This window comes from Castanea sativa, chromosome 6 (assembly GCF_040712315.1).
Source record: "Castanea sativa cultivar Marrone di Chiusa Pesio chromosome 6, ASM4071231v1".
NCBI classification, from domain to species: Eukaryota; Viridiplantae; Streptophyta; class Magnoliopsida; order Fagales; family Fagaceae; genus Castanea; species Castanea sativa.
Genome location: NC_134018.1, coordinates 822,280 through 882,573, shown reverse-complemented (window position 1 = coordinate 882,573; position 60,294 = coordinate 822,280). Strand labels below are relative to the sequence as shown.

At 37.2% G+C, this 60,294-nt stretch overlaps 1 protein-coding gene and 2 pseudogenes across 1 annotated transcript; all 3 read left to right on the top strand.

Moving 5' to 3' along the window:
- Positions 1-28,868: 28,868 nt before the first annotated feature.
- On the top strand, positions 28,869-30,628 carry LOC142639018 (transcription factor MYB63-like). Its single transcript, XM_075813106.1, has 3 exons — positions 28,869-29,049; positions 29,463-29,592; positions 30,091-30,628. Exons 1-3 carry the CDS (start codon positions 28,917-28,919, stop codon positions 30,626-30,628), a joined length of 801 nt encoding a protein of 266 aa, XP_075669221.1. The 5' UTR covers positions 28,869-28,916.
- A 49-nt stretch (positions 30,629-30,677) lies between these two features.
- Positions 30,678-35,588, top strand: LOC142638453 (transcription factor MYB30-like; annotated as a pseudogene).
- Positions 35,589-52,479: 16,891 nt separating this feature from the next.
- On the top strand, positions 52,480-54,627 carry LOC142638448 (uncharacterized; annotated as a pseudogene).
- The last annotated feature ends 5,667 nt before the right edge of the window (positions 54,628-60,294 follow it).

Here is a 60,294-nt window from a genome sequence, read left to right as displayed (position 1 = left end):
GTTTTTGGATGATTTACTAATGCTTATGGCTTTAATTCAAGAATGTTACCGGCCTTCCATAATTGAAACAGTTGCATCACTCACAGAACAAATTTCTGTCCTGCTATTATCTGTTTTTGCCTTCATCACACTTTTCATATTCAAGAAGCAGGTTGTTTAGGATAAGGTAGAGCTGTGTTTTCATTGCTAAGCATTGCAAAAACATCAGACATTTTAGGTCTATCCGTTGCATTTTCTTGAACACAGAGGAGACCTATGTTAACATATTTCAATGCCACACGGATAGAGGATACATCATCAAGTAGTGGATCCACCAAGTCCGATCCCCTGTCACTTGTCCATAACTCCCATGCCTTAAATTAATATTGGGGAAAGGAAAAAATAAATTTTGTGCAATAATATAGTGAAGTTTCAAACTACTAATAACAAAGAGAACAAATAAATCAGTAAGTACACACAAAGAACATGTGGAGTTTCATGGTAGGCATGCATGATACCTATGTTCACAAGCGGCAACAAGGAGAAAACTCCACTATGAATATGGAAGGTTACAATATTGGCATAAACGCTCTCTTAAGAAAATCGAAGTCCAAACATACCCAAAGAACACTCTCTATTAAACATTAGCACACAATAAGATACCTGATAAAAACACGCACGTAGCAGTACTAGTTAAAAGGTTGAATACATGTTCAGCACATGGTGGAATTTAGCTAAAGGTTTGCCAACTTTCAGGTGACACAATTGAAGCCACAAGCCACATCAACAAATCTCCATCTTAGCTTGAGTTGGATCCTTGGATCAAGTTATACAAGCAAAAAGCCTACATTGCCTCGACTAAAGCCCTCAAAGGTAACATAGATCTTGGAATAATTACATAATAAAATCTAGAGTTTAATATTATTTAAGTTTAGAACTTTGAGTTTAGGTTCGTAAATGTTCAGAGTATAATTTTCAACTTTTTTTTTAATAATTTGGGGTCCATTTAACAACTAAAAATTGTTTCATATGAATGCTAAATGAAATTCTGACTATGAAATAATTATAACAATAACTGATTCATGTGAAAAACCTTTCATAGAAAAACACAAAAAAATTAATATATTACTATTGTGTGGGGTTTTTTTGCCATGAAAATACTATATTCATAAGGATCTGAAATATTGTGCACGTGTGTGTGTATTAAGAGAGGGGGGGGGGGGGAAGTGAGATGGGGGATTGTTGAAAATATTGCTAAATAAAAAAATAAAAAATAAAACAGCAATAGTTAATAAGAAGTAAAAAGTATATTGAACTTTTGCAACAAAAAAAAAAAGTGGCAAATAGGATACTCACATATCCAAGAAGATGGAAAGAATTGGTTTGAGAAAACCTAGTGTGCTTGTAATGCAATGAAAATGGTTTGTTCGGTGCCCGGATTGTAGTTCTTGAAAAATGTGAAAAAATTTGGATTTGGAATTGCATTGTTGATGGTGGTGGCTGGGTGGGTGGGTTGATGGTGATGGCTGGTTGGGTGTGGATTGATTTGAAGATGAATATTTTCTTGAATAAAAGTGTATAATAGATCAACTGATATGGATGTTTTGTAAAAATGAGAATGTAAAATAAAAAAATAAAAAAGGTTTTAGATATGCAAATTTATAAATTTTTTGCATTCACTGATGTGCATGCCCTAAGCAATGGTGCAATTCACAAATTTTGAAGTAACTGCTTCAAGGTTGCCTCTTTTCAACACCCCTTGTCTCTCATCTTGCATTGGAACATGATTTCAAATCAACACTTTGTTGTCGCTAGCTATGTTATCGGCATGTGCTTGTTATAGTACACATTGTCCCTACGTTGTTGGCTTTGTTTGCTATCTCTGTTCATAAAACGATAACCACCAATAGGATGATCCTTACTAGGTACACGACCTATAATTATGTACCTTCTAAACAAATCGGGGTACATGGAACGATCTTCGGAGTTGCACACCAAAATGAGAAAGAGAGAAAGAAAAGAATATATATATATATATATATATATATATAGATACATATAACTTTGTTAATAAACAGTAACTCAATAGAGGTATCGACCTACTATTCCTTTGTTATTTTGAATACTAAACAATTAATTGACCCTGGTGCTTGCTGTTTTTGGGGTATTTAGCTTCTTCTTTTTTTTTCTTTTACCATATTGCTAGTTTGACTAGCTTGATGTGGATACTCCAAGGGAGCGTTTAGTTCGCTATGATGTACCCTCAATGTGATGCACATTACGACGATATAACATTAAAGTTTTTAGTTTATTTTACTTTTTCTAACACTAATGTAATCTTAACACAGGAATACAACATTACATTGTTTAGGATACAAGAATACAACATTACATTGTCTAGGAAGGTGATGAGATTAAAATGATACGATGATGTAACATTAAAGTTTTTGGTTTATTTTACTTTTTCTAACATTAATGTAATCTTAACACAAGAATACAACATTACATTTTTTAGGAAGGTGATGAGATTAAAATTTTAATCTCATCACCTTCCTAAAAAAATGTAATGTTGTATTCCTGTGTTAAGATTACATTAATGTAAAATTACAACAATATAATATTACAGTATAATGTAACATTACGACGAACCAAACGCCCCCTTAGAGTATTCACATCAGCTCGAGAGGGAAACTTCTCTGCATTCATGACCATTGCTCCTGTGCAATCTTCGGATGAGCTAAGTGTGCTGATGAAAGAGCTTGGTGAGCATACTGAATTGGAGTCAGTGGGAGTAGGAGAAGAATCTGATGATGAGGAAGATGAAAGAACAGAGGGACTACAAGAGACCTACAACTCCCTCCTTGAGAAGACCGGTGAATATGCAAAAGTGGTCAACGCAGCCATTAAGAAATGAAGAGAGTTGAACAAGACTACAAGAGTCTTTTAGTCCGATACAAGGAGACTAAGTGTGAAGTCCAGATGCTGAATGGAGAGCTGACTGAAGCCTACTCAAAGATAAAATTTCTTGAGCTTGAGGTGGTTCAAGCCAATGCTTAAGTAGAGCGGGTCTCCTCCAAGAAGTTTGATGAAATGCTTGCTCACCAAAAACCTTTCTCCAACAAAAGCGGATTGGGATACACCGGAGAGAGTAGTTCGACGGCTAATATATCCAAGAAAATGAAGTTTGTGAAAGCTAAGGAAGAAGTGGCAGAAACTTCAATTGTTGAGAAAGTGAAGCCGGAAAAAAAAGCAGAATGTGACTAACCAAAGGTTTTTGACTAAGCCTCCTAATCAATCAGTGGTCAAATCTAAGGGTAAAGGGAATCTCCCCCAAAGTCACAAAGAAGTCCTAGAACTCAACATTTCTGCCATCATTGTGGAATTTCTGGACACACCAGACCAAATTGTCATAAGCTCAAAGCATTGAAGAATTCAAGTGCTCAAAGGTCAAGAGGACCAAGACATGGCAAAGGAAATTGGACTGCTAAGCAACCTATAGGTCAAGAAAGTAATCCCGAAATGAGGGATGTGATGAAGATGATTGATGTTTTCACCACCTGTTTGACAAGCTTCAGAACAATGGTAACCAATCCTCTAGGGATATCACCCCAAACGGAAGTGTCGTGTGGGTGAAGAAGGGTACTCATGCATAAGCATCACAACATGTCCATGCATTAATACTTCCTATGTTTTATGACTTTGATTGGTTGAGTGCTTTTTGTTATCATTCCAACATGTGTTGAAAATTGTGTTTGTTTGCTTCTTTTTGCTTTGAATGTTTTTACCTTTGTTTTGGTCAATCTTTACTTGTTTTTGTGTCAAGAATCCAAAAACACAAAAAAAGTAGAAAATCCTAAAAGTTTGATCGACATTTTTGTGTATTGCTACAAGCATGTTTAGCCTTGCACATTTGTAATAATGGCTTGATGCATTTATGAGCGTAGCTTGTTCTTTATGCACTCTTATCATTGTGGGAAAAATCTTGAAATCTATGTGACTGTTGTAAATAGATCTTCAAACTTGTTATGAATGATTAGTCAATGGTTTTGTTGATCTTGAAACATGCATAGACTTATGCCTATATATCTTCCCACTCTTTTTTTTTTTTTTTTTTTTTTTTTTGGGGTTAAAGAGCTCAACAAATGTAAACCTCAAAATGAAAAGAGATAATGAGCTGCCGGAAAGCGACTTTTATAAAAAAAAATTTGATGCCCAAGAAGCCAAAGGCTTACTCATCAAATTGAAATATTAAAAATTTCAGGCATCGATCTCAAAATGAGATGTATTGATTATAAAAGATCAAATCATATGATGTGTATGAAGCCAAATGAAAAGCTTCAAAATTATGTAATCAAGTTTTGTGAGAAGTCATATATGCATATTTCTATAATTGAGATTGGTCACTTTTCCTCGTGCTAATTGTGTATGTCTTGGTTGAATTGATCATTGAAACTTCACTTTAGACTAAAAATCATCTCATCTTTGGTACCCACACACATCACACGTCTATGTTCAATGAATGCCTTATTCATTTGTGTGATTGTACATGATTAAATATGTTGCACATGCTCAATTATATGTTGATCAAACACAAAAATATTTTTGAGAGTTTTGTTTGTTTTTGGAAAGTATTTTTGCTTTGAAAAATTTCAAAAACTGTGTAATCCTGCTTTGGCGACTTGCCTCACGAGTCAAGCCAGTCACGAGCTTACACAGAAGCTCCTGGTGACTCTCTGGTGGGTCATGGCCCCAGTCTCGAAAAAGACTTAGAAAAACTTTCAAAATCTGGGTTTTTAAAATTCTCACGACTCATTTTGGCGACTTCCTTGGGAGTGAAAGCTCCAATCACGAGTTTACTCAGAGAGTTTGGCGACTCCTGTTGTGACTCCCTCGCGGGTGGAACTCCCAGTCGTGAAAAACATTTTGACAAATTTCTCAAAATTCTGTCACAAGGGTTTTTGGCGGCTTGCTGTAGTGACTTGTTCGCGACTCAATCCAGTTGCGAAAATCGCGTGTTTTGCACACTGAAGGTTATTTTTAGGGCAGTTTTCAAAAACTTTTCAGTTTTCCCTCGCACATTGTGACTGTTCATTGTCTCCTTCTCACAAACTCACCGTGTTTCACTTAAAAATCCACCATTTTCATCATCTTCAAACTTCAAGCTTCACGAAAAGGTTTTTCATTTTTCTCAGAGTATTTCATATTTATGCCTTTTAATTTCTTGGATTTTGGGTTTTTGATGAAGTTTCAAAAACTTGTGTTACGAATATGGTTTGGGTATATTTTTGTTGAGTTTGATTGAATGTGTTTTGTTGATATTGATAATATGCTGCTCGTTATACATGTGTTCATGTTTGAGTCTCATTTTTTAGTAGTGTATCAAGTTTGTGTTGTGTTGTGCATGTCATCCTTATAGAAAATTGTTTTAGGGACAGTTACTTGTGTTTCTATGGATTTCATAGATTACATTGTGTTTTGCTGTGTCTGCACAATCATCACATTTGTACACCACACACACCAGTGTTGCTCATGCTCATATACATGCTTAAATACTGCATACTTGGTTTATTTACCATGATTGAATAATAAGTTTTTTTATGGATGCTCATTTCATAGACTAACTTGGATCTAATCAAGTTTATGTTTGTGTCTTGTGGTTATGCACTTGTTTCTCTGCTGTGTGTATGCTCTTTTGCAGATGTCTTGTCGTTCCTCTCGAGGAAAAGAACCTGTAATTGATGTTACATCATCCCCTGCAAAACAAACTCGACGTTCGTCTCAAGCTTCAAATAGTGAGAGATTCAGGACTCCCCTCAATTCACAGACTTTCTCAAGCATTTTTCAAGATGCTCCTACTGTGGTGGAACAAGTTGTAAAATTTGATACCTTGAGAATGACATTTATTCCTCGGATCTTTGAAGCAAAAGATTAGGCTAATTTTTTCGGGAACTTCAAAGACCCGATTGATGAATTGGTTAAGGATTTTTATTCAAATGCTAGATACACCAGCGTTGAGTTGCAGTGTTGGGTACGAGCAAAGGAGTTCAACATCAATCCAGACTACATTGCAAAGGTTCTTCGAATCAATAGACCAGCAAATGTAGACCTCACTCCATATGATGATAGACTTCCTAAGGTACAAGATATTCTTCAAATTCTTGGGTTAGATCATGAGATTTCATCCAAAGGCACGTCCATTAAAACAGCAAAGTTTGCACCTGATTTGACGACTCTCAAATTGATCATGTTGTTCAACTTCTATCCACTCTCGAACACTGCATTCATCAACCTTGGAAGAGCGCAATTTCTATGTGATCTCATCACTGGAGTTCAAATTGACATCTCTGCCCACATCTTCCAGTTAATAGGGAAAACAGCAACAAGAACATGCCTACCTTTTTGTAGTCTAATCATGAAGATCATGGTTCTTGAAGGTGTTCGTCCACCAACTGATGGAAAAATACTAGCATGTTTTCAACCATTATCCATGATATCTCTTCAAGCAAGTAAGAGTCACTCCTCTAAAGCACCTAAGAGTTGATCTTTCACTCTTGCCACTCCATCCAGTCATGGCTCCGCAACACCTGTGCATACCAAAACTGCATCTCCTCTCACTCCTGAATTGCAGACCATTAACACTCAGCCTATACCTCTAAGCTCTCAAGCTGACAGGTTGAGCACCTTGATTGAGGGTATGTACTAGTGCATTTCCGAATTTGAAAGGGTTCTCTACTCCACCAACAACCAAGTTCAAATGCGTCTAACAACCATTGAGACACAGTTTAATGCTATTCAACAAAAGCTGGAGGACAGCCTTTAGCTATTCGTGCCACAAAGGGGGAGAGCAAACTCATTGTTCATTGCATAGTTTTGGATGATGGCATACAGTAAAGGGGAGAGCAACATAAGAATGGGAAGCGTGCATATTGAAAGGGGGAGTTGTGTGAGCTCAAAAGGAGAATACTAATACATACACACATACTTTTGTCTTGCTGTTTATAGCTTATATATAGCTTATATATCTTTTGGATATTTATTGTGCTTTTGTTTAAAGCTTTTGGGTACTTTGGTTTATATAGTTAAGGTGTTTTTCAGTACTTGTTTTGTACCTTAGCTTTGTAGCTCAGTACTTTTAGTTAATGTTTCTTTTAGTACATCACTCTTGTGCCCTTGTTGGATTTTATATCCTTGATACAATTACCTTGTGTTGTTGTATCAGTTGAGTGTTGGACATGCAAATGATACTTTGCATTGAGCTTATAAGCTTGCATGTCCAGATGTTCATTCCTTGTGTGAATGACCATTGTAGTCACTATTTATAGTGATTGCTCGTTTTTGGTCAAGCCATTCTTTACTGTAGTTATTCTTTATTACTTGATCGCATTGTGCTTACTCCATATGCATTTCAAGTTTCTGCTTATAATGATCTTATTGTGTTGTTGTTTTCAAGAAATACTTGTCCGTATGGTTCAAGAGCTTCACAAATTCTAGAGTTAGGTGTGAGTGAGTTTTTTTCAACTATTTACAACTCACATGTTAAGTCTAGAGTTTGTTTTAGGGTTTTGTTACGGAATAGCCAAAGGAGGAGATTGTAAGGTTGAATTTATTCAATCATTTTGTTGGCTTTATTCCATGTCAAATTTTCTTGTAATTCAGTATTTAGAAACTCTGTATTTAGGTGGAAATCATGTAAGTGTAGTGCGTGAGAGAGTGTGAAGAAAAGCTCAACAGTGCGCATTCAAGAAAGGTCTCGCGATTGGATCTTGCGACTGGCGAGTCGCCAGAGGAGACACACGTGTGAAGTATTAGGGGAAGCTGAAGGGTCACACCAGCTGTTGCACTACAGGACAAAACTTTCAGCTGGCCAGGCAATTAGCTAGTGACTCAAACTCGCGACTCGTTCCAGTCGCGAGCTCGAGTCACCAAAATGCCCTGTTTGACTGTAACTGACTTTTTGCATTCCATACACACCCTACTATAAATACCTTTATACCCACGAAATGTAGAGAGTTTCTAGAGAGAAACCCTAGAGAAAAACAAGATTGTCTCATCCACAATCTTTATCCTTTGATTCTCCAAATTCCTCTACTCTCACCATCTCCATTATTACATCCTTGAGAGGTATATTAGCCAAATCATTATCTCACCATACTCATATCTGTGAGGAAGTATTTTGGTACTTGGGAAGCTGTTAAGAAGAGACCAATTCATTTTGGTTGATACAATGGGCTTATTGTGGGATCTTGTAAACTAAAGAAGACAAGGTTTGGCGTAACCCTGTTGGAGCAAGAAGCTTGGAGGGCTTAGGAGCACTGGATAGATTAGGTTTGGAGGGTCTTCTGCTATTCATGTATCCCAACTTTATTCTCTAGTGGATTATTGACCGCTTGGAGAGCGGCGGAGAGGTTTCTCGCCGAGGACTTCGGTTTTCTCTTCAATAACACATCGTTGTATTGTTTTGTGTTTGCATCCCTCTTTCCTTAATCTTTACCTTTTGTAATTACTATTGTGATTGTGATTGTGATTAATTTCGGTTTAGATTGTTTTACCATTTCTGATTTAGCTTATTTTCATATTCCGCACATACATTGTTTGATAATAAGCTTGTGTTGGTATTTTGTAATTTAGGGTCTAAACGTTCATAGGTGTTTTACACACTTATTGAATATTCATCCAACATTATGACTAGCTTCTATAAAATTTACACTACATCATTAAGAGACCCATGAAAGCAAAAATCAAAATATCCTCCAAGACAAGAAATTTAGAACTTCAACTAACTCCAAATAAACCCAATAGCAATGGAAAAATTAGATTTATCAGCCATCACATATTATAACTCAAAACCCCTAAATTTTCCACTATACATAAACCTTAAGTAGTCATCATTAGCACAAACCATATACTCACTCATCAAATAATTCCATCAATACAAAACCTATACATACAAATACATAAATATCCTTTCAATGCTCATAAATCACATGGGTATCATTATTAAAACTTAGATAAAAATAACTTTAAAAAAAAGTGTAAAATCTACCAAAAAGATTAAATACCTCAAAAAAAGAATGTGAAAATACTTATAGGTTCTCAAGAATTTTTTGGTGATCTTGCCAAAACATGATGAAGGAAATGGTTGTTGCGGTGTGAAAGTACCGGTGAGAGGATATAAGAGTATAGAGGAGTGTACGAGAGAAAACAAAAATCTACCGTCTACTTTTTCTTCTTTTTCTTTTTTTTTTTTTGGCTGGCTGGAACGTCACATTATTGACTGTTAAGACTGATTTTCACATGCACTTGCATGTGCATTTGTGCTTGCACCGACAACTAGCACTTGTACTTGCACCTTGGCCCCGTCACCATCTTATCAAAAGCATCATCACCATGATGAACTTCCACAGAAAATTCATCTATTCTTGCGAAAGAAAAATAGATATATAAACAATATTATATTTCATAATTTTATTAATATGTGCTATTTTGAAACAGCATACCAAAATATAGTAGTACCAGTTAGGCTATTATGCACTTCTTTTATTTTATTAAAGGGAAAAAGAAAACGATAAACTTTTATTTCATTTGAAGAGGGAAAAAAAAAGAACAAAGATACATGATTCAAAAACAAAAGTTCATGGATATATTAAATCAAATGGCATTTTCCAAAGTTCTTCCCATTTAATCCTTATCTGAGATCTTTCAAATACTTAATGTTCATTTAAGCAGTTTTGGTACCCAAGTGGAAAACAACCTTCATGCCATTTAAGACTCAGAGCGTAGACTGATATGGCCTCTGTTTGTAACGGTGATATAATCAGCACTGACAGTACACATGATATTATTTATTCGGTACCTTCTAGGCATTGACGAAATTCATCTTGAAAATATTTATTCGGTAAACATTGAAAAGCGTAAACACTGACAGTACACATGATATGGTTATTTTAGGCATTGACGAAATTCATCTTCTAGTACCTTTTGGATTTCAATTAAGAGCCAAAAAATACTAAATCATTGCTCAAGAAAAACACAAATAAATCTAGCATGAGTGGATAATTTGGATTTTGGAGTATTGCATAATCTCACGTCCACAATATTTTAACAATAATTTCGTAACAAATTATAATAAATTATAATTAGTAAGTAAAAAAGTGACATTAATAATAAGTTCAGATTAAAACCAATAACAACTTTCCATCTAAAATTTATTGTGAAAAATTTTGTAAACGTACCATTACTCTTATTTTTTAAAAATTCAAGGTGTTATTTTAAACAACTTTATATAAGGCAGAGCCTCCACTGTGTCAAAGCATGCAACACATTGTGAAGAAGAGTACTTAGTCATTCTAAAGGAAATAATTATTAAACACATGAACGCATTTTCGTGGCAACATCAGCTTCGTCCTCTCTCGTGTAATTGAAAATGTGGGAAATGGATGTAATTATGAATCTCATCTTGCATTTGAACACATTTTCAAATCAGTACTTTGCTGTCAATAGCTATGTTATAGGCATGTGGTTGTTAGTACAACATTCCCTACGTAGTTGGTTTCGTTTTCTGTCTTTATATATACAACGTTGAGGACCACCAACAGGATGGCCCCCAAATTTTGAAGTTTTTTTTAAATAAATAAATATATATATATATATATATAATTATTTTAATATTTTTAAAATTTAGTCTATGTAAGTGCACAATTGCACCTGGACCCAAAGAAGATTATGGGCTCAGGCCCAATAAGCCTTAAATAATAAAATTTGTAGAGTGTGGGCTTGAAATTTAGGTTAGAGGTACTGAGCACTTGACAACAGCCTGAGAGTTACAAACACTTGTGAATAACAATTGTTAATTGCAAATAGGCCTCCTCGGATGTAAGCCGAGGACCAACTCTGTATTATTTCTCTTTCTTTCTTACAGGTTACAATCCTTAATTTCTTTTCTTTTTCTTTAGAGAGAGAGAGTGAGCGAGAGAGAGATCCCCCTCTCTTTTGCATTCCTCCCCCTTAAATACCCCTTTTTCTGATGCCTTTTGGGACACTGATTAGAAGTTTCTGCCCTACTGTTCAGGGGTCACTTCCCCATTAATGCGGCCAGGGAGGTAGGTGCAGAGCCTTTAATGCAGAGGTGGCAGCCTTTGCACTTGATATTTTCTTTAATACTGGTGCATCTAGAAGGTTCAGGGCCTCTCCCTTTTAACCATTAGTCTTTCTAGTGTTGTGCCTTGACCTTCATAATGAAGTCTTGAGTTCTCTTGGATTTGTCCGAGGAGAAGCTCGCCCTCGGCTGTATCCTCGGATCCTCGGCGTATGGGCCAATTCGTAGAGTTTAATTACGGAGCAGGTCGGCCCTCCATGCTACAGTCCAAAGGCCCATATGCCCATTTGGGTCCTTTTACTCCTTACAATAGCCCCTCAAAACTCTATTTTTCATCATCCGAGGAGAAAAATAGGGTTTTGATCCAACGAAAACTTTCCCACACGTTCTGTAAATAACTACGCGTGTGAAGACCGTTTCGCGTTCCAGAAGATGCCACATGGCAGTTTTATTTTCAAAAACGCGCGCATTTATTACCGTAAGTTATACCTTGTCTTCCACGTTCAACGGTGAGATGAGCATCCAACGGTCCTTGTTACTCCATGAAAATTTGGGCGGGACAAGTACAATTTCGAGGCCGCTTCCCGCACGTCGTGACGCTTCGGGAACCTACGCCTTCATTTATTTCTCCAGAGGCTAATCCCATCAAAACATCAGCAATCACCTTTTGTCTGCAGAAATCCGTGGAAATTTGCACAACTCGAAATTTGTAAGTTCTCATTTCTTTTCTCTTAACCCTTTCTCCTCGGACCCTGTCCTCAGCTCCCCTTATAACCATTCTCCCTCTTAGAATTTAGCCTTTCGTTCCTTTCTGATGGGAAAGTTCAAGTGTCTAGTTGACACCGCCGCTGGGATGGAAGGTTTTAGAGCCAAGTATCATATTCCCAGCGACGTAGGTTTAAAATACTGCCCGGCGGAAGCCGTGGCCGGTTCTAGGAAAACCGGAGAGGTCATCATCCCTATGGTCGCCTTCGTAGAAGGTGGGATGACCCTCCTAATGAAACCCGTAACTAGGGAGTACCTCCGCAACCATCGGTTGTGTCCCGATCAGTGCGCTCCAAACGTTTTTAGAGTTTTAGGTAGTGTCGACGCTCTAAATGAGCAAATGGGTCTGAACCTCACCTGGCATGATGTCGTCTTTATGTACGAATGCCACAAACTCACTAGAGTGGGCTATTACATCAAATCCTGCTCCAGCGTAGTTAGGTTGATTTCTTGTTTGCCCAAGTCCAATAAAGGCATGAAGGATGACTATCTCATCGTCTCTGGCAACTGGCATGACGGCCCTCACTGCCCAGTTGAGTGGGGAGATCCAAGTGCGACACCTTAGGATTTAACTTCCCACAACTCCCTAAATCATCTAGGAACATGCACTCGCATTTACTTAAGCGTCTAACTTTAATTCATTATATACTCTACACATCTGATCATGTTTGTTTATTTGGATGTTTTTCTTTGCAGATAAACAAAACGTGCGCCCCCGCCTAAGCCACTGCAACGTTGCAGATTTGAACTGAGTGCTCCGCTCCGAAGTGTTCGTCAGCGCAGACTTACAACTTAGGGCGGCTCACTTGATTCTGGGGTACGATCCCGTATCCTCGGACTTCCAGGCAATAGAGAACGCCATCATTGCCGGTGACTGGCGGCGTAGGAAGATTCACGTAGCCAGACCACACTTCCTGGCCGACCACGACCTCCCTGACAGCCCTAACACCATACTGTACTTACAACTGATTGCTGCGGTCCCTCTAGCTACACACTCCCAGGCAACTGTTGTCCCAGAGGAGCAAGTGTCTTCGTCGAACACGTTGGACGAGGAGATCGACAGGTTCCAACTCAAGGACGTTCCACGACCTTGCGGAAGCCCATTCGTTGTTCTTTCCGACGAGGAAGAAGAAGCCGCCGAGGCCTCTGGGATCGCGGGTCTAGTGATAGCGCGTCCAGACGACAGTTCCATTAAAGAAGAGATGGACAAGCTAAAGGACCTTATGACCGATAGAGGCGCCCGAGTGGCAAAGAAGGGAGCAAGAGGGTCCCAAGCTCCCCCTGCCTTGCCACCACCCCCTCCTCCAGCCGAGCCAAAACCTCCCACTGACGATTCTAAGAAGAAAAGAAAAGTGGATGCCGAGGGGGCTAGTGGCGAGAAGTCAAAGAAGCTGAAACAGCAGCCACCGCCTGCCCAGCAGCAGAAGCTGGACAAGGACAAAGGACGCGCCCGCTCAGTTGAAAGTGGGGAGATCAGGGACGTGGCCGAGGTGCGCCGAGCACCAGCCACCTGGTCTCCTGACTTGAGGCTGGACGGGGCCCCAATTCCCTGCCACTCCAGCATTAAGGCAGTCCAACAAGGCTACGCCCACCACCTGGCCGAGGTGCTGGAGCGTCCTCTTCTGCTGCCCAAGGACATGGAGTCCTTGGAGAAGATGGGCCAGCCGCAGCTGTTCCTCTCGTTAAAAAAGGGTTTAGCTCTGGTAAGTTCCATCTTACACTAATATTCTATACTGGTTTGTAAACACTTCACTGCATTTAACCTCCTAACATTTTTGCAGTCCATCCAAGAAGTTTTCGCGGCCGAGAAGTTCGTGGATAACTCTCGGAAGCACGCTGGGATGGAGCAGGAGCTAAGACAAGAGGCAGAAAGATCTCTAAGCCAGGCCCTAGCAGAGAATGGGAAAATTACGTCCTAGCTGGTCGACTTGAAAAGAGAAAGAGATGGTGACAAGGCCAGCTTGAAGACGATGGAAACCAAAGTGGAGGGGCAGCGTAAGCTTCTCCGTCAAAAGGATGACGAGCACGCCCAAGTCCACCAGGCACGCTCTGACTTGGAAAAGGAGCTTACGTTGGCAAAGGAGGAGGCTCGCGCCCACAAGCACACCTTGGAGGCCGCGAAGAAGGCCAGTTATCAGGAGGGGGTGACTAGAACGCAAGAAGAGCTGACAGAGGCTTTTGCGGCCTTGTGCCGAGAGTACTGTCAGCAGGTCTGGGAAGAGGCCATGAATGCAGCAGGGGTTCCTCAAGCTTCCGAGCTGAGGAAGCCCGAGAACATCTGGCTTCCCTTAGACATACAGGAAATTGAAGACCCTCTTGTTGCTGCCTCTCCTGCCCTTCCACCTGTGGTGCAAGAGTTCGTTCCTGCTCCTACAGAACCTGAAGGTTCCCATAAAGAGAAGGACGAGTGCGGTGGTGCTGAGAAGGAGCAGATCCAAAGCGTAGAGCCCCTCATTCCTTCAACAGACAAAAGGAAACAAGCCTTGTCCACCTTTGAGCTGGAATTGAAGAGTACCAAGGCTGGCAACAGCTCCCTTCAAGACCCCCTTTCCCTAGTTTAGGGCCTAGTATAGGAACTTTCTGTACTTCCCTTCTTTGTATATAATTAATGAAGAAAATTTTTATTCAACTTTTGTTCATGTTGTCTTTATTTTACTTTATTCTTTTTGTGCTTGCCATGAAAGTTTTCAATAACAAATAGTTAAAGGGAAAACAGTATAAATAAGTATAACTCCACCATGCAAACCACTTTGACTTCAAAACAACCACATAACTTAATTTAGACCTCAAATAATGTCATAATTAGACAACTCACATGACGGTTAAACCTTTGTAATCTAACATATTGCTTTCAGTAGGATGCAAGGTCCGAAGACCATTCCTTACAAAAATTTGTTTAACACTTAAAAATGAGGAACTTGAGATCCAAATTAATGAATGGAGAGATAATGATTTCCACAAATCGGGTGATAAGAATAGTAACTTCAAATGTTAATTTCCCCAACGTAGGAGGTCCGAGGACCCGGCATAACTAAGGTTCTGTTTAACAAATGACAAGATATCAATTTCCACAAGGTTTGTGGTCCGAGGACTACACTTAACCAAGTTTCTGTTTGATTCTTAAGAACAGTAACTTCAAATGTTAATTTCCCCAAAGTAGGAGGTCCGAGGACCCGGCATAACTAAGGTTCTGTTTAACAAATGACAAGACATCAATTTCCACAAGGTTTGTGGTCCGAGGACTACACTTAACCAAGTTTCTGTTTGATTCTTAAGAACAGTGACTTCAAATGTTAATTTCCCCAAAGTAGGAGGTCCGAGGACCCGGCATAACTAAGGATCTGTTTAACAAATGACAAGACATCAATTTCCACAAGATTTGTGGTCCGAGGACTACACTTAACCAAGTTTCTGTTTGATTCTTAAGAACAGTAACTTCAAATGTTAATTTTCCCAAAGTAGGAGGTCCGAGGACCCGGCATAACTAAGGTTCTATTTAACAAATGACAAGACATCAATTTCCACAAGGTTTGTGGTCCGAGGACTACACTTAACCAAGTTTCTGTTTGATTCTTAAGAACGGTAACTTCAAATGTTAATTTCCCCAAAGTAGGAGGTCCGAGGACCCGGCATAACTAAGGTTCTGTTTAACAAATGACAAGACATCAATTTCCACAAGGTTTGTGGTCCGAGGACTACACTTAACCAAGTTTCTGTTTGATTCTTAAGAACAGTAACTTCAAATGTTAATTTCCCCAAAGTAGGAGGTCCGAGGACCCGGCATAACTAAGGTTATGTTTAACAAATGACAAGACATCAATTTCCACAAGGTTTGTGGTCCGAGGACTACACTTAACCAAGTTTCTGTTTGATTCTTAAGAACGGTAACTTCAAATGTTAATTTTCCCAAAGTAGGAGGTCCGAGGACCCGGCATAACTAAGGTTCTGTTTAACAAATGACAAGACATCAATTTCCACAAGGTTTGTGGTCCGAGGACTACACTTAACCAAGTTTCTGTTTGATTCTTAAGAACAGTAACTTCAAATGTTAATTTTCCCAAAGTAGGAGGTCCGAGGACCCGGCATAACTAAGGTTCTATTTAACAAATGACAAGACATCAATTTCCACAAGGTTTGTGGTCCGAGGACTACACTTAACCAAGTTTCTGTTTGATTCTTAAGAACAGTAACTTCAAATGTCAGAGGTACTTATAACTTTGAAATGTTAACTGACAAAGCACATTTTATTAATAATAATACCTTCTAAGATTATTTACATTCCATGGGCGTGGTACAATTCTTTCATCTAGGTCAGCTAGCCGATATGACCCTATGCCTGCTACTGAAACAATGCGATAAGGGCCTTCCCAGTTAGGTCCTAGCTTACCCCAAGCTGGGTTCTTAGAAGTCCCTACAACTTTTCTTAGTACAAGATCACCAGGTGCAAGTGGCCTTAGCTTCACGTGGGCATCATATCCCCGTTTTAACTTCTGTTGATAATAAGCCAGTTGAACCATAGCTGCCTCGCGTCGTTCCTCAAGTAAATCAAGACCTTTCTCCAGGAGTCCATTGTTATTCTCCAGGCTAAAAGAGCTCATCTTTAGGGTGGGAAAACCAGATTCTAGAGGTATCACCGCTTCGGCTCCATAAGTCATAGAGAATGGCGTTTCTCCCGTGGACCTGCACGGTGTGGTCCGATACGTCCACAGAACATGAGGGAGCTCTTCTACCCATCTGCCTTTCGCATCGTCCAACCTTTTCTTGAGCCCACTGACTATGACCTTGTTAACGGCCTCGGCTTGCCCATTTCCCTGAGGATAAGCTAGGGTGGAGTATCTATTTATGATACCCATGTCACCACAATATTGCCTAAAGGCCTTGCTGTCAAATTGAACGCCATTGTCTGAGATAAGTGTGTGTGGTATACCGAATCTAGTGACAATATTTTTCCAGACAAACTTCTTGGAATCAACATCTCTGATATTTGCTAAGGGCTCGGCCTCAACCCATTTAGTGAAATAGTCTGTTCCCACCAGAAGCCATCTTTTGTTTCCTGCAACTCTCGGAAATGGCCCCACTATGTCCAATTCCCACTGCGCAAAAGGCCAAGGACTGGAGAGAGGGTTAAGAACCCCTCCAGGTTGATGAATATTTGGGGCGAACCTCTGGCATTGATCACATTTTCTGGCGTAGTCCTGAGCCTCTCTCTGCATATTGGGCCACCAATAACCCTGAGTCAGGGCCCTATGGGCTAAGGACCTTCCCCCAGTGTGGCTTCCACAAATTCCTTCATGAAGTTCCTCCAGAAGTGCTTCTTTTGATTCAGGGTGCACACACAACAAGTACGGTCCTAAGAAGGATCGTTTGTACAGTTTCTGGTCCTCGGAAAACCAAAAACGTGGCGCCTTTCGACGTATCTTATCTGCTTCAGACTTGTCTTCAGGAAGGATATCATTCCTAAGAAAAGATATGACCGGGTCAATCCAACTAGATCCAGGCCTTATTAGGTGGATGCGGGCCACCTTGGCGGGGGTAAGAGTTGGCTCTAGCAAATCCTCCACAAGGATAATCCTGGGCAAACCCTGAGCCGAGGACGTTGCTAACGTAGCCAAAGAATCGGCATGGGTGTTTCCACTTCTAGAGATGTGAGCTAAGACGAAGGAGTTAAATTCTGCTTGCTGACGCTAGACCTAGGCCAAGTATTCCTGCATTCTTGGGTCCCTAGCCTCCATGGTCCCCGTGACCTGACCGACCACTAACTGAGAGTCCGAGAACGCATGGACTTCCTTTCCACCCATCTTATGTAACATGTTCATGCCCACCAAGACTGCTTCATACTCGGCTTCATTATTAGTAGCCGAGAATGACAGCCTTACAGATTTTTCGAAGATAATTCCCTCAGGGGATATCAGAACAAGTCCGACACCAGACCCTCTCTGATTAGCTGCCCCATCCATATACAATTTCCAAGTCGAAGGCACTGCGGCTGTGATCACACCAACTGATTTTCCATCCATGTGTGCTTTTTTTAGAGTTTCTTCTAGCAATGGTTCAGTAAACTCTGCCACCAAGTCAGCGAGGACCTGGCCCTTCACCGAGGTGCGAGGCTTGTATTTAACGTCAAAAGCTCCTAAAATGGTTCCCCACTTTGCCACCCTACCAGAGTAGTTGGCGCTGCGTAACACTGCCTTGAGAGGCAATTGAGTCAGAACCACTACAGTGTGAGACTGGAAATAATGAGGAAGCTTGCGCGTGGCGTGAACTATGGCCAGAAGCGCTTTCTCCAAGAGCAGATAGCGCACCTCGGCCTCATTTAAAGACTTACTAACATAGTAGACCGGTTTTTGCACCCCGTTGTCATTCCTTATAAGGACCAGGCTGACTGCGTGGACAGCCACTGCCAGATAAGCAAACAAGACCTCGTCCGCCTCGGGGCGAGACAAGATGGGTGGCAGAGAAAGATATTGCTTAAGCTGCTGGAAAGCTAATACGCAGTCCTCGGTCCATTGAAACCCTTTCCACTTATTCAACAATTGGAAGAAAGGACGGCATCGGTCAGCTGACCGAGAGATAAATCTATTCAATGCAGCAATCATTCCGGTCAATTTCTGGATCTCTTTTGGGTTCCGAGGCGGCTGCAAATCCTGAATAGCCTTGACCTGTGCTGGGTTCACCTCTATGCCTCTGTGAGTAATCATGTATCCCAAAAACTTTCCGGACCCCACGCCAAAAGAGCACTTTGAGGCGTTAAGGTGCAGCTTGTACTTTCTTAGTACCTGGAAGGTGTCGACTAGATCTTTGATGTGTGAAGGTATTGTTTTGCTCTTCACCACCATATCATCTATGTACACCTCAATAGTCTTCCCTAGTTGCTGTTCAAACATTCTGGTCATCATTCTTTGGTAGGTAGCCCCGGCATTCTTCAACCCGGGCATTCTTCAACCCGAATGGCATGACCTTATAGTGGTAGTTCCCTGTTGGAGTAATGAAAGCAGTCTTCTCTTGATCCTCCAATGCTAATGGAATCTGATGGTAACCCTGGAAAGCATCCAAAAAACTCATTCGAGGATGCCCGACAGTGGCATCCACCAGTTGATCAATACGCGGCATTGGGAACGAGTCCTTGGGGCAGGCTTTGTTCAAATCTGTGAAGTCCACACATACTCTCCACGTTCCATTCTTCTTTTTAACCACAATCGTATGTGCCAACCATTCGGGGTAGAAAACTTCTTTAATAGCCCCAGCCCTCTTGAGTTTGAGCACCTCTTCCTTTACAGCCTCGGAATGTTCTTTGGAAGAACGCCGAGGTGGCTGCCTTCTCGGAACAATGGCAGGGTTGACATTCAAACGATGACAAATGAAGCTCGGATCTACACCTGGAGCCTCATACGGGTCCCACGCAAAAACATCAATATTGTCCTTTAGAAATTCCAACAACTCCACTTTCTCCTGGTGTGGCAAACGTATGCCGACTTGGAAGAACCTTTCTGGATCATCGACTATCAAAAACTTCTCTAACTCCTCACAATGAGCCTCCTCTACTGTCATCATTCCAGATGCATCAGGAGCTGTTAACTGCTATAAGTCTTTGGTGATCAAAGCCGAAGACTCGGCTTCTGTCTGGTGCAGCACTGCAGCCGATATGCATTGCCTGGCCACCGATTGGCTGCCGAGAACTTCCTCAACATATTCCCCCGAGGGGAATTTAACTTTAACATGCAAGGTAGAGGAGACAGCTCCCAGAGCGTGCAACCAAGGCTTGGAGAGGATGGCTGTGTATGGAGAGTACGCGTCAACCACAATGAAATCCACTTCAACCGTTTCTGAGCCGAATTGAACGGGCAAACGAATCTGTCCCTTCGGCACAACAGCCCTCCCTTTGGCGAGTCATAAGGAGTAAGATATTCCAGCTTCAATCTCAACCCCTTAAATAGATCAGGGTACATGATATCTGCACCGCTGCCCTGATCTATCATCACCCTCCTCACATCATAGTTCCCTATCCTAAGCGTAACTACAAGAGCATCGTCATGGGGTTGGATAGTCCCTACCTTATCCTCCTCGAAAAATCCCAAGACGGGCAAATTTAGCTTCAACCTCTTCGGCCTGCAGCCCGACTCCTCGGCCTAAGGATGCGAAACTACCATCACCTTGGTGGGAGCCGAGCCGGTCCTGCCAGGTGCAGCAAAAATAACATTAATTGTTCCTAATGCCGGCCGAGATGAATTATTCCCCTGATTGTTTGAGCCAGCTTGACTGCCCTGCCCGCTAGGTTGGCACAAATGCTGCTTCAGTTTTCCTTCACTGACAAGCTGCTCCAAATGGTTCCAAAGGGTCCGACAGTTCTCAGTAGTGTGGCCCACATCTTGGTGGTACTGGCAAAAGAGGTTCTGATTCCTCTTCGCAGGGTCTCCTGCCATCTTATCAGGCCATCTAAAGAAGGGCTCCTTACGAACTTTTTCTAGCAACTGATGTACTGGTTCTCAGAACACAGTGTTTACGGCCTGAGGTGCTGCCGAGCCGGACTGCCCAACGTAATCTCTCCTCGGCTTGTTACTGTGGTACCTGTCCGACCTGAAATCCCTTCGCTCCTGCGGGATAACCTTCTCCTTACCCTTTCCTTACTGTTGGTCTTCCTTCACTCTCTTGTACTCGTCAATACGGTCCATGAGGCGACGTACGCTGCGGACGGGCTTTTTAGTCAAAGACTTTCTCAGGTCGTGATCAGTAGGAAGACCTACCTTAAAGGTATTGAGCGCCACCTCATCAAAGTCGCCATCTATTTCATTAAACATCTCCCAGTAACGGTCGGAGTATGCTTTCAACGTCTCCCCTTCCCTCATGGTCATGGATAACAGCGAGTCCAATGGCCGAGGTACTTTGCTACACGTAATGAACCGCGAAGCGAATGCTCTAGTAAGCTCCCCAAACGAACCTATAGACCCCGATTTAAGGCCGTTGAACCACCTCATAGCAACAGGTCCCAAGCTAAAGGGGAAAACTTTACACATCAGGGTCTCGTTGTGAGAGTGCACCGCCATCCTCTGGTTAAAGTGACTCACGTGCTCCACCGGATCAGTCCGGCCAGTGTAGATGGTAAAGGTGGGTTGAGTAAACCTCCTGGGAAGCCTCCCCTTCTCTATCCTCCGTGAAAACGGAGATTTGGAGAGTTGGTGCAACGCCTGACTCATAGCATCGTTCCCTAAGCCCCTAGAAGGAAGCTTCTTGCATCTGCGAGCTGGTTGGTCGTCCTCCTAGCCAGAGGACATCGCACTGGGGGGTGAGCATGACCTTGAGCTGTAGCTACCTCCCCGTACCTCCTCTGAGGAAGGATTAGATGAGGACGGTGAAGACTTGCATCTGGCGCGGCGTAACTTTCTCTTCAAACGATTAATCTCCTTCTGCATGGCTTTAGCACCATTCTCATGGGTGGTGCTACCCCCACCATGAGCATGGCTAGCCTCGGGGTATTCTGTATGGACACTTCCCTCACGATCCCTTCGAAGCTCAAGACGCTCGAAAAGATCCTCCGGTTGTGATCCCTGTGACTCTGCATGGTGAGAACCCAGGCCTGCCATAGTATCCCAACTCCTTCTAGACTAGATTTCCCACAGACGGTGCCAATTGTAAGTGCACAATTGCACCTGGACCCAAAGAAGATTATGGGCTCAGGCCCAATGAGCCTTAAACAATAAAATTTGTAGAGTGTGGGCTTGAAATCTAGGTTAGAGGTACTGAGCACTTGACAACAGCCTGAGAGTTACAAACACTTATGAATAACAATTGTTAATTGCAAATAGGCCTCCTCGGATGTAAGCCGAGGACCAACTCTGTATTGTTTCTCTTTCTTTCTTACAGGTTACAATCCTTAATTTCTTTTCTTTTTCTTTAGAGAGAGAGAGTGAGCGAGAGAGAGATCCCCCTCTCTTTTGCATTCCTCCCCCTTAAATACCCCTTTTTCTGATGCCTTTTGGGACACTGACTAGAAGTTTCTGCCCTACTGTTCAGGAGTCACTTCCCCATTAATGCGGCCAGGGAGGTAGGTGCAGAGCCTTTAATGCAGAGGTGGCAGCCTTTGCACTTGATATTTTCTTTAATACTGGTGCATCTAGAAGGTTCAGGGCCTCCCCCTTTTAACCATTAGTCTTTCTAGTGTTGTGCCTTGACCTTCATAATGAAGTCTTGAGTTCTCTTGGATTTGTCCGAGGAGAAGCTTGCCCTCGGCTGTATCCTCGGATCCTCGGCGTATAGGCCAATTCGTAGAGTTTAATTACGGAGCAGGTCGGCCCTCCATGCTACAGTCCAAAGGCCCATATGGGTCCTTTTACTCCCCACAGTCTACAAAAATAAGTGTTTCTCCAAGTATTTGAATTAGTCTAATGCAGTGGAGATTTCAGGAATTTTTCTCATGGTGTTCCTTAGATTAAATTATTAGTTGCACTAACACACATCCCATTAGTTAATTAAATTATTTTTTTATTATTTATTGGTTAATTAAATTATTAACTATTATTTATTAGTTGCTTCCCTTAATTAATTATTGGTTAATTAAATTATTGTTTATTAGTTGCACTAGCACACATCCGATGTGCATTTATTTCCCTCAATTCAAATACCTCACTCTGCCCCATGTGCCATGTGCCCATCCACCCCCACCCCACTCAACAAACAATGAGACAAGCTCCCCAATCACAAGAGCTAGTTGCCAATCAGAAAATTTCACAATCATAGATCACAATAAGACAATTAATTGTATCTCACCAAGTCTCACCAACACCCACGAATAAAGCCAAAAAGAAAAAGTCAAGAACAGGGCCAAAATATTAATAAAGTTAAAGCTAAGCTGAGCCAATCACAATTGTTCAAAAAAATCAAATAAAGTATTAAAGTTAAACTGTTAAAGTCTTAAAGAACAAAGAGAGAGAGAGAGAGAGAGAGAGAGAGAGAGAGAGAGTCCTTGAGGTTGAGGTTGAGGGAGCACCGGAGCAAGCCGAGCGACGAGCAACGGAGTGAGCGAAGTGACCAAGCCGAGCGACGAGTGACGGAGCGAGGGACGTGACCGAGCCGAGCGACAAGCGACGGAGCGAGCGATGTGAACGATCAGCGATCTCCAATCCGATCCACTGAGCGATCTCCAATTCCTGAATTCTAATGCGATTTGCTCTGGATTGGAGCTCGAGTTGTGTTGGCTGACCGATCTCCGATGCGGCGATGCCTAATCCGTCTATTGGCTTGTGTTGCAACGTTGGCTGCATTGCTCTGTTGAAGTTTTTGTCTTTAGGTTTGCTTTAGTGATTTGAGTTTTTTCGATTTGTGATTTGCAACGTATATAGGGTTTTTTTTTTTTTTTTGGTGAGAATACGTGGGTTTGCTTTACCTGTGTACCATCTCTTGGGTTGTTTTTTGTTTAACATGAGTTTCCTTTATATTTAGGATTGATGTTGGGCTATTTTGTGGGCTTGCTCTATTACAAATTTTTTTTTTTTTTTTTTGGTTTGAAAGTAGAACAAATAATTTTTTTTATTTTTTTTTTATTTAAGGGTGTTCCTCATTTTGCTTGAGGGTGTTCCTTTTTTTTTTTTTTTAAAGGCTAAACAAATAAAAAAAATTAATTATTATATATAATTTGTTTTCAAGTCAGGGTGTTCCTAGGAACACCCTAAGTTCAACGTGGCGTCGCCACTGGTCCAATGATGTTCTTTAAAAAAATAATTGATCTAATAGTTATAGAGGCATAACTTTATTTTTCGCAATTCTATTTTTTTATTTTAAAATGTGCTCTTATATCTGTTAAATATTTGATAAATTTTGGCACCAAGCATGTTTGAATTTATCTTTTTCAACCCGTTATCTGGCGATTAACAAGTTATTGACTCATTGAAAAAATCTTGTCACTAAAACTACACATAAAATGTCTCTTTAGTTGCCACGTAATGAGTTAAAGTAAGATAGCTTCAAATATATTTGGAGCCTAATTTGTTCTTCCAAGTTTTGGACTATTCATATTTTTGAAAATTTCATTAGTTCAATTGAATGATTTTTTACTTACATTAGTATAAAATTTGATAATTTGTATAGAAAATGATTTTTTTTAAAGAAATTCACTATGAAAATGGTAAAAATGAATTTTATTAATTTTATGAAAGATCGCCATCAAACATAATTTTAATTGAAAATACTAAGCTCTTTTTTATTTTTTGGGGTGTGTGTATATATATAACATATCAAATAAAAAAGTGTGTATATAACAAAAAAGGTGTGCATATATGTGTGTGTGTGACGCACCAAATAATCCATGCAAAATCAAAGACTTCAAGCCTTAGGACACATGGAAAGATCTTCGGGGTGGCACATCGAAGGATTCTCGCAAAATCAGATAGAGTGTATAGAATATATATAACTTTGTTTGATGCGGGATGCGAAAGCGTTAAGAAGTAGAACACGTCTACTTCTAGAAAACAAGAAATAAAACATATTTACTTCTGAAAATAACCTCGAATCCACGAGAGTTTAAGGTGGCACACTAACCAATTCACGTAAAATTAGAGAGAGAGTAAAGAATATATATAACTTTGTTTGATGAGGGATGCGGAAGTGTCAAGAAGTAGACGTGTTCTACTTCTAGAAAACGAGAAACAAAACACGTTTGTTTTTTAAAATAACTTCAAATCCATGAAGGCTCCTTGAATCCACAAGGAAAAAGCGTTCTAGAATCCACTAGAGAAACAATAGACAAAAACCTGAATTTTTATTAATATCAATAATACTGAAAAACGTTTACAGACTTAGAGGCTTATTTAAAGGCCCCATAAAACTTGACAAACTAAAACATATATTCTAAAATAGGCCCTAATTAACACCTAATCATAAAAGGAACCAAATTTGACCTAAAAAGTATTACAAGCACCTAAAAAAAAAGGAAATAAATCAACTAAATCTAAAATAACGTTTTTTACATAAAAATAATAAAATTAAATAATTGCAAAAATTAAATTGTAAATTCTATCATACATCATTGTTAATGAATAGTAACTTAATAGAGGTATTCACTATTGAGTTACTATTCATTTGTTATTTTTGAATACTAAACAAATGAGTCAAGTGCTTGCTATTTTTAGGGATATTTAATTATTTTTTTAACCATATTGCTAGTTTGACTAACTTGATGTGGATACTCTTAGGATCCAATGCTTACATTGATGCTAATTGATAATCTCCAAATATCTATTGAAAAACTTTTGACCACTGCTATAGAGAAGAAGTGGCTTCTATACAATGGAACACAGCTTATGTTACAGGATGTATAACACTCTAAATATTCCTCAAATCAAAATATCAAAATTACTATACTCCTCCAACCAAGTCAATCAAATTGCATATTTTAGCTCACAAAAAATGTGACCAAATTACATGTACGGTAAGTCTGTACTACTATACCCCAACCCATGTCCCTCAAAGTTGATGCTATTGGGTTAAGATAGTTTGACTTGAGTTAATTAATTCAATTATTCAAGTTGATTAATTAAGTTCAATTGCAAACAAAATGTGAAGGCGCCAACAAATCACCAAAAATACTAAGTGCAGTGGAAAATAAATTGAACACAGTGATTTGTTGACAAATGGGGAAAACCTTCAAAGGCAAAAACCCCACCGGGTGATTTTAAGGTCACCACTCTCAAGAATCCACTAATCAACAATCAAACGGTTACAAGTATAAAGAATCTAACTAACTACCCTGGCCTATCCCAAAATACCAACCTAAAGTTGAATCTTTACTCTAATACCCAATTGGACTTGATCTTGTAGTAGCCTTCTTTCCTTTGATGCACAAATCTCCAATTTGTGACTAACTCTTTGTACGAATCCCAATACATGACTAACTCCAACAACTTGAACAAATGTTGTTGGCTGCAAAGTTCTCCACTTCGTCAACAATGAAGGTCAAGAAGCACTTGGTTACAAAATCCTATGGCGTACAAACGCAATAGTTTCACGCAAAGAAAATAAGTCTCTTGGTCTCTGTATCTGTGTGTGACGACTCTTAAAATAATCCTTATATATGTTTAGGATTGTGAGAAAAGAAACCCCAAACAAATATAAAAGACTGAGCCGAATTTCAGATCTAGAAATTTTGAAATTATAATTCTCGATAGATCAAGCTGCTATTGAGCTATCTATCGAGTTTCACATTAAGTCTCGATAGCAGGCATCTATCGAGCTATCTGCCGAGACTTAATGAACAACTTTTATTCACTTGTTTCTTGGACCAATTTTTATGTCTTTAATACTTGACTTGAACAACATGTTTCTTGAAGTACTAAACACATCTTAGATTTACTCAATTACAAGTAAAGTGCATTTTGTCAAAAGATTAGCTAATTACAATAAAATATTACCCTAGATACCTTTTCTTAAGACTCTTGAAATGGACACAAGATTAAATTCTATAAAGATGGGGTGTAAAACCCAAGGTTTACCCATCAAATTCCAATATGCCATATCATCATATTACATATTAAATAATATGCACATCACACTTAATAAATTCTAATACCCATTTGAAAATTCAACTTCCTGTGAGTTTATTGAAATGTTATTATGTGTGATAGGATGTATTGAGTTTTAAGTAAAAAACCTACCTTCTTCGGTAAAAAAAAATAAAAATAAAAAACTAATATGGCAACTTCTTATTGAATGGTGTAAAACATGGTTTTTACACCACATCCTTACTAAATTCGGACTCAATTGAAACAATGACATGAATAATTTAGATGTTGAATTACAAAGTCTCAAAAAAAAAAAAAAAAAAAACTTGTTTTTAGTCAATACTTTATGATGCGGCATAAAATGTTAGCAGGGTTTTGTGAAATGCGAGCAACATATTCTTGACCTTGACGCAAATGCACATAAAAATGTATGGCTGAACTTTTCTCAAGTTCTTTAAGGTTGCGAAATTCTTTTTTGGTTCTGCTCAATTCAAAAGTGAATTGACTAATTACTAAGTTTCTCATCAAATCAAGCTAGCAGGAGAGAATAATTTGGATTTTGTAGTGTCTGAAATTGGTCTCATATTCTGATATTCATCATCACATCTGACCATGTACACTAAATTCAAGACAATATTTCTGACTGTTCTTATCGTACCTGTATGTATGTTCCCATGAGTAGCTACTACGTACAGATTAGTAATCCTTCTTTTCTTTTCTTTTTTCTTTTTCCCAAAAAGAGATTCTTGCATTGTTGTAAATTGATCATCTTCAAATTTATGCCTCAAACTATGTTTCCTACGTCAGGGCTAGAAGGAATAGGAGCTTATTTTAACTTTCATTATTGTATTGACTGGTAATTCAAGAAGATAATTATTTATAATGCAAGGGCATATGTCGAAGCAGAGACGGCTCTAGGAAATTCTTGAAGAACCTAAATATATCAACATTGCAACAATAACAACAAAAAAAAAAAAAAACAAATATATAAAATTTTACAATTTTTTTCTACTAATAAAATGAAAAGACAAAAACAGACTAATGAGAGAAAAAGGGAGAACTGGGAATGCTGAGATGAGAGCAATTAAATGAGAGAGAATATGAAATGATTATAAAAAAAAGGAGAGAGAGAGAGAGAGAGAGAGAGAGAGAGAGAGAGAGAGAGCAACGGATGATACTTACTATGACTATGAGCCTAATAGAGATTTTATTTTTTTAAATGGGCTTTTTGTTGAATTATTTGATAATTTTGTTTGACTTAGTCTTGTTTTTGTTTGAACTATTTTTGCTATTATTTGAGCTCATTTGTATTGTTGCTACTTGATCTTTTATTTTTTATTTTTGTCTAAGGGGTTAAGGATCATATTAGGGTCCAAGATTTTTTTCGAGTAAAAAGTAATATTATATCGACAATATTTTAACAATAATTATTTTACAACAAATCATAGGTAACAAGTTGTTACTAGTGGTTTAAAAAGTTATGTTAGTAGTAGGTTCATATTAGAATAAGTAATAACTTACCACCTAAAATTTGTTATGAAAATATTATGAACGTAACATTACTCGTATTTTTATTGAACCCAAATTATTGGGAATCTCAAGTTATGTGTGGTGGTCTGTTTCCAACAACCTTAGGCTTTTGGGCTCAGACCTCCAATTTACTTATACTCTAGGTTGGGCTTATCCCACAAAGGGAGGTCCAAGAAATGGCTCTAAAGGTTACTGAGGGAGTTAAACTGTTGTTTTGGCCAAAATTCCCTTAATCCTGGCTCAGCCAAGATGATGATTGTATAGTCAAGCCCCCTACCCTAAAATCCAAACAGGACTTCATAATCCCCAAGTTGTATTTTTTCTTTACTACTCTTGTGTTTTACTTCCCCAATTTTCCAACCCATCCTTGCCTCTCCTCCTCAGTTTATAGCCACCCCATAGTGGGGTTGTCATGATGAGGGGATTTTCCCCCTGTCCGTGGGTCCCTCTGACCATATTCTTGACCAGATGGGACCCACCACCAATTGCTGATTAGGGGTGTCAAATGGGTGGGTTTGGGGTGGGCATAATTGAGTTTGGTACATAAAAATCATTTACCCATTTAACCAATTACTTCTAGCTTAAACCCAACCCAAACCCAATTATTATGGATAAACCCCAACCCACCCAATTACCCAATAATCAAAAATACCAAAATGCCCCTAAAACTTGAAAATGACCAAAGTACTCTTAAAATCCTTTAAAATTACTAAAATACTCCCTAAACCTAAAAAAGACCAAATATGCTCAAAAACCACTAAAAATTATCAAAATACCTTCGAAACTTAAAAAATGACTGAAATACCCTCGAAATCTATAAATTGACCAAAATACCCTCCATAAACCTTACACCTTAAAAATGAAGTTGCAACGAAAAGGGCTTTTGATAAAGCTAATTTTGGGCGCCTGCTTTTTTTGATTTTATATTATTATCTTGACCAAACATATGATAGGTCCACTTCAAGGCTGTAATTATTGAACATTTTTCAACTCAAATTTTTGTATAAATATGCTACTTAGAGCAAGGGAATCACTTGACCTAAATTTTTAATTAGAGAGAGATGGTGAGAGCTCCCTTCTATGATAAAAATGGACTAAAGAAAGGTGCATGGAGTGTGGAAGAAGATAATAAACTAAGGTCTTATATTCAGAGATTTGGCCACAGGAACTGGCGGGAACTTCCCAAATTGGCAGGTAATTAAGAAACTCTTTGAAGCTGATAGAAATCAATCCAAGAAGGACATTTGTATTTTTTTTTTTTAATAAGAAAAAGCGAAATGTATCATTAGTGGTTAACCATGTTAACTGTCTCATGAAATGTCTAGATAATTAAGGCTGTCTAATTCCTCGGCTTCTCTCAAATTATGCTAAAAAATGAAAACGTTGTTTAAGCACTTTTAGTTCTGATTTTCATGACAACCTTATCCTTTACTTTTATTGTTCATTTTTATGCATGATTTGCCTTTATTGACTATAATGATTGTCTTCCATTTTCTGTCATACTTTTCTTTCGTGGGAAGATCCAAATATAAAAAAAATAACTTGGAATCCTGTGGCATTACAGTACTTCATGTTAATCAACCTTTTTTGTTATACATTGATTACAGGTTTATCAAGGTGTGGGAAGAGTTGCAGACTGCGATGGTTGAACTACCTCCAGCCAAATGTGAAACGAGGAAACTACACAGAAGAAGAAGAGCTTATGATCATCAAATTGCATGAAGAACTAGGCAATAAGTACGGACTTAAAACTTCGAAATTCTTCAACAAGAATTTGGATGAACATAACTTTACTTACAAAATCTCCCCTTCTTTCCATGCGCTTTTTCTTGTTTGCATGTTTTCATACTTGACAACAAATATTCATGAGCATAACCTACTTCACGCAAGCCAGTCATTTTGAAGAATTCAGCGTAAACATGTTGGCATGTTGAATACTCATAAGCATCTTATGTTTTCATTAAATGCGTCTGTAAGAAACCAAGATATGTCACCATAATTAGTCAATTTTTCTTTGAAATGATTCAAAATGAATTTTTCAATGAGCTTAAATATGTGAATATGAATATATAGTAATGAAACTACGAACATATAAACTTTTGTATTTGAGTTATATTTGGTGTATATACTGGTGTTCCAGTTCTGCTAATAGGCGCTGTTACTTGAACTTTGTACTTTATTCATTTAATGCAATACAATCTTCTCCATATAAACCCCATGTATTTTTCTTTGTAGATGGTCTATGATTGCGGCAAGCTTGCCAGGAAGAACAGATAATGATATAAAAAACCATTGGCATGCCCACCTGAAGAAGTGCACCAAGAAAAATCCTACACCATCCAAGATGAAAACGCTGTCCAATGAAGCTTACCAGCTTGACGCTGATATAGCTAGAAAAACAGAAATTGACAGTTTTGTAAACAGTTCTCCCTCTAACCAAGTTCAGGAGAGCTCCCAATTACCCCTAGTAACATCTTCTAGTGAATTCTCATACTTGAGCTTTGATAATGCACCTTTATCTGGCATAAATTGGACTGCAGAAGATAGTCTCGCCACATTGGAAACACTTGAACAATCGTTTAGTGACTTTTGGACTGAACCCTTTGAATTGGACAATACCTACATCCAGAATAACTATCCAGAATCCTTGGCCAATGGAGGATTTAGTGCATCTCAATCATGCTACAATGAAGGCATGGATTCCATCTACAAGGCAATGCAAGAAGTCGAGAGCTACCAGAGAATTAATGAAGATCCATATTTGGTGAACTAGTGTGTTGGTGCAGTTCTGTTCTCTACTTTTTTTTTTTTTTGTTGTATATATGGATGTATTTGGTATTGTTCCTTAAAATCATGTTTGAAACTGTTTTGCTATCTCACATTCCGATTCAATTTGTTTTATGTACTTTGTTGTTTGTATTTTTGGCTTAATTGTTTATAGTTTGATTATGAAAGCTCGGATTTGTGTTAAAAATACAAAGGCTGTTCAAACCCCAAATTATAAGATTACGGCTCAGTTGATTTTACTCTAATTTAAACTAAGTGCGGAATAGTGTAAATACGAGCGAACAAATAATAAAACTACTCTAAGTCATATTCAACATATACCAATAGTAAAATGAAAGCTAAAAGAGTAGAGAAGAATAATGCAAACACAAGATATATTTTGTTATTTATATATCGAGTTAACTATCTTTTGTTATTTTGAATGCTAAACAATTGACCCTGGTGAATCGTGATTGTTATTTTTTTGGAGTATTTAGCTCTTTTTTTTTTACCATATTCAGCTTGTGCAAAAATTCACATCTATTTTAGTATAAAAATTTACTTTTTTTCTTTTTTTAGATACTCACTATTTAAAATACCTTATATTAGATTATTTATTTTACACTGCATTTCATTAAAATATTAATTTTTTTGATTTTATTTTTAAACTATTTATCTTTCTTCACTCACAACAACCAACATCTACCCTCATTTTTTTATCCTAGAAATACATAAAGAAAAAAAAAATGCAAAATGAATAGTGTCAGAGTAAATTTACACAATTACTTTAACAACTATATATTTTTACACAACTTTGCATGGGTTGTGTATATGAATTTTAGATTTGATTGACTAAAATATAGTACTTTCTTCGATTATACAAGCACTAATGTGAGTGCTCTTAGGTTTCAAGACTTACATTGATGCTAATTGATAATATCCAAATATCTAGAGACAAATTTATGCCTACTTTACGGCGACATAGAAGAAGTGGCTTCTATACAATTGAACATAGCTTGTGCCGGAGCATGTAACACAATCTAAAGAGTTCTTTCACTCATGGAATCATGACTTTATCAAAAGCCCATTTCGTTGCAACTTCATTTTGGGCGCCTACTTTTTTTTTTACATTATTATCTTGACCAAACGTATGATAGGTCCATCTTCAAGACAGTAATCATTGAACTTTTTTTAACTCAATTTTTTTGTATAAATATGGTACTTAGAGTTAGGGAATCACGTACTTGACCTACATTTTTAATTAAAGAGATAGTGAGAGCTCCCTTCTATGATAAAAATGGACTAAGTGTCCATTTGAATCCGGATGATAATTGTTGCATTTTGCGTTTTTTTTTTTTTTTTTCAACGTGCATGAACACTAACCGGTATTGTTCATGCACATTATTTCATTGTACGGGAGACAATTTCACTGTTCACACACTGTTCATGGGATCCATAAGCACTTTATTCAGAAAAAAAAAAAATATATATATATATATATATTAAAAATAGGTCTCACAGCATTATTTACACATTTAAAAATCATTTTGTTACAGTGTTTTCAATTTTCAATTTTTAGTAATAAGTTCTATCCAAACGGACCCTAAAGAAAAGTGCATAGAGGGTAAAAGAAGATAATTAATAAACTAAGGTCTTATATTCAAAGATTTGGCCACTGAAACTGGCGGGAACTTCCCAAATTTGCAGGTAATTAAGAAACTCTTTGAAGCTGATAGCAATCAATCCAAGGACATTTGTACGATTTTGCTTTACTTTTATTGTTCATTTTTATACATAATTTTCCTTTATTGACTATCATGATTGTCTTCCATTTTCTGTCATACTTTTCTTTCCTAAGAAAATCCAAATATAAAAAAATAAATTGGAATCCTGTGGCATTACAGTACTTCATGTTAATCAACCTTTTTTATTATACATTGATTACAGGTTTATCAAGGTGTGGGAAGAGTTGCAGACTGCGATGGATGAACTACCTCCAGCCAAATGTAAAACGAGGAAACTACACAGAAGAAGAAGAGCTTATGATCATCAAATTGCATGAAGAACTAGGTAATAAGTAAGGACTTAAAACTTAGAAATTCTTCCACAAGAATTTGGATGAACAAAACTTTATTTACAAAATCTCCCCTTCTTTCCATGCGCTTTTTCTTGTTTGCATGTTTTCATACTTGATAAAAAAAATATGTATGAGCAAAACGTACTTCACGCATGCCAGTCATTTTGAAGAATCTAGCATAAACATGTTGGCATGGTGAAAACTTATAAGCATCCCATGTTTGCAATAAATGTGTCTGCAAGTAACCATGATATGTGACCATAATCAGTCAGTTTTTCTTTGAAATGATTCAAAATGAATTTTTCAATGAGCCTATATATGTGAATACAAATATATAGTAGTGTAACTACATAAAAACTTTTGAAATTGAGTTAGATTTGGTATATATTGGTGTTCCAGTTCTGCTAATAGGTGCTGTTACTTGAACTTTGTACTCTATTCATTTGATGCAATACAATCTTCTCATTCATCGTAAAGAAGAAAGAAAAAAGGAAACCCAAAAAAAAAAAAAAAAAAACCTCTATATAAACCCCATGTATTTTCCTTTGTAGATGGTCTATGATTGCGGCAAACTTGCCAAGGAGATCAGATAATGATATAAAAAACCACTGGCATGCCCACCTGAAGAAGTGCACCAAGAAAAATCCTACGATATCCAAGATGAAAATGCTGCCCAATGAAGCTTACCAACATGATGCTGATATACTGGGCCGGCCCTTCCCTTAGACGAGTAAGACAATTGCCTAAGGCCCTCAAGTAGAAAACAGGCCCCAAAATTATAGAAAAAAATGGGTAGTAGAGGAAAAAAAAATTTAGTTTCAAAATTACAAAAATGTGGGACATTCTTTTAACCAAAAAACAAAAATTTTGGTAAAAACAAAGTTATTGTTCAAAAATAACATTATTATCCTCTAGACAAACCAAAAATCAACTAGATAAACTACAAATCCGTTCTAAGAGATTAACCACCAAACAATCACAAATCAAAACCCTAAAAATTTTACCTCTCTATGCTCTCCCCCTCGCTCTGTTTCTCATTCTCTCTGATTCATTTTTCTCCACTGTTCTCACTTGAGTGACTGAGTCACTTCTCATCTGTAGCACTGCTCAACAGCTCAAGCAAGGCAGACCGCAGCAAGCTTCCTCCGCCTGGACCGCTGCTCGCTGGACTGCTCTCTGCTCTTCAGCTGTTCAGAACTTCAAGAATAAAGTCTTTGAGACTTTGACTTGGTCTTCTTTTTTTTGGGTGAATCCGTGAAAATGACTTGGTGAATCTCTTCATTGGTTCTTGTTAAGAAAAGGTGATTGGGCCCAGTTTTGTTTTTCAGTTTTGCGCCTTCAAGTTTTTTTTTTTTTAATAAAGCCTGCCTTTTTATTTTTTTTGGGGGTTATAGATTGATTTGTTTTGTGTTTTTTTTTGGGTGGGTCAAGCCATGTGGTATGGTTTTTTTTTTTTTTTTTTTTTTCTCTTTTTGGGTTACAGATAGGATTTGTTATGTGCTTAATTTTTTTTTTAAAATTTAATCTTGTGTTTATATATATATATATATATATATATATATATATATATATATATATATATTTAGTTAGTGGTAATATATTGAATAAGTCTTTATTTTTGCAGGTTGAGATTGCTAAAAACTTGTTATTGTTCGGTGAAACTACAACAATACTTTTTATATAAATCAGGTTCTATTTCTCATTTGCTCTACACTTGAAAGTTATTTTATATTTTAGTCTTTATAAATATATTGTTTGATTAGAAATGTCTACTAGAAAATATGCATCTAGGTATGAAAAACTTAAAAAAAAAAAAAATTAATTGAGTCTCAAAAAGGATCAATGGTTAAATTTGTTATTAGTAATAAACAAAACATAACACAAGATTTAGATGAAAATATCACAAATGAGCAAGAAATTCACCAAAAAGAGTTAGAATATAATGAAATGATATAATTGCAAGATAACGATGATGTTCAATTTTGCAATACAACATATCTTGATAATGAACTTCAAAATAATTTAGAAGAAAATGAAAATAATGATGAAAATGTCACAAATGAACAAGTTCACCATAATGATGTTCAACTAGAAGAAAATGAAAATAATAACGACATGTTGAATTATATTCTTTCAAATATTACTAATAATACCTGTTACAGTAGCTTCTGCAGAAAGAAGTTTTTCAAAATTAAAATTAATAAAATCATATCTAAGATTGACAATGTCCCAAGAAAGATTAAATGAATTAGCTATATTATCGATTGAAAATGAAATGTTAAAAGAACTTGAATACAAAAATTTAATTAGTCAATTTGCATCTCAAAAGGCAAGAAAAATAGATTTTAAATGAAATATATTATAATATAAAAATATTAAATAAATATTAATCTAATTAATATATAATAATAAAAAAATGCCTCATTTTTAGTTCTCGTCTTAGGCCTCAAAATGTCTAGGACTGGCCTGCTGATATAGCAAGGAAAACAGAAACTGACAGTTCTATAAGCAGTTCTCCCTCTTACCATGTTCAGGAGAGCACCCAATTACCCCCAGAAACATCTTCTAGTGAATTCTCCTACTTGAGGTTTGATAATGCACCTTTATCTAGCATAAATTGGACAGAAGAAGATAGTCTCGCTACATTGGAAACACTTGAGCAATCATTTAGTGACTTATGGACTGAACCCTTTGTATTGTAATGGACAATACCTACATCCAGAGTAACTATCCAGTATCCTTCGCAGATGGAAGATTTATTGCATCTCAATCATGCTACAATGAAGGCATTGATTCCATCTACAAGGCAATGCAAGAAGTCGAAAACTACAAGAGAATTAATGAAGATCCATATTTAGTGAACTGGTGTGTTGGTGCAATTTCATATTAAATGAATAAATGAAATATTTATCAATATAATAATTATGATTTTCTACTCTCCATTGCAAAGTGTGTTCATATCACTATTGTTGGAACAGGAACCGGAATCGGGATGCACTCTAGTCTCCATTGCAATTTTGTAGGCACTCCTCACAAAGAATTTCCCATTTGAGGTTGTACTCCATATCAAGGTATCTGCAGGCAGAGTTGAGCTAAGTGGCAAACCCAAAATGATCTCAACCTCATGTGGTACAAAAATCTGATGAATTAATTCATATTTCCACTCCGTCGTATCACTGTTAATCAGATCAGAGACCAAAGCTTGATTGCCCAACACTCTTGGTGGTGAAATTACTTTAAAGGTAGATGGAATTGGCAACCATTTGTCAGACCAAATCCTAATCTTCTACCCATTCCCAACCCGCCATCTTACTCTACTCCTAACAATATTTTGTGCAGCCATTATACTCCGCCACAAATAAGAGGGACGCTTCCCAATAGTTGCTGCCATAAACTCACAGTTAGGAAAATATTTAGCTTTAAGGACTATATATGCAAGGGAATTAGTTTCCGCCTGAAGCTTCCAACCTTGTTTAGCTAGTATAACTAAATTAAATTCCTTAAGCATTTTAAAACCCATTCCCCCCTTACTTTTTGGAATGGAGGGGAGTTGAATGTTAAGAAAATAGATTCCTACATTAATAAAGAGAAAATCTACATTATATTATAATTGATGATGTTACTGAAAAGAGTGACTAGTGTTCATGTTTATTGTTGCAATTCTAAATGTGAACTTGAAAACATTTTTTATATATTATTTAATACATTTAAAAATCATTAATATTTCATGTAGACACAATACTGGTTTAGGTGAGAGTACTAGTGGTAGTGGCCTCAAAGATAGTGGCAGTGACAGTGATAGAGCACTTCTAATGGATGCATTTATGTAGGTGTAAACTCAAAATTTTAAGTTTGAAAATCAAACGATTGAAAAAAGTCTTACAAATATAAACTTGTATTTATTGAATAGTTCAATTGTCTAGTTTAATTCTCTTAGAAAAGAAAAATCCTCTAATTTAGTGTTCTAGAAAATTTCTTCAATTCACAATTTTTGTAGACGAAGTCTTGATTCGAACATGAAATCCTCTCTGCTTTGGTTGGAAGATAGATCAAATAGTTTTCACAACGAATCACTGGCTATGAGCTCGTTAAATATTCGTTGTTCTTCAGGTTTTTTTTTTTTTTAAGATTCTTTGAATGTGAAGACTTTTGGGTGGAAGTTTTTTGGGGTTTTTAAAGGCTTGATCAATAGAGTTTCAATGATTCGGGGCTTTTGAAGTTTGACTTCGGTGGAACTTCGAGTTTTAGTGTGAGAGACCATGCCCCTAGCCCTTTTTTAGGGTGTTGGGCCAAATCCACGTGAATGGGTGGAGTCGTGTTATTGCCTCTCAAAATAGAGGTTCGATTGATTATATTATCCCCTTTAGATTAAGGGTTTTACAATGGAGTCTCCACTTATTTAATTATTGGAATAAATAACAAAACCAAAATTGAAAAATTCCTCATTTTATTGATTTGCAAATGAATTTACATTGATCATAGGAAATTACATGGCTTTGGTCCTAGATACAATCTAAGATAAAGTACATAGCTTTGTTTCCTAGTTACAATCTAGAAATTAAAAATTACAAGGATAAACATTGATCTATCAACCCTTGATCTAAGCTCAGAGGTTATGTTACAAGGTGAGAAGGTGTTAGGCACCCACCTTACCCGGTGAACCGGTCTTCTAAATTATGGTGGCTAACAATCATATCACATCATCCAATATGCTATCAATCAATTTGCATGTTGAATTTAATGTGTGTGCATGTGATAAGCCCTAATTCAATTTATTAAGCATTTCGATTGGATCGAAAAATAAATTCTAATGAATGTGTGTGGATGGTGATATTCTAAATTCAAGAATTTGAAAGAATTATTAAACAAACATCTTTTTCATGTCTTTGATGTAGATTTAAGATCAAAATTAGTGTTATGCATGAACATGTGATGAATAACCAAAAACATGTGAAGAACACATAAGAACATTTAAGAACATTCAAACATATTCAAGGGAATTTAAATAATTACTATCTTGCTTTAATCTTAAATTCTCATCATGGCAACATACACTACAAAAAATATGAGATATAACAGTGGTCTTTTTTGTAGCACTTACCAAAAAATATGAGATGTAACAGTGGTCTTTTTTGTGTTTTAGCAGTTTTTAATTCTCTAGCAGTGGTTCTATGAACTGCAACTAAAAAATTTATAGCAGCAGTTACATAACTGTTGGTATAAATAATTAATTCCAAAAGGTAAAGTTGTGTACTAGCAATTTTTAATTCCCTAGTAGCAGTTTATAGAATTGCTGGTATAGATGTTTTCTATACCAGCGATTCCTAAAATCGCTGCTATAACCTATAGTAACCTATAGCGACGGCAACATAACAGCGGTTATTCAAGTTGTAGTAATGGTTTAGAAAACTGCTGGTATAGACCTCTATGACTTTTAGCAGCATTTTTTAATAGTTTTAGAAGTGGTTACAACCGCTGTTAAAAATCAAGTTTTTTGTAGTGATAAAAAACAAGTTAGGGAAAAGAATTATACCTTCATGCAAGATTCATATGGTGGGGGTACTAAGGGCGGAGGAAAAGAAGAGTTAGGAGAGGAAGAATAAGTCTCACTCAATACCTTGAGTCTCAAGAAGACCAAGATATGACAAGACTACTCTACTTCACTAGAAATCGAGAGAGGAGAAAAGAGGAGTTTTTTTTTGTGTCTTGGAATGAAGGAGGGGGGTTTATATAGTAGTGGTAGAGGAAATATGAATGGAAGACCATTTAATGAGGGTTAATAAAGAATCATAAACCTAGACCACATTTTAGCTTAGGAGGCAATCTGGTGTATTAAATGTAGAGATTGGTGGGAGCGAGGAATAAGCAAAATTCGATTTTCTCATAGCTACTTTAACAGCTTGTAGAGTCAAATCTAAAAAATCATATCTTACTCAATTCTGATCAGAATTGTCTCGTTCTTGTGCTCAAATTGAAGCCTTAGATGTCTAGTTTCTAGGAAAATTTACTTCATTCATAGATTTAAAATATTATGAGAGATATCAATGAAGTAGTGAGCAAAGGTCATTTGTTAGAAAACAATTTCAGTACAATTAGCATTAATAGGTCCCAAATTAGTTTTCAATTAACATTAATAGGCTCCAATTCCTCCCATTACAGAGTTAATTAGTTCCAAATTTACCCTAATTAAAAGATAATTACACAAATTACTCATTGAATAATTAATGTTTAACTATCTAGTTAATTAGGTGTGTGCAACCTTACCATAAAATGTAGTCCCAACCAATCAAATTATGACACATCGTTAATCTCAAATTGACTATAATTATAACCAATTGGAGTCAATTGTTCATAATCACATATAGTCGGACTCAATTTGCCATAGTGCATCTCAGCCATTAAAACTTAATTTGGTGATAACTTTCAATCTGATGGCCCGATTAAGGCTTATGACCAATTGATTTAATTGTTACAACATTAAGATCATTTTGGTGAAGTGAGATTAAGGATTAGAATCAAGATGCATATTTCCAAGGCGAAATATTCATCAAGATTCATACTTCCAATCCCTCTCATTTCAGACATAATTAGTTCCAAATTTATCCTAATTAAAAGATAATTGCACAAATTACTCATTGAATAATTAATGTTTAACTATCTAATTAATTAGGTGTGTACAACCTTACCATAAAATGTAGTCTCAACCAATCAAATTATGACACATCGTTAATCTTAAATTAATTATAATTATAACCAATTGGAGTCAATTGTTTATAATCACATATGGTCGGACTCAATTTGCCATAGTGCATCTCGGCCATTAAAACTTGATTTGGTGATAACTTTCAATCTGATGGCCTGATTAGGGCTTATGACTAGTCAATTTGATCGTTACAACATTAAGATCATTTTAGTGGAGTGAGATTAAGGATCAGAATCAAGATGCATATTTTCAAGGTAAAATTACCCTTTTATCCTCTACGTGAGGTTAAATGCGGGTTGCAAAATGAGGTGTCAACATTTAGAAGAAGGATTTGAATAAGTTTCTTAGAATAATCTTTGAATGTTCTTGAGGCATAATTTCTTTAGATTTTTGACATGTAGTAAAATTGGTGTTGACTAAGAGGGATGCCTCTTATTTATTGAAGTTTCTTAGGATGATTCCAACTTTAAATTGAACTCCTTAAGGATAAGTAGAGATTTTTTATTGGCTCAAAATTAAAGAGTCCCATTAGGACATGTTATTTGTGGATAAATATCTCTATTTTTATTTTTATTAATAAATGTAGTTATCAAAAAATTTAATTATAAATTAATATTTTTTGTGGGCCCAAGTGACATATGGAAAATTTTAATTTGCCAATGTGATGTCATCTTGGATGACACATTTCAACTCTTCATTTATTTTATTTAATTAATTTAGTAAATTTGGTATTTGTCACTAAATTTGATGTGACGCTTCGTAATTGGCTTAATAAATTTTTCTCTCCTACAATAGACAGTAATCTTGCAGCAAGTAATTTCATATCTTTGTTCACTACTGAAGCAAAATACAATGCCATTGGAATGTGTTGTACTTAGCTTCTTTGGATTAAAAATTTTGCTACAAGACTACAGCATTAATCAAGGCACCCACTCTTGACGATAACTCTTTATCATAAGACTAAGACACCAATCGATATTTGGTGTAGGCGAGGATTGGGCCTCAAATCTCTTATTCAACCATCAGAAACTTTACCAGTTGAGTTAATTGCACATTGATTGTTCTTTTTGACAAATACTAGTGCTATTAACATCTCGAAGAAGTTAGGGAAGAAAATAAGTTATGAACCTTATCCAGCATTATTGTACTATTTTTTTTATTATTACTATAAATTCACACACACTCACACAAGATAGAGGAAAGGGGAATTTTGAAAGACTTAGAATACATAACATACTCAAAAGGGCCTAATATTCATGTAGAGTTTATTGATGATCTTTTAGAAAACTAGGTTGTGTCTCTTAAGTTCATTCGTACTGAACACCAACTTGCTAATATTTTCACTAAACCACTCAATGGCCTTCGCTTTGAGTTTCTTCAACAAAATATATTGGTGTCTATGCCATTCCTTGAGTAAGCTAATACTTCTACTAGGTCGCACCTTCATGTCCATCATTCATCCAAGGAGTTAGGTTCCACCTTGTGTTTGAAAGTGGGAGTGTTAGAGATAACATGGTTGTGGTTGTTGTGCAATGGCCCAAGTGGCCCAATTTAGTGTAAAGCCCTTCTAAGGCTAACCTAAACTCTGTTATTCCTATATAAACCTTATAAGAGTCATTGTAATCAACACCTCATCATAATATAACAACATAGCCGCTAGGGCTTTACACCGTGGACATAGGTTGCCAAGCCAAACCACGTAAACCAATCTTCCCTCTATTTCTCTCTTCCGCTTTTGGTTCCACATCTTTCTCTTTGATTTTAACACTCAATCATCAAATACACTATGTAATTGATGTCCTTAATGTAGGAACCAAATTAACCCCTGCCAAAATGTAGAGACCAAAATGATATTTTTGTCATAAATAAATAACAAAAGTCTAATTGATCAATCCTCTCAAACTTTGGGCAAATTTTCTTTACCAAATATAATGGGCATTTCAATTAAAAGATTAAAAAAGATTAACTAAAACATAAAAGATTAATGCTAGAAAATAAATTAACCACAATAGAAAAGAGTAATGCTAGCGTCAAAGGTAGTTAATTGTTGATCAATGGTTGGCAGTGGGCTGCTTGAAATCTAGGGAACGCCAAATAAAAGTGGCTCTAATATGATAAATTGTTGATTGTATTAAAAGTATAAACTATTAAGAAATGGTATATTTAAAACAATTTTCTTTCTTGGGACAACTATAAGTTTAATTGGGTCACTTGAAGGAATTATAAGTGCCTAACTGAATATATATTTTTTTATTGTAATTGTAAAATGAATGGGAAAAGAAAGTATGATCTCTTTAAAGTTTATCCACGTGGCCGCACCACCTGATCCATGCAACCACCATATGATCTGAGGGGCAATGGAGAGGGAGTGAAACACAGAGAGGGGTTGAATGAGACAAAGAATTGGAAACTAAAAAAGAGAGATGAAAAAGTGATAGGAAGAGAGAGAAAAAGAGAATAAAAAACTATTAAATAAGTTTACAATCTTGCTACAGTACCATAATAAATTTATGATAATACTGCAACTAAGTTGTAAAAATTTTCAATTTTTTAAACTTTTCTTCAAATTTTTTAAATTAAAAAAATTCAACCAATGATTGAAAAATATTTTTTTGATTTTTTTTTAAAGTTTAATAAAAGTTGACGAAAAAACCTTAATTAAATAAATTTAAAACTTAAAGAACTAAAATGAACTAAAATGAACTAAAGTAATGTTAGAGGACTAAAATGAAAACTGAAGAGACTTAGAGGGTCAATTTCGCATTTTAACCTAATAATAATAATGGCAAGCATGATTTCCTTTTTGAAAAAGGTATTCATCTGTAGAACGTGACATGCACGTTGTTGAGAGAACGTGACAATTGTGTCCTCTTTCATATCTCCCTATGCATCCATCCCACCTACTACTACTCAATTGGGCAAATGGCTAATCGCAACGTGGGTGGACCCCTTCTACATGAAAATACCAAGTTGAGCTTGCATCCGGGTCCCACCACCACTATTCTAATTTAATCGTAATTCAAGAATAGCAAATATGTTATTGTTTTTCATTAAAATTTAATACTATTCTTTTTGAAACTTTAAACGTAAAATTTAGATGCAATACTTTCATTATGTTTCTTAACACATACTATTTAATAAGCAAAGTATTAGAATTAAGTAGTGGCTCTCTCTTAAAAACAAAAGTAGCGAGATGTGCTATTGTGTGTGGGTGGTACCAATAGACTTACCAAAAAGCTCAAATACCAATGTATCATGAGGCATGAGGCAACACAACCAAATGTGCATTCCTAAATTTTATCCTTATAAAAAATTTATCTTATCTTATGTATCAAGTTATTATTCATAGTGATCACTGAACTAAGTTTCTCTGTAGCAACTGAGCGTTGGCCTCCAACTTATCATTGCACAGTAGAATTGAGTTGTCCCTTCATTTTGAAGGTGTTGTTGGTGTTCCTTGGAGTAACAAGTTTACTTCTCGACTAGTGGGTATTTTTTTCTAGGGAATTGAGAAACAGATAAGTGTTTAGTTTGGAAAACCATTCTCATGGACTATGGATGATCTAACTTAGACTTGGTGCCATCTTAACCTAACTGATAGGGAGGGTTCGGGATGTAGGCTAACTACTGAGGACAGCTTGCTAGATTTTTCAATAATCACGAAGTTCTTTACAAAGAGAGCTTTAAACATCGATGTCATTGCACATACTTTTAATCCTCTATGGAGGTCTCGGAATGGATTCAAGATTCAGAACTATGGAGATCATACGATTCTATTTACGTTTGACAATGTTAGAGATATATTAGCCCATTAGTATAAGCCCAAACTTAATTTTACTTTGTATGCAAGCCAAGTCTCTTACTTGTACTAGAAGTCTATTAGTTTAGGGTTTAGTCTACTATATATACACATGTTATGGTTCATTGTAACATAGGATTTGTACTACACTTTAATACATTATTGATATAGCCCTTTTTGAGTTTCCTCCGTGGATGTACGCCGTTAGGCTGAACCATGTAATCCTTGTGTGTTATTGTGTTCTATACTTTATGCTTTTGCTTCCGCATCTATACTAGCATATTCAACATGGTGTATCAATGCTAATATTTAACATGGTATTAGAGCCACCTTCCTATGGCCATGGTTTTCTGTTCTTACGGTGTATTAAGAGCAATCTTTGTCTTCCTCGGTGTTTTTTCGCTACGTTAATCTTCTTTGATTTTCCACTACTGCTCTCAAAATTCTTCGGTATAGTCATGTCACCATTAGAAGTCACATCAACACTGCAAGACCATTGCCTTCCTCAAACCACCGTCATAGAGCCAAAATTCATTCAAGGGATCTTTTCAACCTAATAAAATCTCAAGATTTCATCAAGCTTCCATCTTGAGTTTGAGAGGAGGTATTAGAGATATATTAGCCCATTAGCATAAGCTCAAGTCTAATTTTACTTTGTGTGCAAGCCAAGTCTCCTACTTGTACTAGAAGTCTATTGGTCTAGGGTTTAGTCTACTATATATACACATGTTATGGTTCATTGTAATACAGGATTTATACTACACTCTAATATATTATTGATGTAGTTTTTTAGGGTTTTCTCCGTGGATGTAGGCCGTTAGGCTAAACCACGTAATCCATGTGTGTTATTGTATTCTATACTTTATGCTTTCGCTTCTGCATCCATAATAGCATATTCAACATAGTGTATCAATGCTAATATTTATCATTTTAGAGATATATTAGCCCATTAGTATAAGCTCAAGCTTAATTCTACTTTGTGTGCAAGCCAAGTCTCCTACTTGTACTAAAAGTTTATTAGTTTAGGGTTTAGTATACTATATATACACATATTATGGTTCATTGTAATACATAATTTATATTATACTCTAATATATTATTGATGTAACCCTTTAGGGTTTCCTCCGTGGATGTAGGCCGTTTGGCTAAACCATGTAATCCTCGTGTGTTATAGTGTTCTATACTTTATGTTTTTGCTTCCACATCTATACTAGCATATACAACATGGTGTATCAATGCTAATATTTAACATGGTATTAGAGCCACCTTCCTATGGCCATGGTTTTCTGTCCTTGCCGTGTATTACGAGCAATCTTTGTCTTCCTCGGTGTTTCTTCGTGGCGTTCATCTTCTTTGGCTTCCCACTGCTATTGTCAAATCTCTCAGGTATAGTCATGCCACCGATAGAAGTTGCATCAATATTGCAAGATCATTGCCTTCCTCAAACTACCGTCACAGAGCCAAACTTCATTCAAAGGATCTTCTCAACTTTATCAAATCTCAAGATTTCATCAAGTTTCCATCTTGAATTTGAGATGAGGCGTTAGAGATATATTAGCCCATTAGTATAAGCCCAAGCTTAATTCTACTTTGTGTGCAAGCCAAGTCTCCTACTTGTACTAGAAGTCTATTAGTCTAGGGTTTAGTCTACTATATATACTAACGTTATGGTTCATTATAACATACGATTTATACGACACTCTAATATATTATTGATGTAGCCCTTTAGGGTTTCCTCCGTGGATGTAGGCCGTTAAGTTGAACCACGTAATCCTCGTGTGTTATTGTGTTCTATATTTTATGCTTTTGTTTTCGCATCTATACTAGCATATTCTACATGGTGTATCAATGTTAATATTTAACATACAACAAGAATGATGTGGACAGAATTATCTCCAATGAACCATAGAGTTTTGATAAGCACTTGGTTGTGATGCGGAAGTATGAAAAAGAAACTCCGGTTGTTGATGTCAAATTTGATAGGGTAAGTTTTTGGGTCCAATTACATGGTATCCCACCTCGCTCTATGACAATGGAGGTCGCTTTGAAGATTAGTGAAGTTATTGGAGCAGTGTCTCATCCAAAAGAGTTTAAGGAGATCGATGGTGGAAACTTCCTTCGCCTAAAGGTAAATTTAGACTTAACCCTCCCATTGTGCCGTGGTTGTCAAATATCTCTAGAGAATGGGAAACAAATTTGGATAAGTTTCAAGTACGAACAACTGCCAAATTTGTGTCATTAGTGTGGCCGCCTTACGCATGACGACAAGGATTGTGAAATTTGGATTGACAGTGAAGGGACTTTGAAACCAGAGGATAGACAATTTGGTCTAGGATTATGAGCTCCACCTTTCGTTCAGACAAGAAAGATAGGTTTGACAGTGCCAGGTTTTTACACGGCAAGAAAAAAATCTGAGTTTTCTTCTTCCCCAATGGATACTGATAATTCTACCAAGACAAGTCAGGTATCGATGAGTCTCAAGGAGAAAGGGAATGATGGTGGTCAGAATTGGGAGGTCGGACAAGAATCAAGCCAATCGTCCACTCCCGATTTGGTTCGTAACGCATGCGCAACCGTTATCTAAGTGACAGAGGTGCAAAGGGAATCAATGAAGGATTATAACAACGGTATTAATTTAGCCTTCAAGTTAGGTGTTAAGACCGACTCCGTTATTGATACACATCAAGAGGAGTTTGAATTTCATTCAAACATAATTAATGCCCTAATTACCTCTCAGACCGTTGGCCACACGGAGTATCAGGATTTTAATGCTAAGTTAAAGGAGATTGACACGGCACTAGCTAAATATGACAACGGGAAGGAGGCAGAATTAAACCCCAATAATGACAAATCACGTGCCTTTAAATCAAGTTCACTCCAAACCAATTCTAGTGAAGCACGTGACTTAGCTAGGGTTGCACACTCTTTTGCCACGCTTCAAGTCTTACCAACCTGGACAAGGAAAAATCATGTAGCAACAGGCAGTTAACATCTGGGTTTTGGGCATCTCTCTAGCAGAAAACGAGACTTCATAGAGAAGGAGTCATTATCAGAATTTCCTACCAAACGTCCTCAAAGTATTCAACATGCCAAAGGTGACTATCTTAAAGTGGTGGAGGCAATTGAACAGCCCCGCCAAGCCCAATGAATTGCCTCAGTTGGAATTGTCATGGTTTGGGGCAATCACGGGCAGTTCTTGAACTCACCGACTTGGTGAAAAAACACTCTCCCTCCATTCTCTTTCTTATGGAAACAAAATCTAAAGACCATAATCTAAAAAAACTTTGTTCGAAGCTTCACTTGGAGAATGTTTTTATTAAGTCTCGGATTAACCCAGGTGGAGGATTGGCACTTTACTGGAAGGAGGGGATTAATCTCAAAGTACTGGACTCAACACCAACTTACATTGATGTAGTAGTTAACCCAGGAATGGATGACGCCTGACGATTAAAGGGTTTCTATGGAATCCAATAACAGCCAACTGGGAACATTCTTAGGCGCTACTAAAACACCTTTGTCTGAAACTAGATCTACCATGGCTATGTGTGGGGGATTTCAATGAGATCACCAAAGCAAAAGAAAAGAAGGGTGGTGCTCTCAGACCAGAATGCTAGATGAAAGCATTTAGAGATGCTTTGGATTTTTGTGGATTTCGAGACTTGGGGTTTGTTGGTTCACCATTCACTTGGTGCAATAACCAATTTGATGGAGAGGTAACATGGATTCGGCTATGCAGAGGGGTGGCAACCAAATCATGGTCACAGTTATTTCCCACAGTTCGTGTTCATCACCTTCCAGGTACATTATCTGACCATTGTCCATTGTGGTTATGTTCTGGCGATGAAAATGTTAGATTTAACAAGAAATCCAGGCCCTTTCGTTTTGAGGTGGTGTGTCTAAAAGATGAAAGTTATGAAGGGGATATTAAAAAAGCATGGAGTGGTAGAAAATATGGGGGAGCCAATTGATAGACTAATCCGAAAGGTAAACGCTTGCAGATCAAGTCTGCAAACCTGGAGTAGAATCTCTTTTAGCAATATTCGTCGTTTACTAACCCAAAAAAAGAAGCAATCAGAACAAGTTGAGGCTATGTCTATGGTTGGGGCTCATCATGACCAGATTCGTGTTCTTAGAAGTGACATGTATGAACTCATGGTAAAGGAAGAGTGCTTGTGGCACCAAAGATCAAGGGTTGATTGGTTGAAAAGTGGTGACATGAACACGAGCTATTTCCATAGTTGAGCAATACAACAAAACAAGAGGAATTTTATTTCCAAATTGAACTTGAATGATGGATTGATGGTGATAGATGAAAAACAAATCGGGGAGGCCATGGTAGACTACTTCAAACAGATTTTTACTTCCACCATGCCCTCAAGCTTTGATCAGATTCTCCAAGGCATTGATACAAAGGTCACTCCAGCCATGAATGCAAATCTCACGAGGGAATTTACTGCAGATGAAGTTGAACTTTCTTTGAAACAAATGAAACCCCTAATAGCCCCAAGCCCGGATGGTATGTCCCCAATTTTTTTCAAGTCTTGCTGGAATTTTATTGGACATGATGTCATTGATGCTTCTTTAGCAATACTAAATTCGGGTAATATGCCAGCTAGTCTCAATCATACTTACATATCACTCATTCCAAAAATAAAATCTCCAAAAAAAGCCACTAATTTTAGACCAATAAGTCTTTGCAATGTCTTATATAAAATTGTCTCAAAAACCATAGCCAATCGCCTAAAAAAACTTCTCCCAAAATTGGTATCAGAATCCCAAAGTGCATTCATGTCAGATAGACTTATTTTAGACAACATCCTTGTAGCTTTTAAAACCCTTCACCACCTCAAGACCAAAATAAAAGGGAAAACTGGATATAGGCTATTAAGCTCGATATGAGCAAAGCGTATGACAGAGTGGAGTAGGCGTTCCTAGAAAAATTAATGGTAAAATTGGGCTTCAATAATACGTGGATCACACTTGTTAGTTCTTGCATTCGATTTGTCTCTTTCTCTGTGTTGGTAAATGGTGAACCCTATGGTAATTTCACTCCTAACAGGGAACTCCGCCAATGGGACCCGCTATCACTTTATTTGTTTCTCTTGTGTGTAGAAGGGCTACATTCACTTATTCAACAAGCTGAAATTTCAGGCTCAATCAAAGGAGTCTCTCTTTGTAGTGTGGGTCCAAAGGTTTCACACTTGTTCTTTGCCGATGATAGCTTGCTCTTTTGTTGGGCAAATTCACAAAAGGCTAGCACTATCATGGAGATTTTGAAACAGTATGAAGAAGCATCAAGGCAACAAATAAACCGAGAAAAAACTCAACTCTTCTTTAGCCCCAACACGGATCCACACATGCAGGAGGAAATCAAAGCTTTGTTAGGAGTGGCAACTACTACCAATTATGAAAAATATCTCGGTTTACCCTCATCTGTGGGGAGAGGAAAAAAACGAAGTTTCAATTACATTAGGAAGAGGATTTGGCACAACATGCAAGGTAGTAGGGAAGTGTTGATAAAAGCGGTCCTTCAAGCTATGCCCACTTACACCATGGGATGCTTCAAACTCCCAAAAAGTCTATGCAAGGATATTGAATCTCTAATTCGGAAATTTTGGTGGGGCTACAAGGGGTAAGCACGAAAAATTCATTGGGTGGGATGGAAAAAATTGTGCAAGTCAAAGTGCCAAGGAGAGTTAGGATTCAAAGATATTGAACTCTTCAATATTGCTATGCTGGGTAAGCAAGTTTGGCAGTTGCTCCATAATAAAGAATCTCTCTTCTACAAGGTCTTCAAAGTCAAATATTTTCCCCATTGTTCTATTTTGGATGAGGGGGTGAAGGTGAATGGCTCATATGCTTGGCAAAGCATACTAAAAGCACGTGTGGTGGTGTGGATGGGGTCAAAATGGAAAATTGGGGATGGACAATCTATCTCGATCCATGGGGACAAGTGGCTACCTGATTTGTACTCTAGCCATATGGTGTTGCCGCAGAAAAACTTCCCCAACAATACTCGGGTTTGTGCTCTTATTGATGAGGAAAATAGATGCTAGATGGAGGACCGGATACGTGAAGAATTTCTGCCACATGAAGCTGAAGCAATCCTCAGCCTACCTTTAAGTTTTAATGGCAAGGAGAACAAGTTGATCTAGGCTAAAACGATGAATGGTTATTACACCACCAAATCCGCATACTGACTTCTATTAAAAGTAGCAGAGGCATCGGCACCTGGCACTTCAAACTCAGCTGCTCAAAAGCATTTCTGGCAGGAGCTTTGGTCACTGAATGTGCCCAACAAAATTCATCATTTCATGTGGCGAGCGGCCAATGATTCCCTTCCAACAAAAAAGAACCTGCAGAAGCGAAATATTACTCAAGACCCAACTTGTGATTGTTGTGGTGATGGAATTGAAGATGGAATTCATGCAATATGGGGCTGCCAAATGGTTAAACAAGTGTGGTGGGAGCTGGAAAATCGCAGAGAGTACTTGAATGAAAAATTTGCTAGCTTCCATGACTTGCTACAAGGAATCCTCGCTCAAAAAAATTCAAAGTTGGCTGAGCTATTTGCATTTATCGGGTGGAGTATCTGGCATGAACGAAATGCAAGGAGGGTGGGCTCACCTTCTCTGCCAAAGGAGAAAATTTATAGAGATGCTGTGGAGCTCATGAAAGAGTTCTAGTCAGTCCAAGAAGAACCTAGAAACCAAATAACGGTGCCCCACCCAACCCACTAGCTGCCACCATTGCCATCAATTTACAAAGTTAACTTTGACAGCGCTACTTTTCAGGACATTGCCTCGACAAGTTTGGGAGTGGTAGTCCGTGACTTAGAGGGCTTGGTCATTGCAGTGCTATCAGAACGAATCCATTTACCTCTAACTGTGGCAGCCTTGGAAGCATTGGCTTGCAGGAGGGCCATCTTGCAATAGAGATTGGGCTTCAGGATATGGTATTCGAAGGTGATTCAGAGGTTATCTTTAAATTCCTCACTGCCACTCCTCACTTCCAAGCAGTCTTGCATGTCAGCATTTGGGCACATTATTGAGGACTCACGTTCCTTAGCAGCAAGATTAAGGATGGCTTCTTTCACACACACCAAGCGGCAAGGCAACAACGTTGCAGATAAACTCGCTAAGCTAGTGAAGAATTTGTATGAACCACAAGTATCGTTAGAGGACATTCATAGCAATGTAACAGAGCTTGTCATTGTTGACGGATCTTTTTTGCATTTTTAATGACAAGTTCTTTCTGGTTTCTCAAAAAGAAAAAATTATTATTATTCATAGTGATCTATATCTATCACTAACATCATTTTACAACTTATCACCTCATTGTGAAAAATTATCATCAAGAAAAGTTTGTGACTGAGAGTCTAGAATTATTAGATAAAGAATTGAAGTTAGAGAGTCAAAGTGAGAGTGACTAAGTGAGAGTAGATTAAAGACTAATGAGGAGTGAGAGTGACTAAGGCTCTGTTTGTTTTGACGTAAAATATTTTCAGAAAAATATTTTCCTATTTTACTGTGTTTGTTTTGCAGTAAAATATTTAGTCAAAAGTAAAATATTTTCAGTCAACCAAATCAACTAAGCAAATTTATGTCAAATATTTTACACTTAAAATTTTGGTAAAACATTTTACATTTTCTTTCAAGCTCTCAACCCGATGCTCCATCAAACCTCACTCCTTAATCCCTCTCATGCTCTCTCCCTTCTCACTCTCAAGATCTCCCTCTCCACTCTCAAGTTCTCCCTCCCACAAACCAGAGCCACCAAGCCACTTTTAGTTTCATCGGCGCCACTCATCTCCGACAGCTTTCATCACCATCTCCACCTCTGCCATCATCGCTTGACTTGCCTCCACACCTCCACACACCAAGTTTGGTTCAACCACTCAAACCCACCGATTCTATTTTCGATTTGACCATACACCAACTCTTACTCCACCGATTCTCTTACCACCATCACACCGGCTCTACCTCCACCTTCATCAACTCACCCATCGGTTCTTTGTTCTTAGATCTAGTTTTTTTCTTTACCACTACAAGAGTTTATTGATTTGGGCCTTTTGGCTGGTTTTATGGGTTGTGGTGGGTGGCTAGGTATTTAAGTTGTAGTGGGTGGCTGCATTTTTGGATGGCTGAGATGTTTGTAAGCTTGTTGACGGCTGCTTTTTTGGGTGGCTAAGATGTTTGTAGGTCCGTTGATGGCTGAGTTTTTGGGTGGCTAGAATGGTTTATAGGCCATGGTAAGGACTAGGTTTGTGGGTTATGGTGGGTGGTTGGCTAGCTTTGGCCTCTCTTTTTTTGTTTTTCATTCTCCAATTTGCGTATTTGAGTGGTCTGTGGAGTGTCGAGGTGGTGGTGGGTGGGTTTGTGACGATCTAGTGGTGATTTAGGTGGTGGAGTAGTCGTGGTTTGGTTTTGTAATTTTTTTTTTTTTGCAAAAACGATAGAAAGCGAAGAAATTACATATAAAACTAGTAACTAACAACTACACGGAGTGGTGTCCCCAAAGAAAGCACCGAAATGCAATGGAAAACCCAACTCCAAAAACATTATACTCAGTATTCAGCCCGTTCAAACTTGTGTAGCCATTAGTTGTTGATATTCCTCCAAAAACCACTGACACCCTCAAGGATTGTCTTTGAGTGGACATGGACTTGCTCAAAATTGTTTTGTGAGATTGTTAAAATTCTTTTTAAATTATTTTTTTTTTTTTTACATTTTCAAGAATACAAACTAAACACGATAAAATGAAAATATTTTCAATAAAATATTTTACATGTTACCTTTGTAAATATTTTACATCGAAACAAACAGAGTTTAAGTGAGAGTGGATTAAAGACTAATGAGGAATCAAAACTAAATTAATACTTTCTATAAAAAAAAATAAAAAACTATAGTACCACCAACAAGATCATCGCCGCCACGTGCGGTGTCTAGGAGGGGCAAGCAGGTCAAAGATTTTCAAAATTCAAAAACAACCCAGTGCACCTTGTATCCAAGTGTCTTCATTCCATTGGTTAGTTGACGTGTACATTATGAACGTCGACCAGTTAGGACAGGCCGTTTCGTATAACAACGTAATGCCCCGCATTTTTTTTTTTTTAACCTAAAACATAATATCATTATTACCTTGACTCTCTAAAAACAAGGTAAATGTACCTGTAAGCAAACCTCTCTCCCTAAAAAAACCTCTTTTTTCTCTGTCTCTCTCTCTCTCTCTAAAAAGAAAAGCCCTTTTGGTGCGTTGGTTTTTCTCTCGTGTGTGGAAATGGAGTTAGACAAGGCGGCTCGTTTCGTGGAAGACCTGTTGGACTTTGGGTCAGACATAGGCTAGGAAGACGTAGAGGATGATAAGAAAAGGAAAGTTCTGTGTCAGCATGACCCAACTTCGTCGTCGTCGTCGTCGTTTGGTGTTTTTTGTCTGGAAGATCCTACCCGTTTGTTACCAGTAAGTTTTATCTGTTATTTTATTTGGCGTTTTGATTTTTTTGGTGAGAGAAAATGAAAAAAAAAAAAACTGAAGAACGCGCTCGGTGGTGACTCGGCCGAGTCTGAGGCTTACGTGGGAATTCCCTTAGTGGGTATTTAGTGACTCGGTCTAGCTCGGTTAGGGTTAATGTTTTGGACCGAGTTGACTCGGACGTTTTTCGAACGAGTCTCTAAGTTTGGATTCCCCGAGTCGAGCATGTTTTGTAATGACTCGGCCGAGTCAAAGCTTATGGCTTCGACTAGGTACTGGGCACTGGGCACTGGGACCGTGATAGAAAGAGAGTGGCTGCTGGTGGAGATGTAAACCCTAGGTGGCATTTTTAACGTAATTTGGAATAGAACTGAAGGCTATTACCGTCAATTTGTAAGTACAATTAAGTCTTAATTCTCGTGAGTTGTGACTCACTAGGTTGTAGTTGTACCCGTAGGACATCAAGCTGATGTCTTCTTCTCTTGGGAATGTGCTCTTTAATCATACCCGTAGGCAGGGCAATAGAGTTGCCCACGAAATGGCTAGAATGGCGTGTGAAAGATGTATATTTTCTGAAGTAATTCAATGATTCCCTCCCACCTCCTTCTTCGAGGGCGGTTCCTCAAAAAAAAAGGTTGTGGTTGTAGTTGTACCAATAATAAATATCGTCCCATATCTTCCACCACCTTTGACTCCCACTCAAACCATGTTAAAAAGTCAATATTAGCCTCTCACTTCATTTTGGGGGTTGTTGGCACGTGCTAAACTAAAAATGGAGATGCCTCGGCACGTGTGTAATTAAGTATTCTGATTTTGGTGGTGGTGGTTTTTGTTTGTGGTTAAACACAGGAGGAGTTTGGACAAGAACTGGAATGGATATCTAACAAAGACTCATTCCCAGCAGTGGAATCATTGATTCTCTTAGAGGACCCAGGAACTACTCTCCCAAAGCACAACAGCCCAGTCTCTGTGCTTGGAAACAGCACCACCAGTAGCCACAGTAATAGCAACAGCAACAGCACCAACAGCAATAGCAATGGCAGCAGCAGCAGCAACAACAACAACAACAAAACTCTTATGAGCTGCTGCGGCCACAGTTTCAAAGTCCCTGGCCGCGCACGAAGCAAGAGGTGCCGGAGGCTGCGCCGTGATAATCATCTTTTTTGGAGCCAACAGGCGGCCGCGGCCAACAAGATTTCAATGAGCCAATATATGTGAATACAAATATATAGTAGTGTAAATACATAAAAACTTTTGAAATTGAGTTAGATTTGGTGTATATATTGGTGTTTCAGTTCTGCTAATAGGCGCTGTTACTTGAACTTTGTACTCTTATTCATTTGATACAATACAATCTTCTCATTCATAATAAAAAATAAAAATAAAAATAAAAAAAATAAAAAACCTCTATATAAACCCCATGTATTTTTCTTTGTAGATGGTCTATGATTGCGGCAAACTTGCCAGGGAGATCAGATAATGATATAAAAAACCACTGGCATGGCCACCTAAAGAAGTACACCAAGAAAAATCATACAACATCCAAGATGCAAATGCTGTCCAATGAAGCTTACCAACATGACGTTGATATAGAAAGGAAAACAGACACTGACAGTTCTATGAGTAGTTCTTCCTCTTACCATGTTCTATAAACATCTTCTAGTGAATTCTCCCACTTGAGGTTTGATAATGCACCTTTAGCTAGCAAAAATTGGACAGAAGAAGATGGTCTCGCTACATTGGAAACACTTGAGCAATCATTCGGATAACTTTTGGACTGAACCCTTTGTCATGGACAATACCTACATCCAGAGTAACTATCCAGTATCCTTTGCAGATGGAGGATTTAGTGCATCTCAATCAAGCTACAATGAAGGCATAGATTCCATCTACAAGGCAATGCAAGAAGTCGAGAACTACAAGAGAATTAATGAAGATCCATATTTGGTGAACTAGTGTGTTGGTGCAATTTCATATTAAATGAAATATTTATCAATATAATAATTATGATTTTCTTTTTAATTAATGTGAATAATTAGATTAATTGAATGAGAGAAGGTAGGAGTTTCATGAGGTAATCGTTTCATGTAGGAGAGTTGAATGTTAAGAAAATAGATTCCTACATTAACAAAGAGAAAATCTACATTATATTATAATTGATGATATTATTTGCTTAAGAACATGATGTATAAAAATGATACAATCCACACCAAGGGAAGTCAAACGCTGGATATTTCCAATCCAATTCTTTTCAAATTAATTTTTTGTATTTCTATCAATATGATAACTATAGTCTAGGTTTAAACTGGTTCAAAGTTTGGTTTAATGTAAGTTTAAAATCGAGTAATTGCAAGAAAGAAATTATAGTTCTATTTCTGCAAGGCTCGATCGATCAAATAATAGACTTAATCGATTGAAAATCATGAATCAAGAATTTTCTACAAAATTTCCAAACCAACCCAAACCCATATGACGTGTAGGATTAAGTATTTCACTCCAAGTATAAAAGGAAAAATCATGACTACGTTTTTGAGTTCTTTGTTGAGTTATGTGTTGAATCTTTTGTGAAATTTGAAAAGTGTTTACCTTCATACACACACGTAGAGCTATCAAGATCAAGATTTGCATCAAGAACTTGATGGTGAATTCAGTTGCTGCATAAAGAACTTTCAAGAAGATCCAAAACCTTTGAGAGGTGTCTCAAAGTCACAAGTAGGAGAACTTGTGGTTGCAGCAGATCAATGAAAGTAGTCTATAGATTCAGAGTTGTCACGTGGTCGTGGTAGTAAGTTTTTTACAAGAGGTAGCAATAGGATGTTAGTGGTCTAAGTCTTATTGTAAAAACTTCAATTCTTTCATAGTGAATCTGTTTTTACCTTGAGGATAGTTAGGTTAAATCCTCCCCAGATTTTTACCGATTAAGTTTTCTTGGGTCATCAGATCTTTGTGTTCTTTACTTTCTACATTTTATTTGTTTTACACATATTTGTTTAACCTAGACTTAATTAACATACTTGTTAATCAACTTGGCTTAATATTAGGTTAAACATATTGTGTTAAGGGGTCTAAAACTTAACAAATAGTACAATTGTCTAGATTTAATTCTCTTAGAAAAGAAAAATCCTCTAATTCAGCGTTCTAGAAAATTTCTTCAATTCACAATTTATGTAGACGAAGTCTTGATTCGAACACTAAATCCTCTCTACTTTGGTTGGAAGATGGATCAAACGGTTTTCACAACAAATCATTGGCTTTGAGCTTGTTAGATACTTGTTGTTCTTCGAGCTTTTTTTTTTTTTTTTAAAGATTCTTTGAATGTGAAGGCTTTTGGGTGGAAGTTCTTCAGGGGTTTTAGAGACTTGATCGATAGAGTTTCAATGATTTGGGGCTTTTTGAAGTTTTTGGAGGCTTTTGAAGTTTGACTCCAGTGGAACTTCGAGTTTTAGAAGAAGGACTCGAATAAATTTCCTAGGATAATCTTTGAATGTTCTTGAGACAGAATTTCTCTAGAGTTTGATGTGTAGAAAAATGGTTGTTGACTGAGAGGGATGCCCTTTATTTATTGTGGTTTCTTAGGATGATCCCAACTTTAAATTGAACTCCTTAAGGATAAGTAGTGATTTTTTTATTGGCTCAAAATTAAAGAGTCCCATTAGGACATGTTATTTTTGGATAAATATCTCTGTTTTTATTTTTTTTAATAAAGGTAATTGAAAACTCGGATTTGTGCAAAAACACAAAAGCTTGTTCAGACCTCTAAATTAAAATTATGGTTAGATTAATTTTACTCTAACTTAAATTAAGTGCGGAATAAGAGTAAATGAGCGCAAACAACCAATAATACTACCCTAAGTCATATTCATCCATTATCAACAATAAAAGAAAAGCTTAAAGAGTAGGGAAGAGAGATGCAAATACAAGATAACACTGAGATGTGTTATCGAAGAGAAAACCGAAGAACTCGGCGAAAAACCTCACCACGACCCTCCAAGTCGAAATCGATCCACTAGAGAATAAAGTTGGAGTACATAAATAACAAAAGACCCTCCAAGCCTAGTCTACCCAATGTACTTGAGCCCTCCAAGCTCCTGCTACCAACTGGCTTCTCGGAACCTTGTCTTCTCTACCCTTCTAGATCCCGCAATTCAGCCCGATTGCATCTGTTAATGAATGGCTCCTTCCAATACTTGTCAATAGCACCAAAATCTCACTTTACACTCAAAATAGGTGTAGTAAGTATTTGAGTTATCAACCTTTCAAGGATATAGAGATTGAGAAATAGGAGTTGAGGAAAACTACAAAAAAATATGTAGATGATTGTGGGTATAACAATCTCTAACTCTTAAGTGTATTTTCTAGGATTTTCTCTCTGAAAAGCACTCCTTACAATTTGTGGGTAATGAGAGTATATATAGTGTGGGTAAATACTTGGTAAAACAAAACACGACATTTTGCCAAACAAAATGTTTCACGAGTATTTCGCGGGTTGGCCTTTCTCGCGAGACACTCGCGAAAACCTCCAGATTGGCATGACTCTTCACCTTCTAGTCATGTGCCCTACACATGACTCTTTTGCGGGTAAGCTTTTCGCAAGACACTCGCAAAATCCACTTGTTCATCCTTTTAGGCTTGAATCTTCACACTCTCTCGCACTCATCCCTTACAATTAAAAACCCACATAAATACAGAGAAATATGATTGAATAAATTACAATAAAATTTGGCACTGAATTAAAGCCAACATAAAATAGTTGTAAATTATAACTTTACAGTAATTGTCAAAAAATTTAGTTATGAATTAATATTTTTTGTGGGCCCAAGTGACATGTGGAAAATTTTAATTTGTCAATGTGATGTCATCTTGGATGACACATGTCAACACTTAATTTATTTTATATAACTAATTTAGTAAATTTGGTATTTGTCACTAAATTTGATGTGATGCTTCGTAATTGGCTTAATAAATTTTTCTCTCCTACAATAGACAGTAATCTTGCAACATGTATGAGCAAGAAGTGAAATTTCATATCTTTGTTCACTACTGAATGCCATTATAAGTTGTCGTACTCAGCATCTTTGGATTAGAAACTTTGCTACAAGACTATGGCATTAATCAAGACACCTGCTCTTGACGATAACTTTTTATCATCAAATCAAAACACTAATCGATTTTTGGTGTAGGCGAGGATTGAGCCTCATATCTCTTATTCAACCATCAGAGACTTTACTAATTGAGTTAACTGCACCTTGATTGTTCTTTTTGACAAATACTAGTGCTATTAACATCTCCAAGAAGTTAGGGAAGAAAAGAAGATATGAACCTTGTCCAACATTATTGTAATATTTTTTTTATTATTACTATAAATTCACACATACTCACACTCACACATACTCAAAAGGGCCTAATATTCTTGTACAATTTATTGATGATCTTTTAGAAACCTAGGTTGTGTCTCTTAAGTTCATTCGTACTGAACACCAACTTGCTAATATTTTCACTAAACCACCCAATTGCCTTCGCTTTGAGTTTCTTCAACAAAATATATTGGTGTTTATGCCATTCCTTGAGTCAGCTGATACTTCTACTAGGTTGCACCTTCATGTCCATCATTCATCCTAGGAGTTAGGTTCCACCTTGTGAGAGTGGGAGTGTTAGAGATAATATAGTTGTGGTTGTTGTGCAATGGCCCAAGTGGCCCAATTTAGTGTAAAGCCCTTCTAAGGCTAACCTAAACTCTGCTATACCTATATAAACCCTATTAGAGTCATTGTAATCTACACTTCATCATAATATAACAATGTAGCCGCTAGGGCTTTACACCGTAGACATAGGCTGTCAAGTCAAACCACGTAAACCAGTCTTCCCTCTATTTCTCTCTTTCGCTTCCACTTCAAAATCTTTCTCTTTTGATTTTAACACTATCAAATATCAAATACACTATGCAGTTGATGTCCTTAATGTAGGAACCAAATTGACCCCTACCAAAATGTAGAGACCAAAATGGTATTTTTGTCATAAATAAATAATGAAAGTCTAATAGATCAATCCTCTTAAACTTCGGGCAAATATTCTCTACCAAATATAATGGGCATTTCAATTAAAAGATTAAAAAAATAACTAAAACATAAAAGATTAATGCTAGAAATTAAATTAACTAAATAGAAAAGAGCAATGCTAGACTCAAAGGCAGTTAACTGCTGAGTCAATCGATGGTTGGCAGTGGGTTGCTTGAAATCTAGGGAAGGCCAAAGAAAAGTGGCTCTAATATGATAAATTATTGATTGTTTTAAAAGTATAAACTATTAAGAAATGGTATATTTAATACAATTTGCTTTCTTGGGACAGCTGTAAGTTTAATTGGGTCACTTGAAAGACTTATAACTTATAAGTGCCTAACTGAATATATATTTTTTACTGTAATTGTAAAATCAATGGGAAAAGAAAGTAGGTCATACTTTCTTGACCTAGTAATGTTTGATTGTTGTTTTAAGCAGTACTATTACTTAACTTTAATATAAGCAGTGATGATTTCAGACAAAATCCTCAAGTCATAGCTTCTTCCAGTAGCTGTTATCCACAATAGCACTTCACAGCTTCTCAGTGGGGATGGCTGAACACCCAGTTATAGGTTGATGATACTTCGGATTTGCTTTATACTTGATGATACTTGTGCCGGCTTGACCCTCCTACATGTCCACGTGGTAGAGAACTGCAGCCTTAGCTTAGAGATAAGATAGATAGCTTAGAGAAGGAGGTGGCAGCAGCCGCAGCAAGGGAGAAAACAAATTTAACAAACATTTTTGTATGCTCATTCTGGGTTATATTTGGCAATAGCCTTTTGGGTAGTGTGGCGATTTATGTACTCTTAACAACTATGGCAAAAAAAATTCACAACTTAGATATCATTTTGAGTACATTTAAAGTAATGTTGTACCATTAATAACTCGCTAGCTCTGCGCAAGTTTTGAAATTTTGTGTTTATCTAACATTGCTTCTAATGACTTTCTCAAAAAAAAAAAAAAATCATTGCTTCTATGATGTTCCATATATGTAACTCAGGTACACTTTATTTAGAATTTTAATGAATAACATTTGAGAAATGATATGTCCACAACATTTTTACAACAAATCCTAAGTGGCAAGATGTTACTGGTTGTTATTGTTGGAGCAAAAAAGTAATCTTAGTGTTAGGTTCAAATTTAAACCAATAACAACTAACCACCTATGATTTGTTGTAAAAATATTGTGGACGTAGCACCTCTCATAACATTTACCATTAACAATTGAAGGGTGCCCTATTCCCTAAATTCTGCTAATTAATAAATTGTAGCATGTTTCTCAAAAAAATAAATAAATTGTAGCATAATTAAACACCAAAAAAAATTGTTACTAATAAATTCCAAAATTTGTTTGCAATATAAACAAATCTATTTATATATTGTTTGGGTCAAATCATATGTTGATGTTTGTAAATCCAAGTCTAAACTCATTTTTATGCATTTGAGTTGTAAAGTTTTTAAATTCTAGACTGTGTTGAATATCTTCATTGAAGACACACAACAACAACAAAAATAAAAATAAACCTTAAGAAACTACTCAAAACGGTGAAGGTTTTATAGCCAC

Excerpts from the sequence above, each read along its gene's own strand:
- LOC142639018 (XM_075813106.1), top strand. The coding sequence starts at position 28,917 with ATGGTGAGAGCTCCCTTCTATGATAAAAATGGACTAAAGAAAGGTGCA. Across the intron at positions 29,050-29,462 it reads GGAACTTCCCAAATTGGCAG|GTTTATCAAGGTGTGGGAAG; the intron begins GTAATTAAGAAA and ends CATTGATTACAG. Across the intron at positions 29,593-30,090 it reads CATGAAGAACTAGGCAATAA|ATGGTCTATGATTGCGGCAA; the intron begins GTACGGACTTAA and ends TTTTCTTTGTAG.